General features: G+C 43.3%; 3 protein-coding genes across 4 annotated transcripts in view; 1 reads left to right on the top strand and 2 right to left on the bottom strand.

Annotated features, from left to right (window-relative positions):
• The window catches only part of Mcm6 (minichromosome maintenance 6), a 39,658-nt gene extending 20,402 nt beyond the window's left edge, over positions 1-19,256 (bottom strand). Inside the window, exons 1-9 of the mRNA XM_050179226.2 lie at positions 19,037-19,256; positions 17,658-17,804; positions 16,136-16,246; positions 12,498-12,660; positions 10,173-10,312; positions 9,757-9,869; positions 6,994-7,139; positions 6,227-6,377; positions 5,215-5,356 (exon numbers count right to left, since the gene is read on the bottom strand). Of these exons, the coding sequence (XP_050035183.1) occupies positions 5,215-5,356; positions 6,227-6,377; positions 6,994-7,139; positions 9,757-9,869; positions 10,173-10,312; positions 12,498-12,660; positions 16,136-16,246; positions 17,658-17,804; positions 19,037-19,128 (1,205 nt within the window). The 5' untranslated portion in view covers positions 19,129-19,256. The remainder of the gene's footprint in view (positions 1-5,214; positions 5,357-6,226; positions 6,378-6,993; positions 7,140-9,756; positions 9,870-10,172; positions 10,313-12,497; positions 12,661-16,135; positions 16,247-17,657; positions 17,805-19,036) is intronic.
• A 233-nt stretch (positions 19,257-19,489) lies between these two features.
• On the top strand, positions 19,490-30,824 carry LOC126531619 (centrosomal AT-AC splicing factor-like). 2 transcript variants are annotated; one of them, XM_055071305.2, is made up of 9 exons: positions 19,490-19,814; positions 19,887-20,056; positions 20,966-21,064; positions 21,158-21,224; positions 22,663-22,728; positions 25,904-25,993; positions 28,009-28,168; positions 30,237-30,369; positions 30,684-30,824. In XM_055071305.2, the coding sequence occupies exons 1-9, from the start codon at positions 19,638-19,640 to the stop codon at positions 30,742-30,744; spliced, it is 1,023 nt and encodes a 340-aa protein (XP_054927280.1). In that variant the 5' UTR covers positions 19,490-19,637; the 3' UTR covers positions 30,745-30,824. The 2 variants fall into 2 exon arrangements, with proteins under 2 accessions (XP_054927280.1, XP_050035187.1); XM_050179230.3 differs by having other exon boundaries at positions 19,491-19,814; positions 27,994-28,168.
• A 7,279-nt stretch (positions 30,825-38,103) lies between these two features.
• Positions 38,104-69,138, bottom strand: synr (BH3-only protein sayonara). The gene is made up of 13 exons (XM_055071304.2): positions 68,997-69,138; positions 60,485-60,565; positions 59,772-59,864; positions 59,128-59,372; positions 51,016-51,145; positions 47,438-47,564; positions 46,424-46,622; positions 44,847-44,991; positions 43,764-43,877; positions 41,358-41,502; positions 40,572-40,657; positions 38,980-39,076; positions 38,104-38,330 (listed from the first exon to the last, which is right to left on the bottom strand). The coding sequence occupies exons 2-13, from the start codon at positions 60,530-60,532 to the stop codon at positions 38,173-38,175; spliced, it is 1,587 nt and encodes a 528-aa protein (XP_054927279.1). The 5' UTR covers positions 60,533-60,565; positions 68,997-69,138; the 3' UTR covers positions 38,104-38,172.
• Positions 69,139-71,510: the final 2,372 nt, after the last annotated feature.

Here is a 71,510-nt window from a genome sequence, read left to right as displayed (position 1 = left end):
TTGAATATTGTTGTAAGTGGGTTCTACTGTATAGCGTGTCCCCCCATTTGCAATCACAAATGACGAGACATGCATAATTTACTTTCAGAGAAGAAAAACACTCTTTTTAAAGTAAGCTTTATAATGAAACTAGCACGTTCTCGTCGCTATTTGTGCTTAATTGGTTGCAGATTCATAGCACAAAGCGGCGGTATTCTCGATTGATCACATTCGGAGATATAGCATAGACTGCTTATAACTTCAGCTGCCGGAGTCACAAATATCCACAGTATAAGCGGTACTGCTCTATAACCAAAACAACATTTTTCAAAGGCTGCACACATGCAAGACATGTAGACCAAGCAGCCATGTGTATCCGAGAATCAAAACATGCGACTGGGATGTTTGCATCCGTTTAAATTAATTGTTAAAATGTTAAATAAGTTAAAGAATGTTGAAAGGTTAATGTCTGAAGATTCATACTATTCACACAGAACCAAGTAACAACATAAGGGGGGAAAAAAGCTGATATGGAAGAAACTACCGTATTTACTCGAACCTAATGCGCATTTTTTCCCCGATAGAAGGGGTCCAGAAATTGTGTGTGCGTTAGAATCGATTACGACCATAAATCTGCGTTACCATATCACCATCGGCATTTCAAAATGGCTGCCTCGTACGCACTTCGAGCATGGAGGTTTTTTTCCTTCCTCCGTGGCTTCGAGCCGAGTTGCCGCAGCTTCCTCTATGTGCTGTAGTACGTGTGCTTAAACAATGCTTGCTTTGGCTTAGGTTAGTGCACGGTCCATCCTCCGGTTTTCTGGGTTTGCTTTATCAGCATGGAAGTGCCGAGTGCAAAGACATGCCGAGTTCACCACGATGCCGCATATAAAAGGAAAGCGATCACGTGTGCGGAGACGGACGAAAATCGGGCCGCATCACGGCCGTTTGGAGTTGCCGAAGCTTGTGTGCGGGACTGGCGCAAACAGGAGAGGCATTCTACACCTGTGGCTGCTACGTACGGCGCGGCTGCGCGACCCCTATCTTGAAAGCGATATGCGACGGATATAAAGGTCTACGCATCTAAACGCACTGCACTGTGTTCTTGTCGTTTAGTTCATGTTGAAGCAAGAGGCCACACAAAGGGCAATTCCCTTGCTCCTGCTACCGCACTTCCTCCAGCGTTTTGATAAAGAGTTTCTGTGGTCATTGAGCGAGACGTGTTCATGTTTGCTTGTCCACGCTGGACACCATGCTCATTGATTTAGTTAGTAAGCAAATGTTTAAAAGTTTATATGGCCGATAAAACTACTATCCTTACTTTTCGTATAGCTGCCTACAAAGTTCCTACGATAATTGATGCTTCCCCTTTCGGGTGGAAGTGCGACATTTTTTATTTATTGCTACTTTAGTGCATCGGGAGTATATCATTGTTTTTTCCAAATGAGAGAAAGTTGTATTTCTGTATGAAAGAACGAGGTGCACGGTACTGTAAAGGACTTTCTTTTTTTAGGTCACGGCAAATGGGTGCACATTACAATCGAGGGTGGTTCTTTTTTTTCCTTTTTCTTTTTGGTCACGGAAAACGGTTGTGCATTACAATCGAGTAAATACGGTAAGTAGCTGCCTAATTTTTCAGGCCTGCTCGAATGTCGGAAACACCGTGACAGCAATCCAAGTTGCCGCCATTTGAATGTTGCACGTGGTACTCGGCCCTCATTTTCATTGTTGAGGTGGTTTCTCCACTTTCCAAGTGCCGTACAGCCACTGCAAAGTGTTTCGTAACTTTGCACGAAGCCGCAACTCTGGTTACCGAGCGCAGTGCTGCTAGGCCTAGCCGGCAGTGGTGTCTTGTGGCGTACCATTGTGAGCAACTCACCTTTGATATGTTTGTACCCATAGACAATTACAAACTAGTGATCATGCTTACGGGCTTAAGGGAGGAGCCGGGTCTTTGGGACTGAAAATCGGCCCAAAATTTGAGTTTTCAATTTTTATTTTCCGTGTTCCTGACATGTTTCCACATCTACCTCCGAAATTTGGTTACAAAATACCACATAGATCTTCCGTTATCATGATCTAAAGATGCGAATCCGCAAGCGTTGCCCTTTCAATTGGGGACAAATGACACCCCATTTTCGTCACGCATAACTCGATAATTACGTGCTCTGCCAGCGTCATTTTGGTACAATTTGAAAGCTCACGTTTCTGGCTTTCTTTATTCGTCGGTTGGCAACATTGCCGGCATTGTGGTCACGAAAAAAACAACAGAAAAGGAAATTTGCGGCGCACGCTGTTATTGGCCAGTTTGAGCATGCTACCAAGATGGCGAGTCATGATTGGCTCCAAGGACCACGAGCGCTCAAACGACGAAAACAGCCATCCTTTTGTTTTAGTCTCACGAGTGTGACGCTGGAGGTCCGACAAAGTTTTGTTCCGTGAATCGTTACGGGCGGTAATGTACAAGACGCAATAAACTTTCGAAAGCGATTCCGTCATCGCAGCCGGCACAGGATACCCGGCAGCTCGCCATTGCAGTCGTGCCGCCGCCAAACATCCGACGCCTCAACTGTTTTGCCGGATCACGCATACCTACCTGCCAGTTACACTCGCATAAGAATTGAACTTGGCTGTCGTAACTGAAGAGCAAGTGGAATAAGATAAGAGCACATGAGAAAACAACGCTATACAATATACAATATTGCATCTACAACGGTCACGGAGCGAAAGATTCGGTGTTTTGTTGAAGATCCGACCGCCGATAGTGCAACAGCCTCGGTCACGAGGCCCGCTACTCTGTACGCTGTCATCGGACTTGCAGCAGTGAACAATCTTCTTGGCACTTTCTCGTGCAATACTTGCGGTGGTTCTGCGTAGCTGGTGTGGAGCGATCAGGATTATGGTCTTGCTACTAAATTGACTGTGGTTTGTGAGATCTGCGGTGAAGTTGCATTGGGATGGAGCTCGTGGGGAATTGAGGGCCCGAAAACCCGTAATCCTTTTGAAGTGAACATTGTTGCTATGTCGTCGACCGGCAATGGCCAAACGGCCATGAATTATACCTAGTGCCTACTGATGGCTTTTGGTGCCGTTTTTTTTTTTTTTCAAACTTTCTTTCAATATATCAGTTGTGAAATATTTTTTGTTATTTTCTGAAAACCACAATCTTGATGATGATGCCGTATTGGAGGCGCATTATCTCTGCTTATACTTGTGCTATCACTTTAATTCTTTTTTTTTTCCTGGAAGGCAAAGCTGTCTAGAGTGCAAATATGTAAAATGACTTAGTTGCATTTACTAGAAAACTTTTTTTTAAATGTTTCACTTTTTCGCAGTTAGATGGACTTCTCTTATTGAAGTTTGCAATGTTCTCATTTGATACAAAATTGTGTTAGAACACCACATTTGCTTATTTGCACTCTTTGTTAGTTCCACATCATTTCCGTAGTCGATATCTATTATGTCATGTATAGTTTGTTAGATAGCTCACTTCCAAGCAAATTATGCAATAAAGCTGAATTTTTTCAATTTCTGGAAAGTTATTTACTCTGCAGGGAAACTGGATGTATATTTAGAACTAGCACATTGAAATACATAAACTCTGCAAGTTTCATCAAAATCGAAAAATAATTAAAAAAAAATAGTTTTCAAGCGCAGGGTCCCTCTTTAACAGAGGGCAGTGCACTTGAAAAGTTTGGGTTTGTGGGTGATCAGTCATGGCAACTATTACGAATGCCTATTAAGTTTGTATGTGCACGTGCTGGTAGGAATGGCAAAAGTTCATGCGTGGACCTGAAAGCTCCGAACTGAATTTGCAGAACGCAGCTTAACTGACAGCGCCGCGGAGTTAGCGACAGTATCTCTGAAAGTGATTGACTGACAGTACCGCTCCAGATCGTAGTCGAGCACAAAATGAACCCACAACAACTTTCATGAAAACATGCTTTGTCACCATCTTGTGATGGGGATGACGCTGTGTCTGATGGCTCTGATGGTAGGCTGTTGTCAACACCATGAATACGGTTTTGTTTTTTTTTGTCCCAATTGTAATGCACAGGCAATTTTCGGACCCATTTTCTCAGAAAGGAATGATGCGTGTTAGATTTGTATAAATAAGGTAATTATGTTGCATTTTACCCCGCAAGTTCATGTCAGGCAATTTTACAGGCATTTTGTGCAAAAGAAATTATTGGTGCCTGCCTCCTCAAACCACTGTGCTGTCCCATTCTCTGTCTGAACTTAAAAACCCGCACCTATCAAAGCACGGCCTCCAAGACTGCAAGCGCAGCCATTTAATTCAGCTAGTTTGTTGTGAGCAAGTTTAACGACAGAAGTCGGTGGCCCCTTCAGTGGCAATTTTTTCTGCAATTAATGGCACAGTGAACTAATTACTGCGCTCTGACTCAGTTTGCAGTGATGTGGAGCCCTCTCAAAACTGCAGCCAGAGAAAACCTGCCTAAAGCAAACGTGCGGCTGTTCTCGGACCAATCAGTAGAGTGACATAAGCAAATTCTGTCACATTCTCCCAGCTCGAAGTCAAGAGCAATTCCTAGTGCTCTGAATGATCCAAGCAAATGTGTTCCGAGGGCTTGATTTTGACCAGCCAAATGTAATGCATGCCATCAAAGTACTTGAACATGACCTGCCAAATGTGCCATAAGTTATCTCTTGTCATAAAACAAACTCTACAAGCTTCCTAGAAGGGTAACCTAACAATGTAGGTTTACTCAATTCTACACTTTGATGTTTCTGAAAACAAAAGGTTCTGGTGCAGATATTAAACAATAAAAAATTCTGCCTCCATTCCACCCTGTGAAAGTGGATGTACAGCACAGCTGTTTGCCGACGCTTCACACTACCACCACAAGCGACATACATATAGGTGGCGTTAGCACAGCATAAATCCTCATTCTTGTAGGCCCTCCACTTAGTGCAAGTGCATTATTGAATTAACTGAATTTTTCGAAGTACAACACCAGAAGATTCATAAAGTAAGACTTACACACAACCTGCAGACATGAGAGCATTGGACTGTTAATTCGAATATACAAAAATCACAATTCTGTTCTGCCTTCCAGCTGCCATTTTGTTTTTGTGCGAGCAAAACCATGCACGCGGACACGAAAAATCCCAACCAACTACAGGCTAACAGCTTCCCTGTAGAACTTGCACAGTGAGCATACTGTGCCACTGAGTAGTGTGCTCCCTGAATCCACAGATAAATGCAATGCCTACTTGAGAAATTGGCTCTTGGCTGTGCTGGGGTCCCCCACAACACAGATGTTGATGTCACCTCTCAGAGTGGTATTTTCCTCTGTTGTCTTAGGCACTCCACCAAAAAGCATAATCAGGATGCCGCGCTTTATCTCGTCGTTACCTAAAGGGTGAAATACAAAACACATGGTGACAGTCATTGTCCGGCACTTCCATCATTTAATTGTCGCGCTAATCGGTGCAGACATCGACGACAATGTTGGCCAACCAAATTTCACAATAGCAATCAAAGAAGTCGGTCAAGACCATTTCGCTATTTAAAATAAATGCTGGACACATGTAACTCTCATAACAAACCGTGATGCAGCCTTCAGAAATTAACTGTTTGCCTTGGCCTCGTGCTAGTTTGGGTTCCAAGAAGGCACCGGCAACATGGCCGATCCGTCCTCCATGATGCTGGCCAATGATACATGCAGGCGATGAACTCGAACAAAAATATCGCTCTTCCTGCTTGACTCGGTGGCCAAATGAGTGTGCCGTTATGCAGGCGGAGTCCGAATTATCGAAAGGCACATTATAAGGTGTCCAAAGTTTCAGTCGTCTTATGCATTATGTCTATGGGGACAGTAGCAGTGCTGCAAAGCTGTTTGAATAATTGAGCATGAACAAATCGTCAGTGTCCAAATTATCTGTCGGCGACTGTACGCAGCATCTGACGGCAGGTGATATCTGCGAGCTGCATTGTGGAGCCACACTGCCAGCCAGTTAACTGAGCAGATGTGATGAAACTTCCCTCCATTAACGTATTTGTAAAATAAAACTTAATCACCCCTTCAACAAAAATGCCATAAATAACAGTACATAGACTACCTGATAAGGCTTGACATTTGAATGCTGCACTTTCATCATTAGCACAATAAATTCTCCAGCCTGAAAGGCAACAATGCTCTTTTGCCACTGCGCATGTGTGGAATAAATTGCACAAAGTAGAATCCCAGCAAGTAGAAAGGGGAGAACAGACTTGTGTACAAACCGTGGATAGTGGGAAACAGGCTAGCAATCAAGTTGTGGTACAGGTTCTTGTCTTGGCTCATGGCATAAATGCGGTCCCACTGCTCGGGGGTCAATTGCTGCTTCATGGCTTCCGGAGTTAACTCTTCCGATGACGCTGCCTTGCCTCCCAACTGTGTGAGAAGAGCAAGCATAGACGTAAAGACGTTGGCATGTCTAACAATGACAAATTTTGCTCAGGTTACTTGTGCAACCACCATCATCAGCGAAATTCAGTTCATTGCAGAACAAAAGCCTCTCCCCGATGTCTCCAGCTTCCCCACAAGCCCTGTTCAAGCTCACCCTGCACCTGCAAATATTCGTCATTGTACCAACTTCATGCAGTGTAGCAAAGGCTTGTCACCGCCAATCATGAGATCAAGCTGCCTGTTTCAGATAAGACAAAAGGGCTTGCTTATAGTGTGCTGCTAATCCTTTGGCGAAGTTTCCATTTAACTATAGTTAAGCTGAAGCATACAATGGAGAACCCACTTGCGGTTCTCTTTCTTGGTTGGCTATGACGCAACCAACAGCCTCCGGTGCATTGTACACGGTGAAACGGAGTACGATTCTCTGCTGTTCTCAAGTGTGGTTTTTCAAGAACGCTGGTTATCTGTTGCAAGTGTCGCACAACAAGCCCAGCTCTATTTCTTGCTCTTGCAGTGGGGTCGTCAAGATTCGAAATGCCACTGCAATGATTGCAAAAGTCTGCAGAATCTACCGCAGCACCATGCATAAAAACTAGCTTACCCTGGGGCTAGTCTGCTCGACAGTGCAGGCCAGAAAGGCAAGCCTGTAGGACATCTCACGCACGCCAAGGTTCTTCAGGCCCCGCACACCTTCAGTCTCAAAGCCTTCCATGCCCTTGTGGTGGGCTGAACTCTCAGTGCGCAGACCTGGAGCACAAAATGAAAAGACGAGTCAGGGACAGAAAGAGAGAGAGTGGCAGACAAAAGGAAAGCTTGTTGACCGCGCCATAACTGTTTAGCATGTGACTGACACTTGAATATTGGTCAGCAGTGTGAGGAAGGAGGGGAATGGGCAGAAAGTTGACAGATAAGAAAGAAGAGAGCACACGGTAACGTGATCAAGTGGTACCAAGGTTGGTCTGGTGGCTCTCCCGCATGTCTTTCCTCGTCATATTGCTACGGCACAATATGCGCGATCACGAAAGGCCAGCAGTGTGAAGACGACGACGACGATTAGAAGCTAGCGCGGGCTGTTGCCTCTTGGCCAAGCGCAGCGTATTTTCCTTGTAAATATATTTGTACATAGCTTTTCGTCTGCGTCTTCCTACGTAACATATCTGGTGGAGGTGGACGTTCCCTGTACCTCGTCACGGAGCTTCGCAGTGGACGGTACGTCGAGCCTTCCTTCATGGCTCCCGGCGACGACAACCCGACTCCGCCGGCTCCGACACCTGCTGCCACTTCGACGACCTACATCACTCTCCCCGCTCCCCGTGATCCTGGCGTATTCTCGGGCCAAGATGGGGAAGACGTCGATGACTGGATCAGCCTGTATGAACATGTCAGCCGCAATAACCGGTGGGACCCTACTATTATGCTCGCCAACGTAGTCTTTTACCTCGGTGGCACACCTCGAGTTTGGTATCGCACGCACGAAGATGAGCTCACCAGTTGGGATTCACTTAAGACACAGCTTCGAGACTTGTTCGGCAACCCCTACGGTCAACAACTTGCCGCGCAGAAGGCGCTTTCCGGCCGTGTGCAGACGTCAACAGAGCCCTATGTCACGTACATTCAGGACGTCTTGGCTCTGTGCCGCAAAGTTGACACCCACATGACTGAGTCAGACAAGGTTTCCCACATCCTCAAAGGCATTGCCGATGACGCCTTCAACTTGCTCGTTTGCAACAACGTAGCGACGGTGGATGCTGTTATAAGAGAGTGCCGCCGCCTGGAACTCGCCAAAAGCCGACGTATTGACCAGCAGTTTGCCCGTCTGCCCAACACCCCAGCGACATCTTCCTGTGCCGACGCTCCTCGTCCCAACAACACTGCCGATGTTACCAGGATCGTCCGGCATAAGACATCATCTATGCCTTTGGCCCAAGTTTGTCCAAAATGAGGTCCATGGGATTGAGAAATTTTGTTCGAAATAACCACTGCACAGTTTTTGGAGTTCGAATTTGGAGTAGTTCTTCTATATTCAAATATATAGTACTTTCTTGCGACCAACAAAGTAGTTCAAATTACCTATCAATTCAAAGGAGGAGATTTCAAATTGTTGGGATTTCATTGTATTCTGTATTTATTTCACATATCCACCTTTTCTTTCACCATCATGTACATGCATATTAATCGAAATACAATTCTAGCTCTAGTCAATGCAGGCAGTTTCAAGCAATGCTATGCAAATAAGACTTCTCAATCTGTGGGCATTCTTTAAGGTCATAAAGCAACTTAAGGCATAAAATCTCAGTTTAAGCGTACAGTAACAAAACAAAGGCCAAGGGTAAAACCTCAAAGACATGATACCACATTATTAATATCAACTTCTGAAAAAATGTGTAAAGCCCAATTCTGCCCACTACACAGAAGCCAGCAACAGTTATTGCTGCTTCCAAGCGAAGCACTGACAAGAATAGAATCAGCTACAGTAGACTTCTGCTAATTCAACTCCGGTTAATTTGATTTTTCAGACAATTCAATCACAACTGAAGGTCCCTGCCGTCACCAATGCATATTTATGGGCCCTAACTTTCGTTATTTTGTTAATTGGCTTACGCCGAATAATTCAAACTTGACCAGTCAGCGTGCATGGGCCTGACCCCTATGGTGACCCCAATCGCAACCTTTTAGCAGCAGCACGTCTCTGAGGAGATTAGGGGACAGTGAATGCATTGAATATGTCATCCCCCGTCAAAACAACTATTTTCGGTCTGTCCTAGAAAGATTTTTCAAGCAAAGATGGTAGCATACGATGTCCCTTACATTATTGGCCCGTTTCTAGTGCACCCCCCCCCCCCCATGAAAATTGGGCCGCAAGTATCCCTCACCGAGCAATCATAAATGAAACCAAAACTGCCTTCACAGTGCTCGTATGCTTTACCGGATATGCCAGCTGCATTGTGGCAAAGCTGACTTCAGAAACTTGGCCGCCACTGTACACATTTTTCTTGCTGAAATTTCGGGTGCACATTATTTTTCCGTTTTGCTTAGGAATTTATTGTTATCTCTGCATCAGTTTTCTACTCTGAACACATAGGAAGCGGGTACGTGTTTCATTAGGGGATAATTCGACCTGCCGGATAATTTGATCAATTTCGCCGGTCCTGTCAGGGTCGAATTAACGGAAGTCAAACCAGACCTTTTAAATCAAGCACTGACACCACAAGAACTATTGTATAAAAGTTACCTTTAATGGCCCAAGAGACATGTTCAGCATAATGTAGCATCATCAGCAATTAGTTAATTGGCATGTCTAACGTTTCATTCCAGCTCATATAATATTCATGTGTATAAGTTAAGTGACTGCAATTTCACCCACCAGGTGTGGTCAGCTGGCTGACATCCGGGACTACAATGAGTGTGCCTGTGAAATCACACCGGTCACCAGCTTGGGCGACTTCAACTGCTTCTGCACGTACAATAACTTCCACACTGCATAACACAAAAAGGAAGTCATGTTAGATGACAGAAAAATAGTACTAACAAGCACTACAGTGGAAGAGGCACAATTTATAGGCGAGATAAAAATAGGCAATAAGACTTTGCTAATTGCTGTTCACATGTACTGTGAAGCAATTCCTAACTGTACAGCTAGTATATGCACTTAGACAGTTAGGTCTCTTTATCACATCAATTTATTTCAAGAGCATTCTAGGGGTACCACGTACGGGGTGGGTCTACAATAATGCGAACAATATAGAAACAGATCTGAAAATACTACAAACATGTTCACACCTGCGTGGGATGTTTCCTCGTGGAAGCTCAGCCTGTGTTTCCTGAATGCGCACCTTCTGAAAATCCACAAATGTTGACTTGTTTGTGTCGAGAATGAAACGTGTCCTGTTTTGGCACACAGGGTTCCTACAGATGGTGGGCTGTAAAGGCAGGATAAAAAAAGAAAATGAACAAGCGAACACCACAACTAATCAGTGCTCATATTCATACTAAACACTTCTCAATTAAGCACACTTTAGGACAGGACAAACTATATTTATTGTTAAAATGGCTTAGCCAATAATACCACGGTTTCTGCCATAATGCGCTTTAATAGAACCATAATAACAGGTTATGAACTACAGTGGCCAAAACATTGAAAAAAAAAAAAAAAAAGAAAGATAGCTGATTCACTAAGGTATGTACAACAAACTTCACTGCACTGATGCTTAAGGTACTGAAGTGTGAGTGACTTAAGAAGTCAGTGATGTACCAGTCCATTTCAGCTCGGTAATATTAGTTTCACCAACTGTTGTAACAGCCAGTTGAATACACGCATTTCTAGCTCCTTGAAGAGGAAACCTCACGTAATTTGTGACTGCTAGTCTGCTATAGTTGTGCACAAACTACAACTAGTTCCATAGTTTCCTAACGAGATTACTTTCAAAGTTGCCACCACAAGTGCAAATTTAATGTCATTTGGCATAATGATGACAGCTGCCTTTGGGAACAACTAATTTCTGAATGCTAAATTAAAATAAGTATGCATTTACAGCTTTACAGTCTTTAAGATATAAATGTAATAATACATGATCTAGTACAGCTAGTGCGGTCAGCCTGGGTTCGTTGTCATTGACAACAAGCCATTACACGTAAAATACAAAGGCGGAATAAAAGATAAAATGGCGCTAGTCATACAGAGGCTGACCAAGCACTAACCTTAGGATGCTCGATCAGTACAGCTGTTGACTACAGCACTTATGTGCCCCTGCATTAAGCATCACGCTTAGACATCGAGCAGCAATAGCACCGGTATGCTGCATCGAATTCTAGAATTGTACGTGCCAAAACCACTACCTGATAATGAATCGCACCGTAGTGGGGTACCCCAGATTAATCTTGACCGCCAGGGCATCTCTAACGTGCCCTCAAAGCATGGGACATGGGTGCTTTTGCATTTTGCCCCCATCGAAATGTGGCCACTGCAGCCGGGATTTGATCCCGCGATTTCGTGCTTAGCAGTGCAACACCATAGCCACTAAGCCACCGCAATAGGTAGCACTAGTATTCGAGTGCACTATACTAAGGAAGCTACGGCATCAACAGCCTGCATTTCTAATCTGAATGAGCCATGACGAACGCATTAAAATGATGAATTACAACAAGGCAAATGAAGGTAAGTTTGCTCATGTGGGACCAAACAAACTGCATTAGGATTTACGACATTAAACGGGCACTAAAGAGAAACAATAAATCAGTTTAGACTGATAAAATATTCTTTCTATACTCCACTGGTATTTATTAGCCCCTTACTTAGAGGGGGATATGTTGATTATTACTAGAGAAAATGAAAGTAAAGACTTTTTAAAATTTTGAAGCCAGGATAGCAGCACCGGTGCATTAGTGTGATGTTAAAGTATTTTCACTTATTTGAGCCATTATGATGCAGTAAAAGCTCATGAAGCTTCCAAAGCTCAGTCTTCGTCTCTGAGAACACAGTGTAGTCCATCTTTGTAGCCAAAGGGGTTAACTAGTTCTGGGCAGATGCTGTAAAACCCATGATGTCACAATGACCCAGTGCAGAAATTTCAGAATGATGTCGCCAACCTATATTTCGTTTTTGCATCTTTCCTGGCTTACAAAAGCTCTTTTCACAATATTAGTGGCCTTTTTCTTTCTTTATAGTAGAAGGGTAATTGACTAAAACAGCTCTACTTTAGTCCCTTTACTCTTTAGAAATAGAAAAATGGGAACCGAGGGGCCCGATTTTTGTTAGTCACAACATATGAAGCCAATAGATGATGAAGCCAAGAAAGCACAGGGGAAGTTATTTGTAGATTTAATTGAAGTTTAGAAATGAGGCCTTTAACAACAGTGCAGTACATGATTCCATGGCATCAGGATAAAAGTCGCCAGTAACAGTGACTTGACTAATCCTAATGGCCAATACAAATCAATATGGCAGCATGCAAAATATATAATAAAATAACAGACACTGAGACATCTGCAGCAACTACAAGAAAAGAAAAAAGTATGAGCCAGTTATCTTAAAAAGCAAATACAAAAGAATTCAATATTGTCATAAAGAAAAGCTAGTGAACAAAATCAATGCATGCCAGGGTTTACCTGTGTGTACTTGAACTGCTGTTCCACGCCACCGACAACAGTCTGGCAGTCAACACAGACAAAAGTGCCACTGACAAGCTCAGGGTGCACAGGATGGGTACGCACAACTTGGCCACTGATCTTCAGCAGGCTGCCTACCTTAGTCGTCGTTAACTCGCGCACCCTGCAACACGCAAGTGTTGTACAATGCGAATGAGCAGCTGAGGTAGAAAAGGCTGGGATTTCTTCATCATGCAAGCTAAACAGTATTTAAGTGCTGCAGTTATTATATTGCAGTTGGCATCAATCGAAGGAATATCCTATGCAATTCTTTAGAACCAAATCACAACATAGTGTATGCCATAAATATTTGTTGTCCAGTTGAACTCAGATATATCAAACTCGAAGGGCATCGCATGATAGTTCGATATATCAATAATTCCAACTATAAAAAATCCCCCCCCCCCCATCTGAAGCTTATCTGAAAACTTCGCATGTCTCGGACAGTTTACTGAGATCATGAAAAGCGGTCATTTACCGATTTGTTTCTGCAAGGCTACAAAAGTACTTCTTTTTCTTCTTTTATTTTTTATTTTGCAGACGAATGTCGCAAGTCACTCGTGCTGTGGAATGTTCTCTGACAAACTGATTGCAACACTACCTCTGAATGCTCGCGCCACTTAGCTGAGAGACCACGGTGCACCTCACACGCTTTGAAGTGCTTCTTGTGTGTTGTTATTCAGGATAAGGAAGAAACAGATGCAGCAGCGAGAGAACCAGCTGTGCTGTCATCAGCACACCTGTACTTCGAATTGCGTGTGAACATGCCCAGCTGCGTCTGTTACAATACGCCGATGGCCGGTCATCATCCGTCAGCAACAAGTCAACCAAGCAAATGCTGTTAGATTTGAAAGTGGCTTTCAGCCAGCACAACTGACATGCCTATGCGAGTACAAATAAAACATGTACAGCACGGGCTGTGGGCCTGTGAATCACACAGTCTTGAACGCCGCCCTGCAATAGACTTTTCGTGAAGGGCGAACGTGGTGGTTTTGATAATTGCAAGCTGTAAAGTAAAAATCTGTCCAAGAGGAGGTTGGGATCAGATCTGTTTTGCTCGCTCAAAGAACCAGTAAATACCATTCGTGGAAACTCTACAAGCGAACCCGGCAACACTGACACATCCAGTTTGGCATCCCATGCCTGGGGCCATTCAGTAAAAAGTGAAATCCATATATTCTTGTGGAATGCACATGTCGAACCAGGAGGCCTTTTGATTTGTTGAAGATGCGTGGTGATCCCCACCCCAATAACGAACGGCCACAGGTAGCTTAAGCTTCAGTGTACACTGGTCATTCAGCTATTAGTGTGCTTCACCGCATCACACGACTGTGTTGTGGTGAAGCTTACTAAAACTCTGCCATACTGAAGTGCAAACCCTTGCTGCACGAGCTGTTCATACTTCTAGCGATGCACCTTGCTCATTTTTTGCTGCTGCTCTTCAGATTCAATGTCTTGTTTGACAGCACCTACCAAACAGTGCCATTTCGTCAGCATGAATATTTCTGATGAGGCAAGAAGTTATCACATTACCTTTAGGAAAAGTGGACTTGCGGGGGCTCACTGTGGCACAGTGTTTGTTATATGCACAGTACAGTGCTATACTTCTACATGGGATTTCCATGGGAATGTTACAATGGCTCGATATAGACAATAGTTCAATATAGCCAAGTTTGATGCAGGTTAATTTGGGCCGCCTGGGCTTATTTAATACGCACCTAATCTGCGTGCATGAGTATCTCAGTGGTGATCCAGCCAATTTAGGATTTCGAGCAATTTTTGGAGCATGAAAAATGTTTTTCTGGAACAGTTTAGAAGCAGCCATACCAGCATTTTGGAGTAGTTACGGAGCAGAAAAATTGGAACATTTTGGAACGCTTGCAGTAGTACAGCAGTAATCTGTAGCCATTTGGTGAAGCTTCCCAGTACTGTGCAACCAGTAAATGCTGCTCAAGAGTGAAGCAAGGCACAAAGCCAACAGCGACCAATTAAACTTGCCTTCCTACGGACGGCATAGTATGCACGGTATGTTGCAAACATTTTATTTGGGTAGGCAAGGAATTCAATTTTGTAAAAAACTTAAATTAAATTTTGTGGCCTAATGAGACCAAGGACACGTGCTTGGACACAAGACAGACATAAAATTGCAATGAGTTGCACTGTCAGGCACAAGAGAAAAAGTGATTGCAAATGTCTTATGTGCATTCTAAATGACAGATGTGCTTTAATATGCTTACCGCACAAGACAAGATGTGTATTTCACCCAATAACAATGCTAGAAGCTCGACAAGAGACTATGCATCTATAAACGGCACCAAGATGAGATGACTCTATACGGTGCGTTGCAAATATGGTGATAACAGTCGACAACAATGCTTGTACCATCCCGTACATGCTTTCATTGTGAGGTGGTCTGTAGGCTTCCTGTGTGTCGTGTAGCCTCTATGAATAGATACCAGTCGATCCGGTGTAAAATTGTCACTTTTGTCGCTGATACTCGACCTACTTTCGAAACACTACCTTTTACTGCCCCGAAGGGCTCAAATTGCCACAGGCATATCCGAAATAGCTCTGAAGACCTACCAGTACAATTATTAGGCATATCAGTGCTCATACTGTGACAGGAGCTGGCGGGTGCTCCATATATAATTAAGAAATACATACTGTGTCCCATGACAATTGCCTCTTCCTACTTTTAATATGCTTCACCACAATACTTTGCGTATGCTTCACCGTGTAACACTGCTATATTGAGGCGAAGCTGACTTTTGGGAACTGGCACTAGGCAATGCGTCATGCTTTCCAAGCTTCGAAGCTATTGGCATAGATTACACAGGCGCAGTCAGCGCCATTGCTAACAGCAACGAATTGTTTTAATGAAAAACACGGCACCGAACAGCAACAAGCTTGGCAGCGAACATTGAAATAGCTAGGCCTAGCGTTGCCGTGGTGGTGGCTATGACTGCCAGAAGATATGCATGCGAGAGCGCCTGTTTGAGGTGGCAAGATAATCAAAATGGCAGCAGTGGAAGCTCCGATCAATGCCGTTTTTGACCTGCGGTCATGGCAAAAAGTCAGAAAAATCGGACAGCAAAGGGTTTTTGCTTCCAAAATTTCAGACATTCTTATACATTGACTCTTCAGGTACGTGGTGATGCCACGAAGGTGTCCGAATTATTGGGCATGTCCAAAAAATCAAGCGTCTGGAAAATTGGTCGTTGACTGCAGTTCCATAACCCTACTGGAAACATTTCATTGCCGTGAAAGAGCGAAAATACCGCATTTTTGCTCAGTTGGCGCAAATGGCACTTGAGTGGGCGTAGCCAGGAGCAGGCAAGTCGAACTGTAGTAAAATGGCACAAATGGTGCAGTTGGACTACCACTGGTATCTTTACATCCCAGCAGCCGCGAGTCAAACCCATGACCTCATGCTTAGCAGCAAAATACCATAACCACTGAGCCACCATAGCAGGCAATACCAATCAGGCGTTGCCCCCAAGAGTGGATGACTGTGTGTATTAACATACTTAAATAAGCCCTTTGGTTCTTCAAAAAACCAAAATTTAAAACCTTTTCCGATTTGGAAGCAATGCACTTACTTGTGCCTCGTGGCCACATCCACAAAGCTGACATAGTATTCCTTCTCTACATTCACTTCGGCATGGTCTCTGACAAAGTTGCGCAGAGCACGGCACAGGTAGGGGTATACACTGCAAAACAAGAAAGTGCAAGGCAAGTTTCCTAAATGTGGAGTACCAGAGTAGCTGGTGTTTTGATATTATACGACTAGCACAATGAAACAAGGATGAAAGTAAACGTGAACTGGCACTGCTATGTTTGTGCCATTCTTCCATTCATTCGCATTCAGCTGCACTACTCATACTATGCTGTTCAATCTGGTCAGTCAAGTTTGTTTTGCACCAGCTTCAGCATAAAACTTTCTGAGCTCTTAAGGATTAAGTGTGTAATAAGTAAGTTGTACGAGCTTGGAAAGCAAGCCCTCAACAATGCTATTTGAGATGACAGTTAATCGCATGTGCATTTGTATTACAAACCAAGAACAAAACAAAAGGGCTCTTCCTCGCCCCTTTAAGTGGCTAGTATAGCACCAATATCACAAAGCATTTTACGATGAAATTCCCAATTTCTTTGGATTAGGTTCTGAACTTTCTTAAGAGTGCAAGCTGAGCTCTCTACTTCAGGGCCATGATAGTTTCCTCGACACATGCCAAGCTGCTCATACAGTTTACAATGAACAGTCAAATTTAGATGGCGTTTTGCATGCACAAATTTGAACCCAAAAAGATAGTAGGCAGAAAAACATTATGTTTAATACAAGCACCATAAAGTAAAATGAGCACGCCTGCCAGAATGCGTTTGTAAAATGTGCTGCTCTGTGCACTTCTGCAACTCACCCAAAATAAACACAACCACAACAATTAAGCTAAAGCTATCACCCTTTTGGGTGGCACTAACAGCGGTTCTGTAGCGGCACTCAAGAATGTATTTGAAGCTAATAGCTTTCCTTGACTATTCCGCCTGTTTTTGTCAATCACCACAGACAATCACCACTGACACAAAGGTGATGATGGTGCCCTCGCAACCAAATTGTGGGGCACATTTGGTGTCGAGTGCCAACTAATATAGCACTTTGATAGCAACAAATATAACTTTTTGAGGCGCATGTGCTGCCATGAGAGAGCTTTGGGAAGGACAGCTCTCCTCTTCTCTCACAGCCCCCTCCCACTGTGGAGGCTATGGGAAAGAAAGATGGCAATTGTCTTTCACACTGGCGCTCGTGTCGCTAGACAAAACACAAAACAAATTGGCTTGTATGTATCGTCACCTATACTGCTACAGAATGCTTTGCGGCTGTTTGCTATGTAATTACGCAATAAAACAACAAATGCTGCCTAAATATTCTCACTGCAACAAATATGTTTTTTTCTTATCATTCCTTCAAAAAATAAAGTCTATAGCTTTTCAGCAGTGTTTGGTTATTCATCTACATTGATAATTATTACCGATGGTTTCCGCACAAGTTTTTTTACAAAGCTAGACAGTAAACTGTCTCCCCATCAATAAACAAGGTAAAACAAACTAGTCTTCAAGGCAACTCACCGATAGTACTCCTCCTGAATGACAGTAGCAAGGTTTTGGTTGAAGCGCTCAATGTCAGCAAAGCTGACCTCGAGCGTGTTTCGTTCTGGCTTCACCAGATTCGTTGCTTCCTCAACATACTTGGGCTCATTCCGCTCGTTCTTGCACCTACATACCACAAATTTGCATATGCAGTTGCAGCATGCAACCCTGGTTTCACAAGTACAGTTATGCTAAGACTGAAAGACAACATGGCCCAAACAGTATCAAGCACCTCAGTAAGCAGTCCAATCAGTAAGAGTATGATGACAAAATAAGTGGCACGAACCAAAAGACTAACTAATTATTATACCATTTTCTCGTTTTGCATGCCATATCATGAATAATGTCCATGATTTATTGTGTGGTTTGTTTGCTAACAGAAATACACGATCTTCCCCAAGGTGTCCTAGAGAATAATATTCATTTTTATGTACAAAGAATGTTGCATTCGTGCTCATATTCTATTCAAGAAATCTAATATAACCGTTCCCTCACCTACAATTGTATGCAATTATATGCATCGTTGAATTTCTGATTGATTTAATTTACCCAGAACAGTATTTCTGTGGAACCAGCATGAGTGCATTTAACCACATTTTAGTTATTTGCCGATTTTGTGTTCTTGTTTACCAGTTCCCCTTTGCCGATTCATTAAGACCTCCTATGCACTTCCATGTTGTTGTTTTTTTTAGCATCACTAGTATTACAAGAACATTAACTCAACAGCTGTGCCCTATGAATGCATACAAAAACTAACGTGATGCACAAAGTCTATTCCCTACGAGACGAATGTGAAGGGGTCTTGAAATTATATGTCTTACTGAAAGCTAAATACATCGGAAATAAACCATGTAGGAATACGTAGGAAACTAAATAAGGGTCCCAGAGCTGCTCAGCTTATCAGGACATTATCTTAACAGAGCTGGTCTTAAAGGACTCCACGAAACTCAATGCAAAGAAGCACGCGCGCGTGGCATGCGCCAATAACGGTTTCTTCAAAAGTTCACTTTCGATCTTGCAGCGCGAGAGGTAAACACGATAACAATCCCAAGCAAGGTCACCGCGTGTAACTACTGCGCGGATTATCTTTCGAAGATTTAAACATATTAATGCGCACGCATATAATGTCTGCTGGGAGCAATATGTTTACACAATTTCACAAATAAAACAAAATGCTCGAAAAGTAAAAAAAAAAATTACGCTAGAAGAACAATCTAGTTACTAACAACCGCAATCCGAAACACTTGTTTAAAGAAGAAGAAAAACAATCACGATCACGCACGGAGACGGGGAGTACCGATGGCGAGCACGCCTTTGTCCACATTTAAAGGGCCATCATTTCAGTCGCAGCAACTTACTCTTCGAGAAAATCTTGAAATAACTTCTGGCAGCGGTCACCAATGTCATCTTTTACTTGTACAGGCCCCGTCCGAAGGTCAGCGACATCCATGGTGCAGTATTAAATCTCGCAGAAACTTTTTCTAAAGGAGATTAAACTTTTATCGTAGAGTAGCAGGTGGTCGGCCGTCGACCGTAAATGCTAGTTTCCCGCAACAATGCGGCGTTTGCGCGCGCTTTTCTACCCAGCGTTGACGACTAAAACCCAAACCGCGCTATGGTTTGCTGTTTCAGTCCAATGTTTCCTTTGTTCAGTCTTAGTTCTCTAGCATTGCAGTAAAATAATAACTTTACAACTTCTGCTTTATAACGTTCTTTAAACTATTAACTGTTTGAGTTGCTATTTGAATTGTATTAAATTATCTTTTATTACTGGTAGCGTTGGCGAACGTTGGTCACCTTGAGAAGCACGTGATCGCACCAACCGCATTTGTTTACATTAGAGATGTTGCCTTGCAATGCGTGATGAGAGTGGTAGTTTGTGATATTTTGTGTGGTGTCGGTTTCGCTAGCTATGTTCTGCTCTACGTGAAGTAAATCTTAGCACCCAACCCACCTCTCATGGTCTGTAATTGCCGTGTGCTATCATTCTATGGTGCTATGGCGGCGATAGAATCCTTCATGCAGTATACGCTGTGCGAGCTGTGTAGGCTGAGCCATAACGTTGGGAAAAAGCACGTGTATTCGAGGAAACACCAAGAAATCGTCAAAAATGTGTTGGCAAAGTACCTTAAGAAAGTAAGTGGCCAAAGTTTAAGGTAGTCTTAATATGCGATTTTTGTTTTCTACTCTAAAAAATCATTGTCCTAGGTGAACGAAGCGAAGCAATTCTTGAAGAAACCTGAAGTGCACGATTTGCTTTGGGAAGATGGGGCTAAAGTTTGGTGCTACTTTTGCACCATGGAGATCGAAAAACACGGGCGAAAAGTTGACGATGCTTTGAGCGTTCGCTGCTACAACTTTCTCTTGCACCTTGCAACGTAAGTACGTCTATCATGCTAATACGCTTTGTGTTTCTTGGATATTTCGCGTCATCAGTGTTTTTGCACTTGAGTGCTTTTATTTGCGCGCTTAGTCGTGCGAAAATTAAGCATTGCTCACTATGACCCAACCCGCCGTGGTGACGTAGTGGCATTGTCGTTGCGCTGCTAAGCCATCGACTTGTGGTCAAATCCCGGCCGCGGCGGCCGCATTTCGATGAGGGAGAAACGCAAGAACGCCCATGTACTGTGCGATGGGTGCACGTTAAAGAACCCCAGGTGGTCAAAATTATTCCGGAGCCGGCCTCATACGGCGGGCCTCATAAATCATATCGGGGTTGTGGCATGTAACACCCCAGAATTTAATGTCGATGCCTTGTGCCCGTGACCTATGTGCTTCAGAAGTCCGGCGCTTCTTGTTTTAGTTGACGAGTTGAGAGCGAGTACGTTCCTCTAGAAAGTTCACTGTCATAACTTCACCAAAAGTATTGGAAGAAATTCTTCACCATGAAACCAGTATTTCGCGTTTTAAATTTTGTCACAAAACGCCACCTCCTGTATTCTCCCGTCACAAAAGGCAGGCGCGTCAACGCATCGTTTGTGACAGCTTAGTGTTTGCTAACGAGCGTTAGCACAGGACAGTGTACAATTTTGTATTTTGTTGTAGGTATTCCAACTGTGGCATGTGAAGCACAAAATAGTCCAGAGGAGAACTGTGTGGTTCAATCACTCTGTCTTGCTGCATTCTTAAAAGATTTATCATTCTTACCTGACTTCTTTGGCGCTTGCTTCTTAATTTTCTTTGATTAAATTTTTGCAGCATACTTGTCATCCAATATGCATAAAATACCTTGTCAAAGTTTATGTTGCAATAGCCAGTGTCAAGTTAACCAAAATTTCTCTTTCTAGGCCAGCCCACGAAGCTGCCTGCAAGTCTTTCTTCTGGAAGAATAAAATCAGCAAGACATCCATTAAGCTGTACATCATCCAGAGTGCCACAGTTTCGAAGTATGTTCTTCTTTGGCTCACATAGAGAAATTACTTTCTTTTATTGTGTACATATGCACAGCGCATTACACAAAAAGCCATGCACTTTTACAGAGCCGAGCCACTTATTAATGCTGCAGAAAAGGCCTACCTTGAGAAAATGGAAAGGCTGGATCAAAAGGTAGGAGCAGTGTTTCACTTGGCATGCCCCTCATTCTAGATTATGCAGCCTGATTATTTAGGTGCACTTGCTAGCTTGACACCTGTTTCATATATAGTGATCTCGCTTGTGATTTTGCACTTGCAAATTTGCAGGTGTGGCGAATGTCGTCAGCCCCTTTGTATGTGAAACTTTTTTGTGTTTGGGGTGCTGAACTGCGCTGCGAAATCGTACATGCAGTGTGGATGAGGAACCAGTAACAGTGCAGATCACCAGGCATGTTGCTGTGGCCTGCCTGCCCAATTTTTATTTTTTTTGTTTAATAGTGTAACGAGTTCAAGTATGAAAACAGTTTCTAATTTGTTTTACTTTGTTTTCACTAAAGCGGGTCAGCATTGAGAACAATTAAGTCTTCCACTGGGTGCTCGCAAATGCTGAAATCACAGCTGCCGCCATCAGTGCATGTGAAGCGACAGTTCGAAGTTTCCTTTACGGAAATCACAGTGTTATATTATCTCAACATGTGGAACAGGCGTAAAAAGTGTTCTTGGAGCAACAGCTCACTCAGATTTGGCACACTGTGTGTGTCACCAAGTAACTGCGCAGGGGAAGCAGAGGCATGGAGTGTGACCATTTAGATTTGTTTAAGGGCACTCAGCTAGTAGATGACACAGTTAGTAAGAGGCAAATATTCTATATTAACATATACGTGATAGTAGGGCCTTCATGTTGGAATCTGTGATTTACAAAACTTACATGGTAGGCCTTCTGGCATAGCACGAAACTTGGTTTGTCACCTCTGGCATGCAGCTGTGTTTCTGGAATGGCCTGGCTCCCAGCTGATGTTGAAAATTATCTACCTTTTTCTTCTTTAATTCTAAAGCCTCTTAATATTATTGGGAGCAAAACTGATTGGCAAAGACTCAGTAAGCTATATGCTTCAATCATCCCATGTTTACAGTCCCATATACCAATTTAATGCTTATGTAATGAAGAGAAAATATGAGATCGTGTGACTACTCCTTTGCAGTTGACTTTAAGTATATCTTGCTTTTTTTATTTATCTACACTTTTGCTATGTACGTTGCAGAAATAAAATGAAACCTGACTGGGAAAACTTGAGCGATGGCACCAAATTGGAAAATTTTCACTTGATCTAGTTAATTAATCAGTAAGCTTGATATGTTAAAGATCCTATACACCATTCTTTGTAGAGTAATATGAACTTTGCCCATATCTGAGATTGTTCAACAAAACTGCTGCATCTGTCCATCTTGGAATTGTCCTCTTGGCATTTAGTTTGTCCATGATAGTACATTATCATGAAAATGCTGGTAGTAAAAGAAAGTTCCCTGATATTAATAGGTGAACAGATTTCTCATGTCCTACAAGCACTCTTTGCGAAATGGGGTAATATGAGCAGTAACTTCATCATATCTCTTTCTTTTTCTCCCTTTAGAATGTTTCTGCCATCCTTAAAGCCAACAAGCAGAGAGAGGACATTGTGAAGAAAGCACGCCTCGAGGTTCGTTCTGGATGAAATGTATCCACATTGTGTAGCGTTTCTGTATGCGTGTTCTTTAAATTGTCTTTATTGATATGCTCCGAGCTTGGTTTAATAAGCAGAATGAAAGGATGGGAAGAAATAACTATGGTACCTTGTGTACCTGTTATCAGGATTCTTTTCTCACACATCTATTGCGACTCAAAAATTGTAAACCTTGAAGCAAAATTAGCAATATTTGCATCTGTATTCTCTTGTGCACTTTGAAAAGTAATAAATTATTGTTGTGTTGCTAAATACTAACTTAAAGAAACCATATTAGTAAGCCAAGGTAGCTGACAATAGCAGCTGAACACGAGGTTCTCTCTATGGTAATATTGGCCGACAAAGTACAGTCAAGCTGGGTTAGTTTAAAATCCTAGTGAGCATAAGTTTTTGTTTGAATTATAAGAAGTTTGAATGATCCTGAGGCAACATGCAAACAGAAGCCTGAATTAATATCTGTGCAAGACACCTTAAAGGGTTCTTGTAAGGAGATATATATCCATATAACTTTTTACATTCCACCACTTCCCTGCACGTCCTGAAAACATGTATGAACATTATACTTTACAAAATAGGAGGTAAGAAAAGAATTCCTTCACATGCACTCGTGAAATATGCCCATCAACATCAATATAGGTATGTTATGAACATTCATGCTTTATGGTTGTCCCTTTGTTACCTGCTCTTTGGCCACCACATTGCTGGGCCCCTAGAAGATGAATTTGAGTCAAATAAAAGCACAGTTTGAATTAAGTGGCTTCAAAATCCATTAAACATATTGTTACCTAACAGGCCAACCAGAAATGTTAACTTAAAAAAATATTACTGGCACTTGAATTATTTTGAGTCAACTGGAAAAAATGGAAAAATCATTGCACCTAAGACAAACATTATATTGAATGCCACATTTATCACCTTTGGCGATAGAAATTTAGCTGATGGTGCCTGCTGTTTGTGATTATTCCTGTATGTTCCGCCCTTAGCACTGTTCTTATCCTGATCATTGATCAACTGACTAAAATTTATGCTCATGTTCAGCAGGTGTGTGTGAATCGTAATTTTCAAAAACAACTTTCAAATAGTGCTAGAGGTGAATATGAATCGAATGTTGAATACCTTTAAAACAATAAACAGCCATTTTCACCACTAATATATGTTAAATGATCCCAGTATATTCATGACATTAGCAAGTTTCTGTCATCACATTGCAGATTATGAAACATTGTTTATTAAAAGCAGAAATGGAACACCAGGACCAAATAAACAGTTTATTCACATACTTGGGAATCATTTGTGAGTGCAGATAACAGCGATTCAGGCAGAAAAGTCTGGCTCGCTCAGAATGCACCGTGCTCCTCTGCGTAACTTCTCCTGTTTTATGCTTAATGTGGCCACCAGGATAAAATTTGTCACACTTTTGCTCCAATTTTATGGCTGTCACGCACAGCTGGCCATTTGAAAGATTTGAAGACTATTTAACAACATTTGTATTTATGATAGTGTCTGTACACTTCAAAGACCGAATCGAATAGGGCAATACAAGAGAGTTTTAGATTAGGGGACGCAAGCGGCTTGCGTAGGCAAGAACTAGGGGCCACGATACTGCGCATGCACAGACACCCCTACGTCTGAATCTGCGCACGCGCAGTACCGTCGCCACTAGTTCTTGCGTACCCAAGCCGATTGCATCCCCTAATCTAAAACTCTCTACAGTCTGACTTCGATATAATGAATCTCAATGTAACAAACTATTTTCATCTCCCGATCTTAGTAGCATTGAAAACCGTGTATTTTCTTTTGCGATTTAACGAAGTAGTTTCGTGACACTGTTTCGATTTAACAAAGTTCTCGGTCAACTCAAGCATGGACTTGGAGCCCGTATAGCTAGATCATCTAGCAAAAACTATAAAAATGTCAGCCGAGGTAAAATTTATTTCATACATCTTTCTGCATGAAAAGATTGAACGGAAAAACCGCTGTCAAAGCGCGCATGCCGGTAGGTAGGTATGACTGTGACTGTGGGTAAGCAGGAAACACCACTGCACCATTTGTTGCATTGGTAAACAACTTGCAGAGGCAGTGGAGCACGCGGCATCCCAATGCGAGGCCTGACAATGCCTTCTGCGCAAGAGGGATGGGGAGGGAGTGAACACATGGTAATGTAATCAAACACATAAGGGGGGGGGGTGCAGGAATGCATGCATTTCCTCTTAGGCGTACACTCTCTCCACAGCAAGTGTAAAAATTGAGTCAAAATGGTTGGTGCCTTCACATGCATTTTGTTCTTCCCACACGTCAAGCGTTGGTGGTCGCATAATCTGAAGTTTCCAAGACACGGTGTAAAGCGCTTGCTCACATTGTGGGTGTGAGTTCGGGGTCATCAAGTGAGATCTGTTAATTTTTGCCGGAGCGCACGTGACACCGATAAAACTATGAACCTTGCCTTATATAGTTGTCTCTTTACTATCGTCATCAGTGCTCTGGCTTTCTGGTAAAACTGTGACTTTTCTTTATTTTTGCCCTGGACGAATACCTGTATAGTTTTAGACTTTTGTTTTTAATTAGCGGGCGCCCACTGCGGTCGCTAAGCGTGGTCAGTCATGGTGTCCACGGCACCATGTGGCACAGCAGACGCAAGTCTCGGATGCCATGAGCGCCGTCGATGCATTGATCCCGGCATGATATGCACAGCATGTGCTGGTGCTCATAACTGCACTATTATGGCCCGACCTTCTTGCAATTTGTTTATAAGCGGTTGCTAACAAGATACTATCCACCAGCAATGCTCTGGAAATTTGTGAAGTTGTTCTTTATGCTGAAATTTTCAAACCTTGAATTAATGGAAACCGCGATTTAACGAAGTTTTTCACTGAAGTACAACTTCATTAAATTGAAGTTCGACTGCATTCGATTCATTATTCAAAAGTTTCAGATACTAGTCTCATCATGCCCCAGTAGATCAGCACACTGAACTTTTTTTTTTAATTAAATGATCTCTTTAAGAATTTATTGAACAGTGTAAAGCTTTGTCTTCAAAATGGTACCAGAGCTGCAACTCCCTCTGAGTTTGATTATCGCCAGAGTGTTCGTATACTTTGTTGAAATGCTTACGCTCTCGATGTGCTGTGAATCCTGAATGTCCAAACAACAGTACTCTTCAGCGATTAGCGAACATGCTGGTCCCCAACCTGGCTGCAGCAGCTGGTCATCCGTAAATGGCAATTCATCATCGAGCGAACAGGTCAGTCTTTTGACATCATTCTTGCTTTGACACCACTGGTGCTAAGGCAGGTGCCATATTATTGATGCATCAGACAAGGCATACAGTAGAGGAAGAAGACAAAGCACAAGAAGACGACAGGCACAGGTGGATGTTCCCGTGTGTGTAGCAGCTGCTTCTTGTGGTTGGTCTTCTTGTGCTGCTGCACATTGTGTCTAGTCCATCGCAGCTATACTACATTCTATACTTAGCGGGCAATGCTGTAGAGGCTAAGCAAATACTGTGGTTATTGAAGTCGCACTCTGTGCATTTCACAGTGCAGTTAATAATTTGCAAACCTTTCTACAGAATAACTATTTCATATGATACAAATACAATTTTTAGGCGTAACATTGTCAAATAACGTATTTGTGCACATTTGTGCTTCCATTATGCAACTGCAACGTTTTGGTCAAGAGCGCTAGTGTTACACTGTGCCTACTGGTCACAGAAGCTCTTCACTCCACTTATTTGGCAATAAATAGCTTCAGACCTGTGGCGTCGTCTATGTAATAAATCTGATATATTTTGTGACATAAATGTACAACACTTAATGTTGCATCGAAAACATCACGCATATGTCTATATCTTTCTTTCATATGTGACAAACAATTTTTTGGTTACAAATGCCAGCAGGGAGAGAAGTCTCAATCTTTCATAGCATTAAGACGGCAAGTTGGGCCAGTTGGTTGGGATTCATAGTAAGGTTTGTTACAGCGCAACAATGTTGCACTGTAACGAACCTTACTATGATTTCATAGCATTGCCTGCTATGTATAAAACAGTATAGCGTGCTAATTTTCTGTCGTTTTTGTGTCCCAAGTGCCGCTCCTGTCTGTGTGGTGTCTTCTTGTGCTACTTTACCTTATGTCTAAGACATAACAGCTAGCCAAAAAATTTTTATTTCTCAGTAAGTCACTTTGAGGGATGCACCTGACCCAACGGCTTTGCAGCTATGACATTCTGCTACTGTGCTCGAGCTTGCCTGTTCAATCGCTGGGTGTAGCAGCCACATTCCAGTTTGGGTAAAAAGCAAATATATTTCAACGCTGTGGCGTAAAGGGCCCCATGTCGCAGTAAAACTGGTGTCTGCAGCGTTGTCCCTTAGAGAAAAATCGTCCCGAACAACACATCCCGAAGCACACAGAGGCCCTCCGCGTGGTGCCATAGGCGTTACTGAACTAACTAAATTTCTCAAAGTAAGATGCGTCAGAAAATTCGTAATGTACGACTTACACACAACCCACAGACATGATAGCGTCAGATTGTAATTTGAATATACGAAAAAACAATTCTTTTACATGGAAACTCAAACACAAATCACTTTTCCAGCTGCCGTTTGAGGTCTGTCTTAGTGGCAGTAGACTAGGTATGGATACTAGGAAGGCCTAGGTATGGGCTGTTGTCTTTAACTTAATGAAGTGTGTTAGAAACATGTACTAATGCGTACATGAGTAGTTATGAATATCCTAATTATGAATGAGGTAACTATGCGAAATTGATGGCAGATTGGGCCCGATAATGCTATGTGCCCGCTTTTCAAGGTGATGATGCTTAAGTGACCTCCAAGTTTTTTTTACCCATGTAACCTCATCTTGCATAAACGATCACAATTAAACCCTAGCTTATGCAAATAATTGCGAGCAGATCCTTGCCATAGTGACCTGGTACAATTTCCTGCACAGAGGAAAGCCCGAGAAACAATTATTCTCTCTCTTTTTGGATACTGTATTTCCTCAATGTGCACTGCGTTCCTTGCAAACAGCATTTCCAAAAAAAATGTTCATGTATTTATTTCAGTATGTGCTTGTGATCTCATCACTATATGCACATTATTTTTCTTACACTTAGTAATGCAAAACCTGTTAATAATGAAGTGGCAGGTCGTTATGTATGATTATATGTCGCATTACTATATCATCATATCCTGTTCTGCAAAAGTGCATCTATTGAACATTCTTGCTTTTCCTCTACTTTTAAAGCGACCCCTACCACAGGTTACGAAAGGAAACATCCACACTGGAGCAAAGCCTCCCTGGCTGTACGAAGACAGTGAGGAGGAAGCTGAAGAGGAGGCAACCATGGCCAAGCATCCGTGCATTGGAGAGCTTTCCAAGGCACCCATTGGACCCACAATGGAGGACTTCCAGAGACATTGTATGGAGACACTTCATAATATTTTCATGTTGCCCGATGCGATAGCACTGTGGCTATGGCGTAGTGCTGCTGTCCTTGAGGTAGCGAGTTCGAGCCCGGCTGTGGTGGCCACATTCCAATAGGGGCAGAATGCAAAAACGCCTGTGTACTGAGATTTTAGGTGCATGTTAAAGAACCCTAGGTGGTACAAATTAATCGAGTCCGCCACTACAGCATGTCTCGTAATCAGATCATGGTTTTTGGCACGTAAAACCCAAGTTAATTTTTTAATTTATTTTCGTGCCGTCATGTGTGGTATTTTCATGTGCATAGAAAATAAGTGAAGCAGATGTAAAGTGCATTAAACAGGCTGTGCTGACATTTCATTTGGTCATAGTCACATATCTTGGTGTCAGCCAGTTTGGCTAAGGCACTGGTTCACAACTTGTCTGTTCTTCTCACAGTGGGCTTATGCCCACTACTCAAAACGTTGATGATAACATTTTTGCCAGTTTTTGATATTTCCCAATGCTGGAGAATGCCAAAATGCAGCCAGATTTAAACAGTAGTTCAATAGTATTTTGCAGTGTTGTGTGTCAAACTCCAGGTATATGTTGTTGGTGACATGAGCTAGTTATACAGTGGTTGTGATCGTGAAACAGTGGCAAGATGTTTTTAAAAGTAATATGTGTAGTTGATATTAGGGATGTTTGAGCTACATTTATGTGTTCCCAGCACTCATTGCCATTGGTTGTTGCTTGAAGGCTGTAGTAATCCTAAAGTAATGGTTATAAGTTGGCCAGGATGGAAGCTTGGGTCAGTTGGTTCGACATTGGAAATGGTAAAGCACTGTGAAAGACATGGACGAAGGGAATATGTAAGACTCGTACCGGCACTGACCAACGACTTTGCTTTATTTGCTTGCATGTGCGTGGTACATACGATATTTACTTGTGTAAGGCACACCCTCATGTAAGGCCTGCACCCCCACTTTGGAGCGCAAGAATTTTGAGAAGTTTCACTAAGCATCATGCACATGCTCGTGTGCTGGTTAATTCCTGCAAACCACTACAAAATAACACTACTCCGTGTCTGGAAAATTGGACATCTGCTCTATCAATTTTTTATTGATAAACAAGGATTTCATTGCATTCTAAAGGAACCCCTTGCTAACCCAGTATGGTTCAAGACCTTTTTTAACAAAAATGGTCCAAACATGCAATGATGTCTATGATGTCATACAGTTGAACCTACTTATAGCAGTGTTAAAGTGCCATGAAAATCCCATTGTTATAACCGATAATTGTTATAATCGGGTTGCATGAAAAAAGCAGAGGCATGAAGGTTGGTGTAGCAAAGGAACCCGTGGTCTTTTCCTTCTTTTTCCGAGTTCTTTTTTCTTTCAGAGCACACCCTGCAGCCAGATGTAATTGTTATAACAGATAATGCAGCACGGGAGCATTATTTTAAGCAGCTTATTTTACTGTAGAGCACATACAAAAGTTCACAGTGCATCAGCTGATCATTGTTGTATCCGATATATTGTTAAATCTAGTAATGCTATAAGTGAGTTAATAACAGGTATGAGATATACCACAGTTGCCTGCTACTTCCTCATATCCACAAGTACAGTGTAAGTTTTGTCACATGATTGCAGCATGAAGAGCCCAAACTCATGCATGTGTAACCTATATTGCTTGTAAAGAAAGTAAACAGTCAAATGGAGCGCCATTACCAACTGTATACAATTGAACCTCAATATATCGAACTCGAAGGGGATCACGAAATAGTTTGATATATCAACAATTTGATATATAAAATTAAAATTCAACAAAAATTTTTAAGGGGATTTTACAGCTGCTGGTTATATACAATAATTTGCTATGTCCAGGTTCGTTATATCTGGGTTCGACAGTATCACGCTGTAGTTAAGTTGTACGAACTCGCCCATCACCAGGTTATCCTAGACTTCATTTTTTTTCACATGGCGTGTGAAAAAAATTTGCTGAGCTTGCAGATCTGAAGAGGGCAGCTGTGGCATGTTTGAGGAGAAATGTCTAAAAGAGTTATTATATGTGTGTTTCTTTAGTGTTCGTGGAGAAGCGGAAGAAGCTCAACCCAAACCGTGTTGGGGCAAATTTCGACCACTTTTCGGAGACGTCAGAAGAGTGGCTTCCATCATTTGGACGTGTGTGGAACTTTGGTAGAAGGTGGCAGTCGAGGTAAGCTTCTGATTTTGGCCCTGTTTGTAAGTTGTAGTACCTTAATTAAACTTGAGAACATTAGGTCCAGCATGAAAGTGACCCTTGCTATCAAAATTGTGAGTAAACGTGCAAGATCATTGAATTGGAGGTATGACATGTATCTATTTTACCTGTACTGTCAATACTTGTGACATTGGTTATTCCCCCATCACTTAAACTAAGAAATAGTTTAGAGTTGTCTCTTGGAAGTATGACGTTCCTGAACTTCACGCAATACTGTCTGGCATGGTGCAAAATTTGTATGCTAAATGCTACCTCTAATGTTTCTTCAGGAGTCAGTACCGAAAGGAAGAGAAGATTGCAAGAAAGTGGAAGAAGCCAAAGGAAAGTTAAACTTTGCCTGGAGAAAGACTGAATGGGCACAACTCTGTCACTGCTTTTTGTAAATAATAAATGGTCTATACTTTCTGAAACTTGCAGCAATTTGTTCTTCATTTGCATGGGGTGGGCTGTCACTGGAGGGCCTAACATAAGAGAATACAGTTTAACCTCATAATGAGATCGCATTCAACATGAAAATACCTTTGTTATATTGCAATATTTATTAATGGTGTGCAAATAGTACTTTTCGAGATCGAATTGCATACCAATTGGCTAGTGCCCAGAAGCAAATCCAACTGAATATATCGAATGTTTTTCGAATAGTCTGCAAATAATGTGCAGCTTTCTCTTCATCAATATCAGACAATTTTCACATTCTAGTATTGCAACAATAGAATGATTTTCTGATTCCAGTGTACATTATAAAGCAAATTTTATTAAAAGGAAATACTAGAAACAATCAAGCAGTATGTTTGTACACTTGGTGCTCTTAGTTGCCCTACAGTCGTGCATTATCATGTAAAATTAGAAAGGCAACCTTGTTTGTGTAACTTTCGTGATTGTATCATAAATGCGTGTTTTCTATGGCGGTGGCAGCGAAAAAAAAAGCCCCCTTCAGACAGTTGAAAAAAGTCCAGCTGTCTGAGCAACAAAGCATGCTTTATATTTAGTATGTTATGTCCACTGTGGATAGGATGAAACTTGCCGTATTTTTACTTCAACTTCATGTTTGAAAATGTACAGACCCTTTCATCAGGCGTGGAGAATAGGGCGCGCGGACAGCCTTTCCTCCTCTCTGGCTTGGGCGATCCGGCGCAGCGCTGCTTGAAAGTATTGTAAAGGGGTGTATGTTCACATACTCCCCTTTATTTCTGATTTTGGCACCTTTGACATGACAAATGCATTAGCCCTCAGTGAGTCGCAGTGCACTCATCCAGCGGACTTGCTGCAACACCATGCAGTGGCCACACTACGTTGCGTTGCAGGGCGCAGCTACATACAACTGTAGTGCATATGCACAGTGTTTGTTTTGTGCACGACAGGGCTTGAGTGCGCACTCGCGCTTGTATGCTTCACTATGGCCTTGCTACGTGGTCCGGACCAGCTTTATCCTGCACCAACTTAACTGACGAAGAGTAGCCACATCCGACATGCGCATTTTTAAGCATCATCAATAGCTCAATACGTATTGAAGTCTGCCAAGGTGTCTAGCCATCAGCGGCCAGGTGTGTGCATGCACTGGCAAGTGTACGTGTAGTCTGACAAGTTTCACATGGTTCGAAGCTAGCTGAGTGTTCAAAATTAGTCTAAATTAGCTAGACCTGACACTGGGACACCCATAAGCAGGGTGGCCAAAGTTTAATTCCTACATGCGTGGCTGCAGCTAAGCATGAGTAGATGATAGACAGCTGCTTCCAAAAGTATGTAATTCTTATCGAAATTCGGAAGTAAATTTTTGCTTATTTCAGCCTGTTTATTAAACTGTGTGAATAGGTATGCACAGTAGGAAGAAGTGCACTGATCCAAACACCCTTCTTGATTGATGTCACCTTTTGGCCAATAGCAGTTGCCTATGGGAATTTGCTATATTACGAAATAAAGCAGCCTCAAAAGAATGAGGAGCAGGCCTCTGTTGAAGAGAGAGCATTTGAGAAAAAGTTGACTTCACACTCCGCTTGTGTGCTCTACGCGCTGTGAATGACTGCACAATTTGGCTGAGATGTTCACAGCAGCGTATGCTATCCGTGGACTGCGCTTATTCATCTAGCCTGAGGGGTGGTTCTAAGCAAAGCTTGGTGAGATCACTTCTGTACTTGGGTCAACCCAGGCTAGGTCCTCATCTTCAAGAATGTGGTACAGGATTGCCTCTCTTTATTAGGCTGAGCTTGTATGTGACTGAGCTTTCAGATAAGCCCTGTGGAGATTACCAAAATCTCATCTATTGTTTGCCACAACGATCTATACGCAACCCCTGCTATGTGACGCTACAGCTGTGATGGCAAACTGGTCACGTAGTGCTTGGCGTACCTTGGAGCATGCATGGCCAAGGCTTGATAACTATTAATTCAGTGGCACTTATGATCAAAGGCGCGTCTGCTTCAGGTCAACGTGGCAGATCCATCTTCTGTGCACCTTGCTAGGGCTAAGGTTAACTGTCCAATGCTCGAGGGTGATTGCCGCTGTCGCCAAGTTTGTGGAAATACTTTCATGGACTTGATTTCTAATTCGTCTTATTCCATAGTTTCAGTTCATAGATCATATATTGTTCCTATGCCAACGGCTGTGCACGTGCCTGTTTTTGGTAAAGGACTACTTCCAAAACAACCAAGAAGCCAAGTTGCTTCAACCCAAACCCATCCATTGCTCTATACGTTGTTTAATGTGGCCCTTAAGTGCCCACAAACATTTGATCTCCAGGGCGCAAATGCCTATAAACCATAAGTTAGCTAAAATGTTTTATATATGACAGAGCTTTAAAATGTTTCTGGAATGCTTCCAGAAAGGACCGTGCATCCTTCCAATTTAGCAAAGTAATTTTGCGTTGTGAGTTGGATCAAATTGATATTTCATTTATATTTTTGTAGTATGTATACAGAATCGGTGAGGAAAACACATTGTCATGTCATTGAATTGTTGTGCCACAACACATTTGGCAGCGCCCGCACTAAGTGCATTTGTATTGTATTCGGGGGCTCTCGCAAGCAGGTGAGTCTGAAGAGGTCACTATTCCTTCTTCCCATATGTTTCAGTCTTCAGCATCCTAGCGACCTGTCGTTGGTATTAACTTTGGTTAGTATCACAAAGAGAGTTAGGAATTGGGCCAAGCAGCATATTGAACCTTTATATCAATCAAGTGACTCTTGGAGGAAAAGTGCTGAGGTGGTGAGGAAGGGCAGCCTTTTCTATTTCACCCTCCACAGACATCTTGCAAACTATGATCACAGTTTGAGAAATTGGAAAAGAAGGGGGGACGGGGGGGGGGGAAGGGCTGCAAATTATGCTTGACTTGCTCCACCTCCCCAACTACTCGACAGCTAAGTTGCACAAATTATCTGCAGTACAATAACAATGCAGATATAATACACTACAGGAAAAAAGAATGTCTCTGCATTCAGGCCCCTCCTGTCAGGCAGCAACACATGGACCTACGTTCACTAGCTACGGTGGCTGCTTAGATGATGATGGGCATACAGTAAAAGCCTCTACAACAAGTGCTTCTACAATTATATCACATGTATAATGAAATATTCTGTGTCCCGGCTGAATTGCTATTTTTGATATCTGTAGTGAATGCCTTTCCAGCAAGTACCACTGCAACGAAGGAATCTGGGCAACCTTGATGGATGTTTTGTTACTTAATTACAAACATGCTCCGTAACCAGCATTGAACTGCTGGACACATGAGGAACGCCAATCAACACCACAACAGAGATGCGGAACATTCCATCAACCTCGATGTCATAATGTCAGCTGCTGTCATGTGTTTCATTGAGCGACGTCCATTAAAGAACATTTGCAACTATCACTGTGTATATATCCTTACAATGAAATAACCTGTATGACAAAAGGTATTGTGGGTCCCAGGTGCGTCGTTATATGTAAAGGTGTTTGACTTTATAACAGCTGATCTCTCAGGAGTAGTCGGTTTACCTCACGGTAGGAGCCAACAGCACAGGGAATGGCAAGATCCATAAGGACATTACAAGTGTGTTCATTACATTGCGCTTTCTTCAAGGAAGGAATTCGTTTTGTTTTGAAAGCTGCTTGGGAAGTAGAGGGAACCATTATTTAATTTTGCCTCTCTCAAGCTTCTCTACTAGAGGTAAGAAGAGCGCACAGTAAAGCTGTAAAGCCTTTGCTTCTGAGTTGTTGATAAATTCGACTTCGCCTGCCATCTGCTAGCCGCCTGGTTAGCTGAGATGGTAGAGCGGCTGCCCCGGAAATGCGGTAGTCCCGGGTTCGAGTCCCGGACCAGGACGAATTTTTCTTCAACTGCGAAGCTTTTATTTCGAGGAACCCGTATGGGTTTCCTTTGGAGCACTTAGCTACGTTTGGGTGGATGTCTCATTTTCCGTTTATAAACGAGATATGTATCACTCTGTGCAAGTTGCTTGGTCTTGGGGAAGGTTTAAATGCAGACTGGCGTGTTTTAATACCTGTGGTAATTTTTTCTTCATCTGGAAGAAAACGCGACACAAGCGGTCTCGGGATCAATCTGATCATCTGAGCCCGAGGCACACATCTGCCATGTATGCTATACATGGCCGTGCATTTTAGGTTCATTTGCGCTACGCTAGTAACCAGTCTATGTATCATTGCCGCCAGTAGTTGCGAGACATATCGGCGCGCAAATCAGCTTACGTATTTTTTTGCATAGGCATGTATTTTTATTCTTTCTTCAATTGTGTTTTAAAATTTTAATGGTGTATTTTATTTTTTTCCTTGCCGCGGTAGTTTAGCGGTATGGAATCGCGCTCTTGAGCTCTAGATAGCAGTTTCCAACTCGGCCGTGGCATCCGTGTTTCGATGGGGGTGAAATACAAGAACGCTCGTGTATTTAGATTTAAGTGCACCTTAAAGAGCCCAGGTGGTCAAAATTAATCCGGAGTCCCTTATTACGACGTGCCTTATAAGAAATCATGGTTTTGGCACGTAAGCCCCCATATATATATACCGTTGCGCGAGGCTCTAAATGCACGGACGTCGCATAATCCGTTTGTCTTCGTCTCCGGTCATGCCGAAGAGCCGCGCGTTCTCGGTCTGTACGTCACTTCCGGCGAACGGTAATGACGCCATTTTAAAGTTTCGGTATCAAGAATGTCTATTCTTACGAGCTCTTAGTGCATCAACTTGTATTCGAAAAAAATAGAAGGACGCATAAGCTCGCCTTTAAGGGTGGAACGCAATAGCATTCAAACACCGCTTACTGTTTTCATGCTTCCCGGCAACTGCAGCTCATGTAACCGTAACGTTTACTGGGAAACGCTGGCGGCGAACCCTATGCACGAAGGCAAGCTTTCTGGTAGAAACGCGGCCTCTTGTGTGGGGCTATTTCCTGTTATTGTTTCGCACTTTTAATGTGTCAGTCTGAGAAGAGTTAACATAAAGGACATGCGCTGTCAGTGTTTTCTTTTGTGTTGTTGTTTTTTTGTTTTTTCATTGCATTTGTTTGTGGGCTGCCGTTCTCAGAATACAGAGGAATAACTTTGTAAAGAATGAAAGACAAGGTATGAGCAACTTAGGTGGTAGAAGAGTGGTTGGGTATGCGTGGTTCGGAATTTGGTTCGAAATTCTTTTTGCCAAAGCAACGTCCGAAGCTGGGTGCCGACGCCGGAGTTTCTGCAACACGGGGCCCTTAACGCTATCACATTAATACAAAACTTCGCACGGAAGTTGCTGTACATTTGCACCACCTGGAACTAAGCCTCTTACGTGGTCCAAAATTTTGTTGCAGTTGCCTTTTAATGTGCCTTTAAAGCATGCTTTCCCTCATCACTGCTGTGCTCACGCGCGGAGCGCATCACCTGTTTGCCGGAGAACTCATAGCCTAACGTTGCAAATAAAATTACAGACCGCTCCGGACTCCAGTAAAAGGTTTCTAAACTTCTTTCGGTACTGTCGGGTCAGCCATATATGCCCAGGACTGAAATGAAAAAAAAATATATATTTTTTTTTTCTTCAGAGCATCGCGTGCAATATTTGCAAGAAATGCGAGTTGCAGTTCTCAGCCCTGCTCAAGCTTATTGACTTTGTTTTATCCTGCGTTTGTCGGCGACGCTTTAGCTTTTAAAGTTCTCAATCATTCAGAGCTTTAAAAAAAACAGACATACAATACGTTTGAGCTTGCTGTGACACATCCTCCATGGAGTTCCACAATCCATGGAACTCCATGGAGCAATTCCATAATCATTCAACACAGTGTTCGGAAGCATTACCTTGCGGGCTTCCGCAAAACTGATTTGCCATATTCAATGACCTTGTGCTTCGAGTTGTCGATTAATTGGCCCTCGCTCCGCAATCTGCTAGCCTCCCGGTTAAGTCATGGGGTAGACTGGCCGCCCTGAAACTCCTTAGTCCCGGGTTTGATCTCCGGACAAAGATGAATTTTTCTTCAACTGGGAAACTTTCTTTTTGATAAACCCGTACGGGTTTCCTTTGTAGCTTCATGCTATGCTAGGGTGGATGACAATTTTTCCTTTTTATTGCGTTTGGAAGTGCACCTTGCAAGCCCGTAAATAGTAGAAAGGAGCACCACCTTAATATATTGCCAAAATTTTAAAACATCTTTTTTCTTCTCTCTCACAACATGGCTGCTGCGATGCTGCGGTCAAGCGGGCTTGGTTACCGCTGTAACAAAGGTTGCACAACACTGAACTTATATATACGAGGGACGTTCGATAAGTAAGTTGCATCGTTTTTTTTTTTTTTTTTACGCGAACTTTATTAAAAAAAAAAAACACCATATACACCATATGGTTTCATGAACTATACACCTTAGACTATTTTTCCACATAGTCGCCATCGACATTGAGACATTTGTCGCAGCATGCAGTCAGATTGAAAAAAAGCACTATGGTAAAGCACTGGCCTGGGATGCAAGAAATTGTCGCGCAGCCTGCTCCACCTCAGCATTGTTTTGGAAGTGACGTCCCGAGAGTGCGGCTTTCAATGCAGCGAACAGATGTCCATTCATACCGGATAACAGCACGCAATTCCGTTGGCGATCATGTTGTCAGCACACGTCTGTCTATCATTGTGATTTGTACTCGAATAACCTCGGGCACGCTGGTCTGCTGCTATTCTCTCTTCTGCGGCGCTTTGCGCATGCGTCATTCCTCGTCTACTGACGCGCCTTCCGTCGTTGAACCAGCAACAGGCGTGTATTCTTATGGCGATTGTTTGTTTCATCTGGTGTACCATTTTAAACAAAGAAGAAGAAATGCCGAAACTTGCTTCCGGAACGCCCCTCGTGGTTCCTATCTGCAACTTCAACGCCTACCAACTCTTACGTCTTTGGTATTTTACTTTTTTCTGCCATCATCCCATGCTACCCGTGATATAAGTCGTGCACGTTAACTTTCCCGCCTTTCTTATATTTCCATCTCTCCCGTATAGGAAAGTCATACCACTGCGACGTACAGTGCGGTCAGGGCGCCGCTGTGTGTACAAAGAATCTGCGCAGGAGTTTTTTGCGCTTGCGCAGTTGTGTCATATTCGCGTTGAGCTATTGCTAACATTACGTGTTTTAACCCCTTCACTTGGTACACTATAACTCTCTAACGCAAGAGGTAACGATCCCTGTGTTTTTGTCGGCGTTTCACAACATAATTCACATCACACACAAAAGAAGAAATAGACAACGTCATAAAATGAACAAAAATCTCGACCTCTCTTTACCTTCACCAGCAACTTTACAACAACAGTAGGGTTTAGCATTCGTCATTCTTCTCGAGCATGCGACGTTGTGCTTTTCCGGTGGCGACGTGCTTCGAGCTTTCGCTGAAGCGCTTTGCTCAGTCTTGTCTGGCGGAGCTCTTGAACTCTCTTCAGCACCTTCATTTGCTCGTTGTGTTGGTAACGCAGCTCTGCCACTTTACCTAGTTGGGCGAGAAGAATTAAGAATGGAGTGTTAGAATAAGCAAGAACAGAAACAGCATAACGTATACAAAGGACGAACAATGATGGTTCGGGGTCACAGAGAGCTGTCGTTGTCTCTAAAGTTTAACTAAGTATGATTTATCAGGGCTCAGTATTTGCATTCAAATCCAGGTTAATCTCAGGGGCGCATTGTTCCTGATTGCTTGTTCACTGCGTCACTCAAAACGGTGGTTTCCAACTCTTCGTTGCGTGTAAGAGTAAAACAGAGCCAGAACCCACTTGCGCTTTTCCGTTTGTCTGGCTTTACCACAGCATACAGCATCAACAGCTTTGGTGGAAACATCATAAAACTGCACCGATATCTTGTGGGGCTCTACTTACAATGAATACTTTTCTTCCAAAAAGGTACCTAATCTACTTTTATACTCTTATACTTTATATATCCCGAAGTAACGAGGGCAATGTTCTTTGCGGGCATCAGACATTCATTTCTGCAAAACAGAGAAGTTCACTCATATAATTTGGAAGTGCGCCCTGCGTTTATCATGAACGAAGCTCGGTATACGGCTGCCATGGCGCCTCTTGTAGGTCGTATAATGGCATATATTTCGAGCGGGTAATGGACGAATGTGCTATGTTCTAACCTACCGAATATCTTTTCCGTGGGAGGCAGGGGAGCGAGATCGGACATTGGCACCGGCGTTGGAAGCGTTGTCCGGCCAGTGTCTGGAGTCACGATTGAGCTCTGTAGGAACAAAGGATCGAAATAAACTGCGCTGCAGTGAAGTATCTCCTCTCTTTGTCTCCAAACTTTCATAAGGCGCGCAGTCAAGGCGAAGCTAGGCACATAAGATAATGTTTGCCATCGCGTGAACACTTCATCGCTATCACGGTAGCGACGACAACAAATTGGCGACTTGGCAGAGACAGTATATATCCTATCATGTCGTTTTAAATGCACAGCTAGGATAGCGTTAATATTTTATTCTCCATGCGGCTGTCATTAGAGAGCATAGCACATGGGCAGTAGCACGGGGTATCTTGTTACGAGTGCCTGCGCGAGAAATGGTGAAAGAGGCAAAAAAAATCAATTACGCGAGAGTCAGTGTGCTAGAATATTGTAGTTAAACTAAGGAAAGGAAACGTTGACACGTGCGTTATGGTAATGCTTTACAGAAATGAGAGAAAGAAAACGTAGGCATAACAACGACTGGAAGAAAGAACCAAAAAATTTGGTAAGAACACCTATCGTGGGACACCAGTGACACGCACGGATTGGTGTAACACCTAAACGGTGTAGTCCCAGCTAAGACGGAGCAATTAGAAGAAAAGGAAGCGGAACTTTCTGTGTGAGTTGAAAAAAATTCATGTTGTTAGCAACCTCTTGAAGAAGATCCAGTATATGGCTTGTTCTTAATAATACAGTAATTAATAGTGAATTAACTAACTTTTTAATTATTATTTTACCACCTCAATCTAAGTATACGATTTGAAGAGCATCCATTAGAAATTCACTTTCGGTTTGCGACGCGTTACCGTTTGCGTTGCTCTCTTTAAAAGAAAGCCACTGTGGTAACCCGAACGATAACAACTACATCAGTCGAAGAATGGAATGGATCTGGTATATGACCTTACATTTGAATTTAACTGGAAAAGAGAACATCCGCTGCGGTGGCTCCGGCGACTGTGGCATTCTGCTGCTGGGCATTAGCTCAGGACTCGGGGCCTGTATTCGCACATACTTCTTACGCTAGAATTGTTCGCAAGAGGGAATTCCAGCCAATCCTGATGTCGCACATATTATTATCAAAGGCGGCTGCCAGATGCCGAATAGCAGTTAGAAACGAAAAGCTTTGTGAATTCGGCCCCAGGGCCCGCATTCACAAAAGTTCGTAAATAGAATTGTTCGTAAGACGAAATTCTAGCCACTCCTAATGTTGGACATACCATTAGCGAAGGCGGTTTGACCAATAGTAATGAACACTTACGATGGAGGAGCTTTGTGAATTCAGCCCCTATTTTAGGCCGTGGCGGTCACATTCTTATAGAAGTGTACTGCAGAAACGGACGCGTAGTAATGTCTCCGTGCCCTACAAAGCGTCCCAGGGGGTCGGTATTAACCAGAATTATACTACTGCGCTTTCTTTCACATAGAGGTGTAGCTTTGAAAATTAATATTAGAGCTCTTAAGCAGGTGAAGCCAAGTGGGAGAAAAAAAAAAGAAAATAAAAGGTACGCACCCTACTCAGCGCTCTCTCGGCGTAAAACAGCTGCGCAGTGTCGTCATCTTGAAATGTGTCCGTATCAGCGTCCAAGTTGTAGTCGGCTAGAAGAAGGGCATATTGCAAATGAAATTCAAAGCTGGAAACCAGGGCTGATTCCAGCGAAATCTCAATGAACACAACTTGCGGTATGTGATTATTCGTGAATGGAATGTCTGAAGCTTTTTTCGCGGTTGATGCCCGAACTCTAGACTCCCGGAACCCACCGCCGTGACTGTTTCGCAGCACGACGTAGCATGTGCCTCTGCGACATGTTAGTCGTGTTCTGAATGCACATATGAAAGCCCAGTTCACAAAAATTATTTTGGAGCCTTCCATCTGCTAAGGCGCTTTCAAGCTTCTTATATTTGTATGCTTCGATCGCCTGCGGTCCTCATCTCTTTTTTCTCTGTACAAGTGAGCTACGCTAATACGCTTTTCAGAGTACAACAGAGAAGCGTAGTAGCCGGCAAAGTGATTGTAGTGCGCGAAGTAGTATGACTCGGAACAGCCTTTGGCAATGTCATAGCTGCGACGCTTGAATGAAATACCGATCAGTGGGGCTATATACCGTACTTAGTTGTGTTATTTTACGGCGCCATACGTTTTTATCTAAAGCAGCAATCTATAAACAACGCGTACGTGATTCTCTACATCTTCGCGACTGCTGCTATTGTGCCTATTTTAAGGTGTTCCTTATTTCTCGATCCATAATATTTCCGGCGCTGGACCATCGGCTCCTGTGCACCACAACGGCTCACTTACCGCCGTCAAGCTTGATTTCCTTGCCCGTCGTGTTTTTGACTGAGTCCTTTATGAGTCGTATTCGTTCCTTCCGCAGCAACGCGGATTTCTCTCGACACCGCTCTTCTAGAATGCCGAGGTCGTGGTATATTATGTTGTTTATCACCTGCAATAAGTACAGTGGTACTGAGCACAAATTGTTTTGTTGTATACAGGGGTATCATGCTTAAGTTCTCGAGAATATTTAAATGTCGCCTGTGACAGACAGTATAATTCTTGTTTCTTGAGCTGGATTATGCGAAGAGGGGGACATTACTAGCGCTAGAACTAGGAACACTTATTCAACTAGTTAAAAAATCACAAGTTAATTTTCAAATTTACTACTTTACGGTACATATTGCAATTTACGAATCGTAGCCGGTGAGCTTGCAGGACATATCCATCTGAAATGAATCTCCAGCATGATACCAGTTCCGAAATATTATTTCTCAAAGTATGGGACGAAATACATGGGCGTTCCAATAACTGTTGCGGTTCAATGCATAAAAGAGCGTATTGTTAAAAAAAGTAAGCGGAACAACAGCGCATTTTTACGGCGAGTTTGATAGCGCGTATCTACAAAGTGGTGCCGTTCTGGAAATTCACTCCAAGTGGCTACGCCTTGCCAACTCACCGGCTATTTACGAATTGTATACAATTCGTAAATTGCAACATGGTCCGCAAGGTAATTAAGAAGTTAATTACTCATTTCTAAGAAATTTAGTTCAATATCTGTTTCGATTTCTCGTGCAAGTAATGTCCGCCTCCGAATAATCCAGCTCAAGGATCAGAATTATGTTATCTGCAACAGGCAATTTTTAACAATTCCGAGAAGCGGTGATCACCCCGTGTTGTTTCCCACTTTTCTGCTACCGCACGGCCTGGGTTATTCAAGTTCGAGGTGCCTGTCCGGTTCGATTTTATCGGCGCAGCAGCAATACCACATTGTCATTAAATCGTTATATTATTCTACTGTTAGTCACAACCCTTCTGCATCATCGTAACACTGCCGGAGCGCTTGAAATCGAAACTATACATAGCTCAGCGTGTTGATGCTACAGGGTGGCATTGTACGAAGTTTAACGCGATAACGTTAAGGGCCCCATGTCGCAGAAAATCCGGTGTGGCCGTAGGCATCGGCGCCGGCGCACTCGGCCGTGAACATCATCTCGAACCACGCATATTCTATACGGCACTAAAGTTGTTCTTTTATCACTAAAGTTCCTCACACATTGTCTTACGTTCTTTACAAAGTTATTCCTCGGAATTTTGAGAATGGCAGCCCACAAATAAATGTCATGTAAACCTTCTCAAACTGAAATATCAAAAGTGCGAAACAATAACGGAAGATCGTACCTACCATAAAGCTCGCCTTCGTGCATAGATTTTGTCGCCAGCGTTTTCCGCTAAGCATTACGGTTACGTATGAGCTGTAGTTGACCGGAAGCGTGAGAAGCTATCAGGGATCTTTGAATGCTATCGCGTTCCACTCTTAAAGGCGAAGCTTAAGCGTCCTCCAATTTTCTTTTCACTTCTTTTGTGGCTGTGTACGAAAATTTGCAAGGCGGGAACAGCGCTAAACACACGGACACGTGTGAAGGCACAGGAAGAACTACAGGCTGCGCAGACTAACACTATTTTTTTTTAACATATGAACAACCCACTAGCAGATGCTTTCACCTTAAAGCTTTCGAAAAACCGGAGTTGCCTGCTAAGTTTGAGTATGGAGATGTAATCATCGCTGCTCCTTTTCTAGAGTTCCGTATGACATTCTGTCTTTCAGTTTGTCGCTATTACGCTGGAAGGAAGCGGTGCTGCGGCACGGCGGTACTCCGGTTATACCATAGGAAAACCGTGTAGTGAGTACTTCGAAACGATGTATACTGCACAGATTGACAGGATTCATAGTTGCATGAAACACCACGAAAGACGCCGTTTAAGGCATTGTTATAAAGAACATTGATAGAACATTGTTCTTGATTACAATACCACTAATATAGATTGCAAGGAACTAAGTTATTGAACTTCAATAATGCGTCGGGTCGTTAAATTTAGAGAAATACGAGAAACTCTACGCCGTGTGCGCCGCTGAAGTTCAACGCTTTATTCGTGCATTTGTTTACTCATATGTGTTAGACTTTATCAGGCAAGCTGTAATGTAACGCGTATCATGATGCATTTAGAACTATTCATGGAGCATTATATGTGAGAAATCTTCATTTGCACGGCCATGTCCTCGTTTTAAACGAAATTACCATGCCTATTCCAACATTAGCATTTTCCGACAGATACCAGCTCCTTACAAGAAATGCAGATCCTTAGCAGAGCCGGCACATTTCATTTGATTATACTGTGCAAAATATTCTGCATTCAGTAGTCCATACCCACCATTTCTAGCCATTGCTTCAGAGCTCCTGCTCTTCTGTATGCGCTATTATAACAATTGAACGCGTGGTCTCGTCTCTCCGACGTTTTCATGTCAGTGAAGATGTACGTGATGGCCTGCAAGATGAAAGGGAAAATACATGGACAAAAAGAAGTGGCAAAAACCTTTGTGCACGGGTCTCGCACTAACATGCGACCACGTGTGTAAAGTTGATGTAATCCCTTCACTACCCTCCCTATTTTTTTTTTTTTTTAAGATGACCACACCCTTGCAATAATGTAGCGCTGCAGTGGAGGCGTCAGTCAAGTGCGATAGTGCGAATGCACGTGTTCTATACTGCGTATAACAACGTTTTGTTTGCTCATTCTCGAGCACAGTATTGAGCGCACATCCCAATCGCCAGAGCACGTCCTCGCAGCTTCCACGCTGTTGTCATGCCAGATTATTGTATGCTGAGAGCAATATTGTTGATGTGCTGTAGCATCCTTTCTGGATGATACCACTATAGCTTTGCTAGATCGGACAAAAAATGCAAATAAGATATGTCATTTGAGGAAATCTCCCATTTAAGCACACGGGCACGACACACATGCCCACGTTAGCTCCGAATGAGACTCCCGTGGCCGTTTATCCTTTCTGCCTTTTAATAAATCTGACTACCTGCCTTAACTTCTTTCATTCATTATACCACTATAAGTGGGCAATGTCTTCCAGAGCGGATCTTTACCTCCCGTATTACGTTTCATTACGCAAAGATAATGTATGTCATATGAGGCTGTGTCACTCCAGAACATATCTGTTTAAGTATTCAAACTTTCCCCGTACCACCGAAGAATGGTGTAATTTGTCGGCGGAATTGGTGGACTGCAAAAATGCTAAAGATGCGTGCGCACTGCTGAGCCGTACGGGAGATCGCTTGAGTCAAGTCAATTTTGTCTCATTCATCGCTGAAAATAGTGAGGACGTCCTCTGCGTGCAAACATTTGACGACGATACGGGACCTATACGGGGTATTATTACGTATGTGCTTGTGGTGTCGATTTTCTGCTTAAGGAACATCAGGCGTAGAGTCATAGAGAACGCACCTTGTAGACGGTCTCTATTTCGCCGGGGTTGCAGTAAGGGAACTCAATATTTTTCAGGTAACGTTGCGCACCTTGCAAGTTTTGTAAGGCAGCACTGATGTTGTTTCTGGTTTCAGCTGCACAGTAGTACCGCAGTTTCTCGTCGCTACAAAGAGAAAAAAGAGAACAAGCGAGAGTGGTATATATCAAAATGATTACGACGGCCATGGGGAGCCGTCACAATAACAAGTTAGCGAGAATCAATGCGGTAAACTATTTTGAAAATTCCCACCGTATCTAACTCCTACGAGATGAATAAGGCTGATAAAAGCGAGAAATCTTCAACTAACTACATAAAGTTTTAGGTCTGGTTAGAATTAGTTGCAAGTGCACCGTACTTTTCCGGGCAGTGGGTACCTACGCACCTGCACAAGTGTGCATCTTCTAAATAACTCAATATAACTTGGAATGCTGGACAGGATACGTCTAACGTCACGTTCGTCCAAAGACTGCCGATGTTGGCAAGTACGGTCCACTGTTAACTCTGTTTTCTTGTCTTAAATTTCATCGACACCGACATGGAGAGGACAGCATTTTGCAAGCAGGTAACCCGTAAGTGCCTTGATAAATATCTGCCTGTCTGTCCCTCTTGATAAACATTCCTCATCAATGCTGCAGCACCTGTAGAGCGAATCTCGTGGACACCATCGACCTCCCTTGAGGGTTCTCTTATCGTACTCGGACCACATTTTGATAAATTCTGATGCAGGTGATTTTAGTTTCGATTCACGCGCAGTGCTATGTCATGCCTTAATAAGAGCATTTTCTAACTATTTTTCTCGTGGTGATGATGAGTTAAGGTGCTGTGACGGAATTTTGGGCTTAATTTTCTTCTCTAACCCATTCTTTCTTGCAGTTTTTCTTGTAGCGCAAAAAGCACAAGGATGTAGAAAGAAAAGCGAGAGAAAAAGTGAGAGCTAGAGAGTTCTTGAAGAATAGACTTCCAGGACAGCGTAATTTCCAAAGTCAGCGCAAAGATGTCTGAGCTCTGCGACCGCCTTTGATTGCATGGTGAACGCTGTTGTCTGTGCGCACGCACTACTCGTTACCTCTTTTTCCCTTTTATTTTTCTTCCCACTTGTCCCTCCCCCAGTGTATTCTGGCAAATCACGTGCAACCTCGTTAACCTCCCTGCGTTTTCTTTCCTTTCTCTCTCTTAAAGTCAGCGTCAGTAGATCGATAAGGAAGCGATCTATAGCAGCAAACTGGAAAACAAGGGTCCTTTATGACCGTGGGAGCATAATGAAACAACAGTACTTCCATCTAAAGTTGAGGACTTGGTAAATCACTGTACAACTGCATATTAGCCAATTTCTTCGGGTTGTGGCACCTAATAGCTCATCTTCTAATATATGTGGTAACTTTGTTCTCTTGATTCCGCTTGGCTTAATTTGTAACTAGTTTTGTAATAAGTTTAGTGAATAAAGGCACATATCAATTCCTTCGCAACACGTGTGATTTGACTGAGCAGTGTATTTAAACAAAGAAAACGTGTGAAACCGTATTAAAGTGGGCCTTGAACATCGCGGGAAACGTGCCTTTCAGGGACAGTGTCGAGGTCCTTCCACTTTTTGAGCGCCCGGGAGAACTGGGAACATGCCTGACGCACCATGAGCAGCGCTTGTGACCACTTAAAGTGCGTCAGGTCAACCTGCTGCTTGCAGATGTTGAGCTTCTCAAGGTCCAGGGCAAGTTGGCATTCCAGCTCGCTTCCTGAAGTCTTCGAGATAATGGTGTCTGCGTGCCGTAGAATTATGTACACAAGAAAAAAATGTACGTAGACAATGAGTTGAATCGAAATTGTCCTGAAGCATATGGTAAATGAAATTTTATGTGGTACCCACTTCGAAACTGCTTATAGGCTTCATGTTTCAAGATTCATCATGATACCACATTTAAAAGATCTGCATAGGTTGCTGCAACACATGCTGCAAGTAAGTGACGCCAAAAGTTATTCTACAATGCAACAAGTGTCCCATGTTGCTTGCTCGAGAAAGGGGTGCGAAATTGATAGTTGACCAAAATTGATTGCAACAGGCTGCCGAATTGTTGGAGTTTTGCACTTCGCCTAGTTGGTTACCTGTGGTTCATATGCTCTTGTAGGAAGGAAGAATGGTGACGAGGTTACATGAACGTTTGGAGAGATAACAAGTACTTTTGTACAGGTGTTGTTTGAACTCGTACATCACGCAAAATTCTTCAAATCTAAAAAAAAGTAGGAAGTAAAAATATTGGTATGCAAGTTTAAGCGCATACAAGGAAATCGTATACGGAACACCGTGTAGGTCCTTTCCCTGGAAAACAGGCGCAGGGAATAAGATGCTTAGCTGATTAATTCTGGACGCCAGCGTTAGGTTAATACAATGGTGCAGATTATGCTTGCTAGTTATTTAGGAATCCTCTTGTACGAACATAAATCGAGTTAAGCACACATTTCGCAGCTGCTCAAATCAGTCCTTAGTTATCCCCGTTTCTCTACTTGGCTGCTGTAGATCGCCGTTGACTAATTTATTTCGCAATATTTAACTGCAATACCACTCGAAGTGACTTACCTAAAAGGTTGTCTCTGTCTTGGTACAGTTGCGCAAGCTCTTCGCAGTCGTTTGAAAGCTCTCGAACTTCTTTTCGTAAGACTTCAATTTGCCTTTCCGTCACTTTAAGCTCGTTGTTGCAGACTTCCTGTGGAATAAAGAGAGAGAAAGAGAAAAATAGATAACGTAATCAGTCAACTACGCAACTGCATCATCATCATCAGAAATCGCGCAGTCATAATTTCATACTAAAAGAAAGCCCGCAGCAGTTTGTCAAGAACGCCGTTGACCAGTTGTGTCAAGTTTTTTGCCGTAAACGGAGCTTCGCAAGGTGGTCCGTAAGTAGACTTTGTTTCAGTGGAATTGAAGCTACTTCAATAGCTCTCCTGTTTATTACACGAATTGTTATATGCGACTCTTTATTCGAACTTTTGTTTCGCAAAATGTATTGACATCGGCGCGGTGCATGTTACATGCTGTCGCACCCAGAACTGCACATGATTTTCTCATTGAAATGGCCTGCAGTGATGCATAACAAATGGGGATACGACGGGGCTCACACGTTTCAGCCCTCGCTTGTGAATGCTTAGACGAGCACTGTAAGCAGACTCGATAACTGTCCGTTATCGAAACGAAAGACAGGATTCTAGCATCGACTGAAACCCGCACTACAGCACTAAAGAAATTTAACCTTGCTTTCTTAAAAAATCAAAGCACTTCTTTGATTCAAAACGGTGCAGGTGTGCAGTAGATTTTTCCTCGTTAATTTACGCTTTTCAGGGACGTCGCTTTCGTCGCTCCATATTCGTTTCTCTTCGTCTTTTCATTCCTTTAGCACTCTCCCACTGGTCGTGTAGCTGACTGAAGCTAGCTCTCTGGTTACAATCACTTCTTTCGTTGCTTTTATTTCGTCCCCGTATCTGTCCAAAGGCATCCGACGATCGAAAGGTTCAAGAAGTGCCCGTCAACTTTCAGGTATACCGCAGCTGGCTTCGTTTCATTTGTATGCTGTCGCCACCTTTGAACTCTATTCCTTTCCGCATCTCTCGGAACGCCTCCTCGAATACCAAAGTAAACTCAGGGACGAATCAAATGGATCGCTCTCCAAAGATCCGGATGGTGCGTGCTAAATCTGCGAGCTTTCTTTCTGTTTTTTTTTTTCTTTCCCTTTCGGTTGGCCAAGATGAGATGCACGCTAGGGTCACGTGATACTGTCAGCGGAGAAAAATAAGGGGCTAGAGCGGCGCGAAGGTGAACACAATTTGACGGGAATGCTCGTGCTTTTGAAGTGAACGTGCAGAAAACAACATGGCGTGTGACGCACTCTTCATCCCGATGGCCCCGGCTGTTCGCTCGTTGCGTGAACGAGGCAGCCTTTTGCTATAGTTGCCGTACAAGCGAGTGGTCGGACCTGCTGGAATGCGTTACGCGAAGAACTTTTTTGAATATTTCCAAGCAATCCGTCAAATAAAGGGCAAAAAAAGAAAAAAAAAACAAAGCCTAATGCGGTACGGCATTTATACGTGAGGTCTGGGAGTGGATATCGTGATGCACAAGTCGGATCACAACATTGATGTCTCCATGCGAAGTTCGTCGCGTGTGTGGCAGCCTGTATTCATTTGCACTATCGATTCGCCTACCACATGAACTCGCAAAAGTAGCAGTTGGAGTTGCGCACGTTACCGCTTACATTATAAGAGCACTGCCCAGGAGCACGGCAAATCACTTGATACCTCGGTCGTCAGATTAGTATACTAAAGTGCTGTGCATCGACTAAGGAGTTTAACCCTATTAATAGAAAATATTTAAGTGATGATATAATGGATTAAATGGATTTCTGAATTTGCGCACGTCAGCAAGAGAAAAAGGTAGGAACAACAAAACTGGTGTTTTAGCCACATAAGCTTTGAAAAGAAATAAAACCTGTGCAGTTAGAATCGATAGTCGTCTACAGTGAGCGACTTCTTGCGTGAGTGCAATTCTGTAGTTGAGACTTCCTTTGCTTATAAGCAGTCACGCCAGCTGCACTCTTCGCGCTCGCGTGGCGCTGTATTTTCCATCTGCTGACTCGAAGTGCAGCGTGCATGGGTGCGTTTTACACTGAGGGACCCACATGCGTTTTGCTAGTCCGAATGGCGAAGCTCAAACTGTTGTTCCCTTCCTTACTGTTCAGCCAGGTGAAGTAATGATCGAAACAGGGGTCATCAGCGCCGACGCTTACCTTATACTTCCTTCGCGACCTCACCCGATCAATCACATAAATAATTAATCGAATAATCGGATCAACCGCCTAGTATAGTATGCAAGCTAATGATCTAAGAAAATGCTTCGTTTTCTGTTTGTCAAAATCAGTGCCACATGGCGCCAGCAATGTCAACAGGCGAACGCTGAACACATGAGCTTTCTCGAATTATTATTATTATTATTATTATTATTACGATCATTGCTTGCTTTGAAAAGATATATACACTTGACAGGAAAGTGAAAGCGAGGAGCAAGGCTGGCAGCTGCCACCGGTAGAGGCACAACGCCTGCCTGCTGTTCAGAAAGGAGGAGACAGAAGCATAAAAATGGAGGACAGGAAGGAGGGGAGGAAAGAGCAAGATGCCAGACCTCAAAGTTTAAAGCAGAACACACAAACAGGTCACACACAGTGGGGCCGGTGACTGCAGGTTACGCTACTAAAGAATGTTAAAATATAAGAAATAGTGCTGAGATCCTGTCATATGAAAACAGAAATAAGCTACAAATGTGAGCCTTGGTTAGTTACTTCTACAGAATTAAGGAGAGCGCAATGTCCGTGATCACGTCGAGACGCACAACCACACCGGTGCAAACATTCGTCTAGTGTCGTACACCGCAGGGCCAAGGAGATGATGGTCCCTATTAGCGACGTGCGCTGCGCACCGGAAGCCGGACACTCCAATATCAGGTGCTGAAATGCATGTCTCGCAGCAACCGCAAGACGTACACGATGGGCTGTCCACACGTCCTTGTCGGCATAACCGAATTAATACGATTGTATTAAAGGCGTTTTTCGCCATCGTTAAATGCTGCACATTCTTCATACCTTGGATATACGAGCCTAATTTTTACAGTTACAAAGCAAAATTAATCGGCCACCCGTTAAACACTTAGTGAACTGGTCATTGAGAAAAATAAAATCACGTGCCCGAATTTTGTCGCCAACCGTGCGGTCGTCTCATCCAGTGTAACACTGATGTCGTGGCCAAAGGAGCGAAAATAATGCCACACGACGTAGAACGGTAGGTATTATCGTGGGTATTTGATAAACAGACGGCACAATTCTAAACAACAGAAAATTCAGAAAATCGTGCTTGCTTCAGGAGACAATGTTTGTGGTTATACTACACTTCAACGTGTCATATACCTTTTCTTTATGAGCAGCGCGAGCTGGAATGTTTTCTTTTCTTGTAAAGCTCATCAATAAAAATGTACCATTTCCTTGTGTCTTCCTGCTTCGGTTGCCCGTTCTTGTTCAATTTGTCAACGATGGTAGTTTTCACGTGAATTCAGCACAGCGATATCGAATACATCGGAGGCACGGGAAGCCTATAGCTACACTGCGCGTCTGTTACCATTCTGTTCACGTTGTCCAGGTACTCTTCTTGATCCGGATGTAGCGCGCCGTCGACTTCCTTTTGTCTCAGCAACTCGTTCCTCACTGTCACGGCCTCGTCGTTGGTGAAGAGGCTGTTCATCGCCGTCCTGTAATAAACGCGCCCAGGATATGTCAGGTGGCTTTCATACGAGCTGAAAAAGATAGGTGCAGAGAGTCGTCGGCATGTAGTACATGACACAAACCGTATAGGGTTCTTCTTTATATTGCAAAATCACTAAATGCTATTGATATTCCACGCACAGTTCACGCTGCAGTGACAGTGAAGAACCAAACACTTGACAAAAGTGGGAGTTAAGAATTAATATAACACTTTAAAAGGCGAACTTGTGACCATGAGCAAAGCGAGAACAAGGTAAAAGCGGGAGCCAACGTTTCAACAAGTGGACTTGTCTTTTTCAAGGTGACATATGCTTTGCTCGGCAAAGTATATATAGGTAGGTTTCTTCTAAAGGGGAGAGGGGGGTAAGGTGAGAGGGGTCGGCAACGACCGAAGTTGCGTTAGCGCGGCGAGCGTGTAGACGGCTTTGGGAAGCTTTTTAGCTGTGCGATGCCCGTGGCGCGGACACAGCTAAAAAGCTTCCCAAAGCCGTCGCCAAGCATTTCGACCAACCAGGTCATAACTTTGATGAACTTAAACTCTACATTTTACAGTCAAATTTCCGTTCTGAACGAGAAAGAAAATACAGAGAATCATACCTTATCCATAAGTTCAAGACATTGCAACCAATAGGAATAACCGTTTCAAAGGGAGCTTTAGAATCTATTCGCTATGATAAATTTCAAGCTATAGGCCACAACACTTAGTTCTGTTGCTTAGTCGCTTCTTTCTCCCTCAATTTATTATTTTCTTTTATTATTATTTATTCCATTTCAGTATTTTTTTCACGAGCACCGTCTTTTGTCGCTCTTTTTATTATCTCTTTCAGAGACGACAGCCCGCGACCTCCAGAGAAGCAGATAATAGAGGGGTGCTGCGCACACGGCCGTTGACACGCCGGCTGACACACGGCTGTGTCACCGGCCTTGTGCACAGCAGCTCTTTATTCTCAATTCTACACCCTCGCCGCTAACACATCTTCGATCGTTTCCGCACCAACTCGCCTTACCCCCTCTCCCCTTTAGAAGAAACCTACCTATATATACTGTGTCGAGGAAAGCATATGTCACCTTGAAAAAGACAAGTCCACTTGTCGAAATGTTGGCTTCTGTTTCTACCTTGTTCTCGTTTTGCTCATCGTCTTGAATCAGCCATCTCCCGCTTTCCCCGTGTTTTGCCTGAACTTGTGCCCAGAAAGACAAGCAACATTCAAATCACTACGAAAGCGGCGAGCACCAGTCGTCGGTTGTCGAATCTAAACTTCACGGGACCAGTTCGTCCGCCATATTTACGCGTGTCTCGTCGTATATTTCAGATTAACCGCCGGTACTCGCGTGCATTCGAAAATCTACAACGCCATTCGCGACGCCGTGCAATCTGATCAGACACGCCGCCGACCTACCGCGATGACTCAGTGGCTATTGTGTTGCGCTACTGAGTACGAGGTCGCGGGTTCGATTTCCGCACTCGACAGCCTCGTTCCGATGGCAGTAGAAAACAAAAATCTTCGTCTACCATGCTTTGGCTGCAAACTAAGGAACCTCAGGTGGTCAGAATGATCTTCAGGTAAGAAAGAGCGAGAACAACGGCGCACAGATAGACCGGCACGTAGGAAGAGCCGAACGTAACATCCATTTCATTATCGCCCAACGAATTGCGGTGTTTGGTTGAGACTGCGCACTGACGCGCTATGACATCACATTTTGTATGTAAGTAGTCTCTGCTTTCTCTCTTAATAATTTTTTTTTTGAAGTGGCGCTTTGTGTGATTCGGTCTATCTGTGTGTCGTCGTTCGCGCATTTTTTTTTTTACTTGAATATACAAAACCAACATGCCCAAATTTTCATCCTAAGATCAAAATTATTTGGAGTCCTCCACTACGGCGTCCCTGAACTTTACAATTAGTTAATACACACGCCTTTTCGCCATGGAATTGGCGACAAAGTTGACAATGTAAATCATGTGTAAGCACAGAGCGAAAAGTTTGATAACAGTGACAAACCGGTGAAAGCGAACACCGTCAATACGCAAAACAGCGACACGTGCCAATGTTGTTGTCGCGTCCTCTCCTTCTTGACTTGCTCCCCTTTCGTGATGAGAGCGGTAGACATGAAAAGGTGCTGTCATTGCTATGCTTCAGGGGGAGTGTGCCCACGTGGTCTTCGCTGTCGTGTCGCTTTGCATGGGCCATGCGTGCGAGGCATTGCGTGCGAAGGTGCCATACTGTCGTCCGTCGACAAATGATGTTGACGCTGCCATGGGCATACGCGAGCTCTCTGTGCGTGTTAGAAGGATGACGCCGTAGTGCTTGTTGTTGTATACCTTCGGGACATCTCCCGAAATTAATACTAATCCATTCGCTGCAGAAAGAGGTTGCTCTTTGCAGTGGTAATAATTTCTTTAGATGCAATGCAGTCTTTATTTATGCAACCACTGCAGCGTGTAAAGTAACTTTGCGTTCCCTATATTAAGTGAGAACAAACAGTCTTTGATAAAACAAGTATTCATAGCCGCGCCCAAGCAAAGAAAGGTATTATCTATGGGTGTTTTCCTGCCTAGCCAACATATTGGAAAGGGTGCCAGTGGCTTTAAATATCCCGAATATAGCCTTAGTCTGTTTCGAATACATACCTATTGCACGAGCTCCATAATTATTTAGCGTGAGTATGCGTAACACGATTACAGAATTGGGGCCAATTATTGGGTCTATAGTGGTATTAGATAGCTGGCGTTACATTGATGACCATGAGCGTCCCTCTGAAATTATCATACTTCGTTAATTCTTGTGCTGCTTGCATCTATTGCAGCACCTGCGACTTTATTGTTGCAACGTTACTTTCGGTATTTGCACCACTTTGGTCTAGCCTGTACTATGAGGACTACCCGACATCTCTTCAGTGCGCTAAAACATTTTTACGTACAAGCGAATAAAAGATGTATTTCTGAATAAACAAACAAAAGAAAGAGAGAGAGAGAGAGAGAGACTGTTCGTCATGCTGTCACCTGTTAGAAAATAAGTGGTATTTTTGAGGCAAAATTTATTACAAATGTAAGATCAGTCTAGAAGTGCAGCGAAAATTAGAAACAGGAATCACAAGTGACACAACATTCGACAGGGCATAAAACTACCAGAAAAATAAAAGATTGAGATAAACACTACTGCTTTGACGAAACCAGTATAGTGACCACCCGTTCTTTCATGGTATATGTCTTTTACGTAGATGTTTCCGAAATTTATGCTGTCGTAACAAACTCATCACTCTTTGGGGTTTTAAACTAAATTGATATTTCCAGATGAAACTAAAGAGAAAAGGCGAATGCAGTTTGAAACAAACAAGCACGCAAACAATAATTCCACCACACACTAACAGACCATACAGAGAAACAATACAATATTAAATTCTCGCTCTATTATGCACTCTTACAATACTATTTAAAGTATTAGCTCCCTAATGGACGCTGTACTGCTGGTAGAATTTTACAGTTTGTCAGAGTCGAGTCACGGACATGGATTGGCAATTGTTTGGTCACGTTCTTTCGAAGGAACATAAAAATATCTGAAACTCCGTATTCGGTGTGTACACTAAGCACGAAGCACGGCTAATTACATTATGCATAATGCTTACAGGCCTTTATTATGACGTCTGCGCAGCAGCCTAGTGCTAAATTAATGCTAATGCATTAGCATTAATGCTTAGAAAATGCTGGATAGGTCTTTCTGAAGCCTGATAAAAAATGTTTTTTCTCACACTGAAGCGGGATCATTCGAGTCCAGCTGCTTTATTTTTGTTTTTATTGTTCTAGGCGTTGTTCCCATTGTTTCTTTCGTTATCATGAGCCGCCACCAGGTCCTTTAGATCCTGGGTGCTTGACCTCACGCATCATCAACCCAGAAAGCTAAGCGTGCTCTAACGATTTCTCTAAAACCAACAGACCTGTGAACACGCTTCTAGAACGCCGTGTCTACTGTGCGAGTGAACTACGTCTCTCATTTTGTCTTCTCTTCTTTTTTCTCACGATTCCTCTTCCTATCTTACCCGTGCATGGTCGCAAACGGGACGTCCGTCCGGTTAGCCTCCCTGCTTTTCATTGTTAATTTCTCTTTCTCTCTTTCTGTCCTCTAAGTTACAACAAAAGATACTGAGGCCTGAAAGCAAATTCCATAAGTAAGTAATTTAGACAGTGTATACATGGTTTGTACCGTTAGCTTTCTCCATTCCGAGTGTCGCAATCAGGTTAACTCAACCTGATGGAATAATCAATTTGTGGTAGAGTTCTGATAACTCGGTAAGCCTTACGAAAAGCCAGAAAGAGTTGCAGGGATGTCAATAAGCTCACTGCCTTTGATCCTTCTTTTCTTTTTTTTTCTGCTAGCACAGACCAACACGCGGGTATCGCCGTCGCGGTTGCAGAAAATGATGCTCCGCTCGTGCTTATCAGCTGTCCTGAATTCACTGGCCGCGTCGGGGTCGCATTGTCGTTCATCGATTCGCAAGGGAAATGCAAACAGCTAACGCACTAGCGCTAGCAATGTCCCGTGTCCTTCCGCCAGGCTTTCGCAATAAATTCACCAATGGCGCCCGCGACGTCGTTCAAATCAGCGGGCGATTATGCGCCTATGCAGCAGCGCTGCGGTCGCTTATTCTGTGCGCACGCCTTTTGGCGAACGTTTACTCGAGATGCCTTCCATCTAAGAGGAATCGCTCATTTTATTTGCGAAGCAACTGTTGTCGGTACAACGAGCTTCGCAATAGTACGCTAGTAATATAGAGGACGGATCATCGTTTGCTTCGGTTTGTTGGACGCAAACTTCTCAGTTACGCGTGACAGTGACAAAAGAGAGAAAGGTGAATTGATATTGTGGTGAAGAAACTAGGCGATTCACCGCTCCCTTTGATTGATTTCTTGGTTCGTTTGCCTCTTGCATGGTTCATACCCACAATAGGGGATTGGCCAAGAATCGGATGGAGTTAGAAAGATAATTAGTTGAATATATAAAAAAGACTTCAATAAAAAAATATTGAAAAGACCAAAAGAAAAGTAAGAGCATTTTAAGAATTTAGCAAGGAAATCTTTTTGAATCAAACAGGAATTTTTCAACCGCTGCGCTATGACAATGGCCATGCCGAATAAATTTATTCTCTCTCTCGTCTTCCCCACAGGAATCCACAACCCGCAAGTCAGCCTTCTCTATTTTATATATATATATAGTAAACGTCACCCATTTTTTTTTTCTCTTCCATTATTTTGTCTCTCAGACAAGGTCTTGAAAGGCTGCACATTTGTTTGATGTCGGAAGCATTGGGAGGAATCTTTGAGCAGTACAATTGGTTGCCAAATTTTAGACGTTCAGAGCAGCTCCGAACGCCTTTCTTGATTCTTGAATTCACACTTTAACAAGAGTGATTGTTAAAACTGTCTAAGAGCAAAAGCGCAAGGAAGATAGGCCCACCAGAAACAGGGACAGGCGCTTTGTTAAAGCTAGTTGGAAAACATTATGAGGTGGCTTCGGCGGAAGTTGAGCAGCTTTTACTTAAAAAAAAAAAAAAGAGGTGAGTGCAGTTAATGAGCATTTTACACCGTTACCCACCCTGCACGTCTCTTGGAGTAATGAGGTGAGAAAATACGTTTAAGACGAATCTCACGTTAAGGTTTGGTGTCCGTCTTAGTTGGCCCTTGGGCAAAACAATTACCGCTCTTTGCGCTACTGCCTAAAATAGGATGTGGCGCGGGCGGGTTTTTGTAGGCGCTTGTGAACAAACTATTTAACGGAGAAGCTAATTTCATACACACAAAGCGAAAGATGGTGTTTTTTTTTTAATGCCTTATGAACTTTCTTTTCTTCTGCCCTCAGTGGCGCGCAAGAGTCTAACGTGCCCGCGCCATGGGTGTGGACAGCAGAGAGCAATATGGACCAGATTTTTCCGGGATTACACGAATAGCTGCGACACAATTCTTTTACGCACAGCTTAACAAACTGTGGCCTGACTTCTTAATTGAATCAAATTTTGAGGTTTTAGGTGCCAAATCACGATTTGATTACGAGGCTTGCCGTAGTGGGGTGACTCCAGATTAATTTTCACCACCAGGGGATTTTTTAACGTACCCCCAATGCACGGGCCTCAAGCGCTTTTGCATTTCGCCCCCATCGATATGCGGCCGCCGCGGCAGGGATTCGATCCCGTGACCTCGTCCTTAGCAGCTCAACCTCACAGCTGCTAAGCCACCGCGGCGGGTGGCGTCACTTCTCAGCACCTGGCTTTGTACAAATATATACGAAACATTCAATAATGAAAATATAGGCTGGTTCTTGCAATGGGTACCGATATATGGGATATGTGTTGCATACTCTCAACAAGGAGCAAGCCATGTGGAAGTTTTTATATCTCTACGTCTTAAAAGTGGTCTTAAAGCGGTCTATCGCGGCTGTTCCTGTATTTTAGCCATTTTCGACCTTTCATCGCTTTTTACGCGACAGGGTACTTCTGGTTATACAGAAAACAGTTTGTTTTAGGACACTTCTCCAAAAAACGAGGAAAAAAAGCAGGTAAGCCCTTCACCAAAATCGCGGACTTTTTTTGGGCTGCACCATGCTCACTTTGTAGGTTTCTTGCAACGTCGACAGAGAGAGAAACGAACGGAGAAAATACGGCTTCGATGCTCTAAGCTGTGCTTCTGCAAATGTAACAGAAAAGCTATCCGCCGTTTCCACGTAGGAAAAAGCATACGTAGCTCTGACATGTTGATGCGCTATGAAATACACAAAAAAATCCACTAACAAAACGCGGTCGATGAAGGAGACACCCCCACTAGGGGCCGAATGCACAAGGCTTCTCGTTCGTAAATGCTGTTTGCCATTGGCCTTCCGCGTCGCCTTCACTATCTGTATGTCCAACAACAAAGTGGGTGAGGGCCCGTGTCGTGGTGATGGTTTTTATTCCTTGTCTGCTGTTTGCACGCGTTCTTTTAGCGGCAATTATTTCTCATAGCAAATGCCAATTAGCTAAGCCGACAAGTTCTTCTGAAACAAGATGAGCTAACCCCTGCTTTTACGAACAGTTCTTGCGTAGGAACATTTTTGTGACCCGCCGTGGTTGCTCTGTGGCTATGGTGCTGGGCTGCTGAGCACGAGGTCGGGGGGTTGAATCCCGGCCGCGGCGGCCGCATTTCGATGGGGGCGAAACGCAAAAACACCCGTGTACTAAGATTTAGGTGCACGTTAAAGAACCCCAGGTGGTTGAAATTTCCGGAGTCCTCCACTACGGCGTGCCTCATAATAAGAAAGTGGTTTTGGCACGTTAAATGCCATAATTTAATTTAATTTAATTTAACAGTTTTGTGAATACGAATCCAGATTTGTCATGCATTCTTTATTAACCGCGTCCTGTTGGTGCCTGTTAATGCTCTGGTTATACCCCTCCTCTCTCGATGGAAGCTGTTTGCGGCCACCTTTCAAGAAACTCCAAACTAGCACATATGCTACGGTCTGTTTTATGGGCCAAAATGCTGATTGAAGCGGGGTAAACTTAATGCAAAGCCTACAGTTGCGTTTTTTATATGCTGGATTGAAGTTTCAGCTGTGTATTGTTTAACAAACCAATTACCAATCAATTAGTTAGTCTAGTGATTAAGTTACAGTGAAAAAACTCATTTCTTAGGTATTGTTTTCTACCTAAACCTAACGTCTTTACAAAGAAGTGCTTGGGGTCTCCGAAATAATTCTTTATATGGGTCACTTCGTTGTAAAGGCCGCGCACCGCACAGCTCACTATACAACTGAGACATAATTATTTCTTCGTTATACTGGTCATTTTGTTGTAGATGCTTTCGTTGTAAAGGCGCTTATGCACCCTCCATGAACAGAAATAAATGTCAACAATTCGTTCAAACTTTCCTTGATGTGGAGCTGCGTTCAGGCATTACAAGGTTAAAAGCAGGTCGTGTGCGCGTTCCCTGCTATGCATCGCTCACATTTTCTCGGCCAGCCGCTGCCGTTCGTTCTCGAGGTTCGTGGCGGCCAGCTCGAGCTGGCGCAGTTGGTCGAGCTTGATCTGGTAGCACTGCAGCGTGCGCCGACGTTCCAGCTGGTGGATCCGTCGCTCGTGCTGCACGTACGCGTGAAGACACTCGGCGGCGATGGGGGTCTCTTCCAAGGCACGAGGTGACTCGTTGTCCGGTTCCGCCTTCTCTGACTCCTCCTCGACGGGCGGCGTCACCTGCGGTGAGGTGCAGCCATCGTGAATAAGCTTACAGATCACGACGCGTGGGACACTACTCGGCGTTACACACTCCTTTCACTGCATACAAAGCGTCAGTCAACCATGAGCGAAAACAGGCCGCTCGTTTTATCTTACTTGTGTATGTGCACGTATTTACGCAAGTAATAAAAGATTGACCGTTAACAACTAGCTGGTTTCATGACGTTGTTGAAACAAGCTCGTAAGCTCTTTATGTAGGTATGAACGCACGAGTCAAGCCACGAGCATGCACAGAAAATTGTCCTCCAGGGAGCGACGGACCGATGACCGCAAGGACACGCGAGCATTCATAACTCGGTACGAGGACGCAATGACATATTGCTGCCTGAGAAAGAGAACTTAGAAATATGAACATACCTTGGACACAGTGGTTGTTTCGGTTTGAGGCATGTACGAATTTTGCTGGGGCTTCACCATTTCTGCCACGGTATCCTTGTGAGGGTATGTAACCTAGAATAATAAAAAAAAAGACGAATTGTTTGAGCTTCGATGAGAGGCGTCGAATTATAGGATTGCCTTTTGTTGCGCTCTCTGTTAATGCGTTCCTCATTGTATTTAGTTGTCGGTCCTCAACCTGAAAGGATTGATTTCTTAGTTAAGGACACGTGAAACGCAGAAGGCATAATTAAGCAGTGGATGAACTAATGCGAATAAAACGTATTGCATTTAGAAAAGAAAGCTCTAATTCGAGTGATCATCGCGGAATTTCGGTTCACACCATTCAAATATAAGCCCTTCGGCTCCTCCGCAATGCCCTTTTTCGCATTAGGCATGGGGGACCTTCCCCTGCCACGATGGTTGAACCGCGCTGCGGCCTGCCTGTGCGACTTTCGCTCAATCGTCCGCCTCAGTTTTCTTTTAATTTCTCTTTAAATATACTGGTCTATGCAGTGGCAACTTTGCGCATTCTGCACCAGCTACCCGATTATCCGACCTTACCAGATTCACATGGTGTATCTCATATACAGCGGTTAGTTTTGTAACTCCTAAATGCCATGCTATACTGAATTGATACAGAAGCGAGGCAAACACATTTTTGTTTTGCGAAGCAAACACGTCCGTTCACTTACGACAACATCCAGTGGAAGCGTTGCATGGCTGCTGCCGCCACAACCCATGCCAGCTGCCTGGCGACTTCCGTTCCGTCAAACCTGCAAACATTTAGATAGAGATTAATGCATTATCGACAATCTGACTGTATGTTTGTCTTGCTATTATGACCTGGTGAGGAGAAGGGGAAATAAATAAGTGCTGACAGATGGCGACAAGAACAGACATGAAATATGCACGTTGTAAAATATACATGACGCAGCGACAATCCTATAGCCGCCGTATCCAGACGTCCCACACAAAAGCTTTTACGCGGTTCTTGGTGCCTGTCCTACAGCTTTTATCAGGTCATACAACGATCGCGAAAAAAAAAAAAAAGCAAGCACGAATGGGCAAGGACTAAGCAGATCTAGAAAAACCTTACTTTTGCACCATTGTGTTTCGTCGTACAGAGCTTCTACGACACCCCGCAATGTTAACACAGCCCGAAATGCTAAAAAACGATCATAAGTGCAACTGACCTTGCGCTGGAGGAAACAATTTATTTTTAATACCACAATACCTTTAGCGACAGCTGAGAGCAGTCTTGCCGCAGGTTCGGACTTTGTTTTGTTCAGTGCGTTCGTGTAAGCCTGCGTGGATCGTCGCGGCATTGATTTGCCCGTAGTGACCTTCCGTGCGGCTGCCTCGGATCAGACTATATCCATTCTCAAGAACAAAAGAGTAAAGCGGGCCCGCCTTAAAAGTGGTCGATCCCGCGTTCGAAGGAGCACGCTACGTGGTTACGGGGGCCCGCCGACCTATTTCCGCGCGTCTTGGACTTGGCACGTCAGCGTCTGCTTGCGCCAGAGGCGCCCGTGCCGGTGGCGTGCCTTCGAGAAACTTCTCGGTAAAAGAAAAAAAGCGGGGGAGCAATCTTTAAAACTGGTGGCGCACAACACCTGTTACACCCTAACCACTAATAAACCTAACGATTTCTTCATTCGCTTTATTGCGGGGTTTTTTGTTTCTTGGTGCTCATTAAGTGTGTATGTTCAGACTGAAGCATAACTGCGAGTCGGCCTAGTTGGAACAGATTCATCTTAAAACTTTTTGTGCGCAAACAAACAGGGACGAAGAATAGGGGCAACACAAGGACGAGCGCTCGTCCTTGTGTTGCCCCTATTCTTCGTCTCTGTTTGTTTGCGCACAAAAAGTTTTAAGATGTTCAGACTGGCGTCGCGCGCACGTACTCGTGAAACACAACAAGAAAGCACGAAACGAGCAAACTGATACCGAGCCGATACCGTCCATGTATTTGTTTGATTTTCATTTCATTAAAGCACTTTACGTTTATGCTATTTTTGTTTGTCTGTATTGAGGTCATACTTCAAAGGTCCCTCGTATGTGGCACCATTTCAAGAGAATTTAGACTGAAGTGGTGGATGCTAGCGAACAACGAATTCCACATGCGTACGGGTGGAAAAGTCATATCTGTTGAGAAGAAATAAACAAATAAAAATTTGATGACCGATGTACATTTAAGATCTAAAAGCACAATAATATTCTTACTGCTGAGCCCGTGTGTGGCAACATTCATTTTTTCCTGAAGATATTATTACTTCTTTTTTAGTTTAGGAGCTCAAACTTTTGCAACCGCTTAGCCCAATAAAATATCTAAACGGTCTAACACAATTTTTCAGTTGAGAAAGCTGGTTATGTATGTTTTATTTATTCATTTTTTACTCATTTCTTACGCTGTGAGTTTGGTCCGAGCAAAAGCGACTCCTTAAACAGCAAGAGTGTTCAGCGCTATTTTTCACAGAATAAATAAAAAAAGAATTTGTGATCTTGAAAGTGTGACGATACCCTTTTTATTAACTTTTGCTGGTATCTTTGCGTTGTTCCATTAGCGAAGGCTGAGCCTATAAGGCCTGATTATCCAGAACCTCACAAATCCGATTCATCTGCCGACTATTAGTGCTTGTATGCCTAGTAAATCTGTATGGTTTTCGCACTGCGCTAGCTCGCTTAATTCGAGGAAAAGTGAATTAAGTACAGATTCCCGGGGCCAACCGAAGACACGCATAGCGCCTGTATTTCGTGAAGTAATAGAACATCAGTCTAAAACGTTAGTTTCCTTTGTAGCATTAGCATAGCAAATCATGGGAGGTTTCGCCACAATTTCGTCTCGTTTCTCAATCCTCCGAAAAATTTACGACTTGGGCCTCGCGGAGCAAATCTCATTTGCTTGCCATCATCAAGTTAAAAAAATATCGCTGCTTAAAACTGAAGGAGAGAAAGAGTGTCGATGTCATAACGGTGACCCAGAGCTCGCTCGCAAGGACAAGGGGACAATGAGGTGCTCGCTGTGTCAAGTATGACCGGTGATCGTTTTCTACGGGAACGCCCCTCTCCGGGCCTCTTGCCCGCGTATGTAGTATCGAGCGGAATACGAAATCACGGTGACTGGTGTGGCAGGCAGCCATAGAGCGGAGGCAATGGCGCGGATGTGCTACACGGCGCGGCCGAGCCCTTGATTAATGGGCCGATATCGCCGCTCCACTCCCTGGCCCGCTTCCGAACCGATGGCCCGGAACTCAGGTCGCTGGCCCCTTCTTCTGCCTGCCACCGCTGCCGTCGGAACCATAGCGGTAGCTTGTCTCCCGTTCGAGGCACTTGTGGACACGGGAGGAAGGAAGCAAGGGGTGCACTCGTAGAAAAAAAAAAAAAAGAAGAGAAAGCTTCAAATACGCACGATCGCGATGCGACAACCGTTCCAGCACCAGGGATTGATCCATGGTCGAAGAACACGCCGGCTCGCTCCTTTGAATTTCTCTGCTCGGGCTTTACAACGACTCATTTACGCAGGTGGGCCCTAAACGTTTTTTTTTTTTTTCTGAAGTAGGCGAAGAGAGAAAGAACGAAAGGGCAAAACGTGATGAAAAACACGATGGACAAAGGGGGAGGGTGTAAGCGAGAGATGGGAAAGAGGGCGGGGGAGGCAGCTTTTATGCAAAAAGAGGGGTTCATTATTCGCTGATGAAACCCGGAATCCCCGTAGAACACGCCCGGTTTTTTAATGCTTTGGATATCCGCATTCGCTGTACGTGGTCTCTCGTGAGAGGTGACCCAAAATGTGATCGTACATGCTCTTCTCCTGTTTTTATTGCTAGCAGGCACTAGGCATGGCACGTGCAAAGTGGTCTAAGCGAGGCAGAGAGAAGGACACACGTTAAAGAAACAAAGTCGAGCTGCGTGATCAAAAGGGGCTGCTCCTCGTGCGCGATACGAGAGAACTGTGCATAAAAAGCAAAGCAACGGGTTGAATAGACCGCAGTCGGGAGAAGGCGAAAGGTGCTGCTGAACCCAGGACTGTCACCGGAACACGATCAAACAAAGAAAAAAAAAGAGAAAGGAGAATGAAAAATAAAGAAAGCAAGAGAGGAAAGAAAAAAGGGGATAAGTGATTACATAATTTCCAGCCATAGGGAGCTGTACAAACAAACCGGAAAATAATGCCCCAAAAGAGAAGAGTTTACTTAAGGGCAAAGGTATTAGGTGTGTGAGAATATTCGGAACTTTCGAATAACAAATCGAATAGTGTCGTGTTCGATTCGTTCTTCGAATCGGATATTCATTATTCCTAAATGCGAACATTTTTCGAATACTTTCTGAATATTTCAATGCGTAAACTGCGCCCAATTAAACATAAAACTGGAGCAAAAGTAGGGTGAATATTTACTCCCGCGGGCCTGGTACAGACATGAAACATGAGAATTTGCGTAGTGGAGCAGAATTCGTCACTTAGGTAGTCATGCTTTACAAGCCATACAGCGATCGTTCACACTGTCTGAAGAGTCCTGTGCATGCGAAGAAGCTAGTTGTTTGATCATAAGGCTCCATTTAGCCTTTTAATAAACCACGCTTCATAACGTGCTATGTAATGGCAGAGACTTGCTAACTTTATACTATAATGTGAGCATCGTTTTATAAGGATTGCAATAACTGCTCTTTATTACTCGAAAACTATTCGATTTGATTCACTTCTGGTACTATTAGATTCGTATTTGATTCGGCCTCAAAAATTACTATTCGCACGCTCCTAAAGAATATGTTCGACAATGGCGCCAGTCAAAGAAACGGCCCCGGAGGTAAGTGGAGGGCATCGCAGAAAGCGTACAGCATGTCAACGCAAGTAGCCAACGCTGTAACGAAATGTATTGATTGATATCTGAAGATAACTGTAAAAGAAAAGAAGATAATAAAGGAAAATATTTTGGGAGCCACGTGCTTTCATGTGTACGTCTACCGGGAGGGGCAGCGCTGAGAGGTGATTTAGAGAGTCGCAAGCATGATGCTTGATTGCCACGACTGTGGATAGTCTAATGGTGTCTATTGTTCATTTACGAAGTCTACGTTCTTAGAAGGTGAAGGTGATGCTAGAAGGTGACGTATACGGACATCTTGTTCATTTTCGAACGCATATGCCGTGTCGAAGACTTACTGCGACGTCGATTAAAAGCTCCAAAATAAGTTTGCTCTTCAGGTCCGTCGTTATCTTAACTTCGCCATCCACCTGAATGGCCGTTACCTTGACGTTATCCTGACAGGCCACCTTCTCATTCTGAGCGTCATTCGCACCATATGGCAAAGAAAATCAGAAGTTTACCCATTACCGCCTCCGCTATGGGACTCAAATTCGTGTTACTGTGGCAATAGGCAGTCGGGAGCTCGATGCGTTAATCAGTGAACTATCGCGAAACTTTTAGTTTCTTTAAGACCTTGAAGACCACATATGCAAACAGCATACTAGAAATTTAAGAACAGTGCATCTCGAATACAAAAATATTAAAAAAATACTATGTAGGTGCTCTTGTTGTTGTGATAGCTGGCGACCTAAGTTGGCACCAGAGAGATTGATTGAAGAGCGTCACACACCCAGTGGCACCTAGCCAGAATAGAGCACACCGGCCCACACTTTTAGACTGCGCTACTGTCGGGATCGGCCCTCGAAAACATTCATATACCGGCCAGACAGTCGTCGCGGAAGACTGCGTTAAACTCGTCAAGAATTCTTCGCAATCGTACTCTTTCGCACCTGGCAATCTGCGCGGAATCTTGTGCTCCACGCAGATTCTCGGAGTAGTGGCCTCTGTGCATATTTTTCGGAGGCTATATAGGAGGTAACAACGGCACCGGATGATTACAACGCTTCGCGCGTTGCAAAGAGAAAGTTGCTTTTTGAAAAGCTGGCCGTGTCGGCTGTGAGAACCTGATGCTTTCCCGGTAAATGAATTCAGAGGCGAAATAATCCCGAAAGTTTTTTTTATTAGTAGTAGTATTTTTGTAATGATTATTTTGAGCTCGCTCAAGGCAGAATTGCTCATCGCTGAAAAATTTTTTATACACGGTCACCGCCGAGCCCTACACTTACCGTCACTTAGTCTTGGGCACTAAACTTATCTCTTTCCCGCTCTTTGGAAAGACGCGCTTCTTCTGACATGGTTAGCGTGCGATAAACTTCCATAATGAAGCTTTTCCACTCCACATATGTCTGCGCCCTATTTCTGTCGCCACTTTATGGACATTATTTGGCACTATCGTCTTTTCGTCGGAAACTACGTGGCGCCGTTCACACTGTGCAGCCATTACATTTTCTCCGAAGCAGTTTCTTTGCTCCATTTGGGTGTGCGTCGTGAACCATAACTTTCCATTACGTACCGTAACTTGTAATCATAAATCACAAACTTATTTTTTCTTTTCCCGAATAAGCAGGAAATGCCGGTTTATAGAATTTAATTTCTTTAGAAACTTTGTTACCATTCTAGACTAGGCACTAGTCGGGCGCTCATCTCGTCAGAGGAGGGGCACTCAGGGCTGAAAGCTTCGTAAGCAATTTTTTTTACGATAAACATCCGAGTTAAAATTTTCTGTGCGTTTGCAGCTTAAGCCCTGAGCGTTGCTGTTGTTTCAATAGGTAGAGAAAGAAGGGAATCAGCATCTTTTTCTGTCGTTTTTTATTAGATAATATAAAGCAGACAAAACAAACAGCATGTTCGAAAGTTCATCGCGAAACTCTTTCTCCAAGCTGTTCGTTTTATGCGTAGAGAAGTGAGTACACGCGAAAATTGTGGTTGTACGACACGTGACCGTTAGCTATCCATGATGCAAATAAATAAATAAATAAATAAATAAATAAATAAATAAATAAATAAATAAATAAATAAATAAACAACCGGCGCGTTAGCTCGTTTTCCTCTTCTTTCATTGATGTCACACTTTCGGTAGCGGCTTTACACTGAACTTCCTTTCCAAGAAAGGTCTGTTAACGAACGCGCCATACTTCGTAATATGGCTGGAATGGCAGCATGTATCGTAGGTATAAGGCAATCGAAATAAAGAATTGTGAACATAGCGCCATTATTTTCAGATCTTATACTCAATGATGAGTTAACTTTTTTTTATTGCCGTTTGTTTAACCAAACTTCTTTAGGGCGCAGAAAACAAGAAAACAAACGGGATAAGACAAGCACACGCGCTAATTTCCAACTAAAGTTTTATTACTGAGAGCAAGTTATTTATACATCAAGAAGCCATACGTATAATCCAAATCACAAACGCACCAAGGTAGAAAACGGGAGGTTAAGAGCACAGCACACATCCAAGTGAAAAAAAAAATGTAGGCAAGGTATTCGTCTTATAACCTTCGTGTCCTGCTGGATTCTGCGCGCAAGTAAACTTTGGTCATGCAACACCAAATGGCTCAATCTCTTACATTGTTAAACTTCTGTTTGGCAAACAATTGACTATTTGATTAAAAAAAAAGAAAGCTTACTCCACATGAGGCCACAATAAATTATTTATTTTGTCGACCACGTCATACGAGTCTTGCCTCATTGCCTATTGAAAGTCTAGCTTATATGCATCACTTCCTTTTGTTTTGCTACACCCTCGTATTATACTGTATTGTTCCAGTAGGGCTTCGTAATACGCTGAAAGCGCCTCTGATGCTGCAGCTGTTAAGATTGCATTGTCATGATGATGATGATGATGATGATGATGATGATGATGATTTCCCGCTTTTATGGTTCAAACCCACTAAAAGGGATAGGTCAAGCATCGGGCGGCAGGCGGTAGCTTAGGATAATTCTTATTTGAAGAGGAGAAACGGCAAATTAAAAGGAAAAGCAGGAAATACCGCGAAAACTGGAATAGAATGCGAGTGAGCTTCTCTTAATACTCGCGTGTTATACGTCACTTGTTTGTCATCGCTCCATTAGCACGTGGAATACTTCGTAGAGCTAGGACGCTATCCACGCCTATCAACTCGTATACACAAACGTCCTTAACGAAAAGAAAGAAAAAAAAGCAAGAAGAATGCAGCCAGGGCCTCGGAAGCCACCGCTTTACTATTCAGCGCCGTCTCTTCTTGACGTCATCATAGGAGCGCGCACTTCGCCCCGTCTTTCTACGTTCTTGGAGTCGATGCCAACTGAAAATACTGGATATAAAGGTAGCCAAGCAGGCACCGTGCGAAGCTAATTTTCATAAACAGTTGTCGCTCGCTTCAGTGCTCAAAGCATTCGATGGCGAGTACGTGCGTTTCACCAAGAGGTCAGTGCAAACAAGAATGGCAATTGCTTAGTAACGCACACATGTTAGACAGTACGATCAAATTATTAGTTATGTCCATTCTTGTCTTTTCTGTTTCTTTTTGCCTGGTTTTCTCTATATATTCACGACACCTTGCATTAAACGTTAGTTGGAAGTTAGCGCCTCTGGCGTTCATGTCCCTTTGTGGTGTTTGTAAACTCCGCGCTTAAACAGTAATAAGTGCGGGTTACCAATTAGCCCGAACCAACGTTTTGTTCTGACTGCTGTTGTTTGACATTAATTAGTCTCGGTAACTTCAACTACTTTCGTAACCATTTCTGATTTTACAGATTTGCTCATTTCCGACAACGTCGCACTGCCCTTCAATTTCTCAATTAGTTTCCCAACTTCTGTATCACTCACTCTGTTTTCGCAAGGGCTCCTCAGGAAATGTGCAACAAATTTCATCTCACCGCGTGAGAGAGCGTAGGGAGTAAAACCTCTCGCTTGGCAGCTAATCCGCGTTATTCCTCGTCTAATTGTCACTCCTGACACGGCGCTGTAGTATGCTGATCCACATTTCTACCTCTGCGCTAGCGAGCAGAACATTTCCACTCGAGTCATCCTTTCGTTATTTGAGGACATGTCATTCGTCTCTTTGTCGCTTCTGGTTGATGTTCGCAGGGTGAAATCAAACTGCTTCCACGAAAACCCACCCCACGTACGCCTGACAGACTTTCTTTCACCTCGGAAACAAGTGGAGCGAGCAACGGTTGCTACTTGGCAGCTGTCCCACGCGCTTTGTCACTCAGTTGTAACACATCGTGCGTTACTTAAAGCAAGGACGCGCATTCGTTTTCTACGCCACTGACCAAGAGACGCATTTGCGACGCTCGTTTCGAAGGCGTGCCTCGCGGCCCGCGCGCCGAGTCGCACCACCGGCTGACCACTGCTCACCTTTCGCTCCGTGCGCGAGGGGCTCAGTCGGAGGAGCGACGCGAGTGTCCGGTGCAGGGGAGGGGCGATTCCGTCGCCGGTCGGTCGCGTCGTGGACCCGCGCGTCGGCGACATCGAATCGCGAAGCGGCGGCTTCTGCGGACAGTCCCCGCCCGACGCTTTTGTGTTCCGCACGGTCGATATCGTCCGGGCAACAGAGAGCGTCAGTGAAAAAATAAATAAATAAAGGAAAGTAGATACGGCGAACACAGTAACTCGTACAGTGCGTGCTGAGTTGTGCCCGGCACGTTCACCGTAGGGGCCGCGGCCTGGGCAATAAGGGGGAAGGAGAGGCTCGCAAGACGATGAGAGAGGAGGGTCGTGACCCGACAGCCGTTCGTGCAAGGGCCCACTTTTGTCTTCCTTTCTGTTCAATTTCTTTTTTTTTTTCATGGATGGAATGAAAATAGGAGCGACGCTTCCTCATTTTTGCTTCACTTGTTCAATCCTCTTGCTCATAACGTTGCGCAACAGATGGGCCAGAAGAAATCCTGAACAAAATCATCGAATATAAAAAAAAAAAAAGCTGCAGCTTCTGAAATGACCGACGAGAACGAAAGGTCAAGAGGGTCTTGATATCCAATCGTTTTTTTTTCGAACGATTACGCAAGCAAACGCAAGCTTTATGAACCAGCTCGCGTGAGCTTACTAAAAATTCCGCATCGGCTACTCAACCATAGTAAGCCGTCTACTGATACGAAAGTAGTCATTGTTCACAAAGTGAACGCACACAAGACAATGCCATAAATTAAAGGCATGGCGTTTTGGGAATTTCACACAACATTATACCTTTATCAATCAATCAATCAATCAATCAATCAATCAATCAATCAATCAATCAATCAATCAATCAATCAATCAATCAATCAATCAATCAATCAATCAATCAATCAATTTTATTTACCAGAAACAAAAGGAACTGGAGGGGTGCCCTCGTCTGTATATTGCCTCTTACCCATTCATTGTATTTAAAGAATAATAAACTGAAACTTAAACTGAAACTGAGACCTGAACAAGAAGCTGTCGTAGCAGCTTGAAGGAGGTCCAGGGTCCCTTACATGGCAGTAGCACTCACATGACATACACACAGAAGGCTTTGTACACAACAAAGATTACACATCGCACGTATGCACAAAAAATGACACTTCACACTGGAATGCGTCATTATAAATAAAGAAAGTAATCACGCAAGCCTTTTTTATTTAGCATAGCTGTGTGTTTATATTTGTTTAGTATAGTCGGGATATTGTGTGTTAAGGACTGGGCTACAATTATTTTCAAACCATGGTACCTTCCATACCTCGGGTTTTCGTGTAGTATGTTTTACGTTAGTGAAGAGTTCTAGCTTAGCAAGTGATGTCAAATAATTTTTAACATATTCAGATGAGAAGTAAATTGTTTCTAGTATTCTATGTTCGTATAACTTATCTACGCGGTTTAGTCTGCATTTGAGAAATACATTTTCTGTTGGTGAAAGACCATTAACATTCTCTATATACCGAGCAATTTTTTTTGGAAGTATTACCAGTCCTTACAGGTTAATTTTAGACGTTGTTGCCCAGACGAGGTAACAGTAATTTATATGCAATAGAACGAGACCATAGCGTACTTGAAGTTTTACTCTCGTAGGCACAAAAGGTGTGGCAACGAACCATAGCACCAGTAACCTCGGAGAGTTTGCAGCAAAGATGTTTGATATGTGCCTCCCAACGTAATTCACAAGAAAAATATACTCTAAAACTTTTAACTCTTCAATCAATGCAATGGTTGACTCTGAAAATAAATAGCATGATGTATGCTAAGTGGTTTATTTTTTTTTGTGAGATATTAGACTTTTCGCTTTCTTTTAATTTACTTTAGGCTTATTGTGTCCAATCAGACAAACTTGCCATAACTTTATTACATTTTTGCACAAGTCTGTTCGCATCACGACCTGAGACACACAATGTGCAATCATCCGCGTACATAATGAATTAAACCCCGCCGGTTATGGTTAGGATATCATTTATGAAAACGTTAAGCAAAAGTAATCCAAGAATGCTTCCTTGAGGGACACCACACACTATAGGTAAAAAGATCGAATTATGGTTACTAATAGAAAAGTACTGATTTCAATGTTTGAGACATGATTTGAGTAATTCTAGCGGTTTTCACGAATTGTATACAAAGCTTCCGAATAAGGATATTGTGGTTGAGGCTGTCAAAAGCTTTGCTAAAATCTATAAAAATGTCGACTGTGTAACAGTGATTTTCAAAGCTTTACGAAACGTATTCTTCCAGCGTAAGAAGAGCCAGTTCTGTGGATTTTTTTTTCGCGAATTACGTGTTGCGAATCAGTAAGCACGCTCGTTTTATTGAAAAATTTCGTAATCCGAACAACAATGAGCTTTTCAATTCCTTTAATGAAAACTGGGAGTACCGATATCGGTCGATAGTCAGACACAGTATTTCGATCACCAACTTTATAAACAACCG

This window comes from Dermacentor andersoni, chromosome 5, assembly GCF_023375885.2.
Source record: "Dermacentor andersoni chromosome 5, qqDerAnde1_hic_scaffold, whole genome shotgun sequence".
NCBI classification, from domain to species: Eukaryota; Metazoa; Arthropoda; class Arachnida; order Ixodida; family Ixodidae; genus Dermacentor; species Dermacentor andersoni.
This window is presented reverse-complemented; position numbering and strand designations above follow the sequence as displayed.

Bases quoted from the DNA above. Each gene is read 5' to 3' on its own strand.
- LOC126531619 (XM_050179230.3), top strand. From the start codon at position 19,638: ATGGTCTGTAATTGCCGTGTGCTATCATTCTATGGTGCTATGGCGGCG. The intron at 21,225-22,662 runs GTAGGAGCAGTG...TTCTCCCTTTAG, and splicing joins TGGAAAGGCTGGATCAAAAG to AATGTTTCTGCCATCCTTAA. The intron at 22,729-25,903 runs GTTCGTTCTGGA...TCCAAACAACAG, and splicing joins TGAAGAAAGCACGCCTCGAG to TACTCTTCAGCGATTAGCGA.
- synr (XM_055071304.2), bottom strand. From the start codon at position 60,532: ATGGGTTGTGGCGGCAGCAGCCATGCAACGCTTCCACTGGATGTTGTC. The intron at 59,373-59,771 runs GTATGTTCATAT...ACCTCACCGCAG, and splicing joins AAACAACCACTGTGTCCAAG to GTGACGCCGCCCGTCGAGGA. The intron at 38,331-38,979 runs GTAGGTTAGAAC...TCGCCCAACTAG, and splicing joins TCCCACGGAAAAGATATTCG to GTAAAGTGGCAGAGCTGCGT.